Source organism: Labeo rohita, chromosome 8 (assembly GCF_022985175.1).
Source record: "Labeo rohita strain BAU-BD-2019 chromosome 8, IGBB_LRoh.1.0, whole genome shotgun sequence".
Lineage (NCBI taxonomy): Eukaryota > Metazoa > Chordata > Actinopteri > Cypriniformes > Cyprinidae > Labeo > Labeo rohita.
The window spans coordinates 15,644,127-15,705,955 of record NC_066876.1 but is presented as its reverse complement, the minus strand read 5'-3'; the positions used below and the strand labels follow the sequence as shown (position 1 = coordinate 15,705,955).

At 35.7% G+C, this 61,829-nt stretch overlaps 2 protein-coding genes across 2 annotated transcripts; one reads left to right on the top strand and one right to left on the bottom strand.

Annotated features, from left to right (window-relative positions):
* Positions 1–4,438: 4,438 nt before the first annotated feature.
* LOC127169698 (beta-1,4-galactosyltransferase galt-1-like) lies at positions 4,439–60,534 on the bottom strand. Its single transcript, XM_051117248.1, has 3 exons — positions 60,505–60,534; positions 60,042–60,196; positions 4,439–5,911 (listed from the first exon to the last, which is right to left on the bottom strand). The coding sequence occupies exon 3, from the start codon at positions 5,895–5,897 to the stop codon at positions 4,611–4,613; it is 1,287 nt and encodes a 428-aa protein (XP_050973205.1). The 5' UTR covers positions 5,898–5,911; positions 60,042–60,196; positions 60,505–60,534; the 3' UTR covers positions 4,439–4,610.
* Positions 23,490–37,326, top strand: unm_hu7912 (un-named hu7912). The gene is made up of 2 exons (XM_051117247.1): positions 23,490–23,710; positions 32,657–37,326. Exons 1-2 carry the CDS (start codon positions 23,702–23,704, stop codon positions 35,903–35,905), a joined length of 3,258 nt encoding a protein of 1,085 aa, XP_050973204.1. The 5' UTR covers positions 23,490–23,701; the 3' UTR covers positions 35,906–37,326.
* Positions 60,535–61,829: the final 1,295 nt, after the last annotated feature.

Below are 61,829 nucleotides of genomic sequence, written 5' to 3'. Positions count from 1 at the left end.
CTGGAAATCCTGGTTCAGTTTGGCCAACCACAAACATCTCTTGTTCCTCAGACAGTTTTTGCACTCTTCTCCTTGATTTGTTATACGTTTTGGCAGTCTATAGTACTCCAAATGTTTTTCCCAGTCCGACCGATTAGTACAGCTCAAAACATGACAATAATTGACCATTTTTCAGCAGCAATAATAAGCTAAATTTGCAAGTTCCATTCGGTTCAGTGGCATTTGTTTACGTTCATTCCCGCCAATATATCCAATTGATGACGCGTCGTGAAAACACTCGATTGACATGGAATCAATACAGTGAGTTGATTCAGTGAGTTGATTTATCTGATTCAAAACGGTTCTCACACTTAGCAACAACTACATTTTCACTTTGTTCCCTTGAGAACAGCTAGATTAGGCTGTTTATGATTGTCAAGCTACGTAACAACATATGGCACAACCAGTTCACCCACAAATTAAAATGATGTCATCATTTACTCACCCTCATAGTTTCTTTCAGGACTTTCTGATTTCTAAACACAATTTTTGGAGAATACCACAGCCGATACAGAAGCTGGATCGGTGTTAAGGTAACGTTTAATATAAAATATGATGTCTGTTAAATTTTTTTATCGGTATTATGGTATTTTGTGACATCTTCGAACGTGACTCAGTGCGCTATCTCGTCAGGAAAAAGCGTTAATGAAATTAGAATAACAAAATTACAAATACAAAGATTGTAGCTTTTAAAGCCATTAATTTAAAACCTTTTATCGATTTCAAAACTCCAATTTCAGTTTGATACATGCAGATTTAAGTATAATCACACCGCAATGTACACTGTCTGAAAAAAGGTACAGTTCTGTCACTTTAAAGGCACATATTAGTACTTTAAAAGTACATATTTGTACCTTTACACTTTTGTACCTCAGGTCACCGTCCCAGTGACAGAACTTTACCTTTTTTCAGACAGTGTACAACCGTACAAACCAGAAAAAGTAACGTTACAGCCGCTGGTTACAGGCTATACAGTAACATTTGAAGGGAAGCTGTTACTCATCATGACCACAGTGTGGCGCAATTCGGCAACATTTTTGAGCACCATTTATGATTTGTTGTAAAGCAATAAGATCTGCTGTGTAATACATTACTGCATGACTCGGCTCATGCTGTGTTAAAAAACAACAGCTGATTAATTTGCATTCTTAACTTCATATTTTAACATAAATGTACGCAATCAGAATTCATTCACAAGCTGATGAACATGATTTTTGTGCTTGAAGGAGGTTCAGTTCAGTTTGGTAGTTCTTGGCTATTTATATAATTTATTGTGTCATAAACGTCAGACTCAATAAAGAAGGGGGAACTCTGCTTTTGGTGGTGAATACAGTACAACAGTGGAGCTGTTAGTACATCACTGCTGTCAAAAGCAAAATATAGCTACATTTATTAAGAGATATTCTTGATTTCAAAGCCATTTTCTTCATTCAGCAAAGCTTCTACTCAGCAACTGCAGTTAATTTGTTTTCTTTTATGCAATCTACTTATAATCAAAGCATTGATTGAGCTGTGGCGAATAATTATTTTTAGTGGTCTGTGACATTTGTTCATTCATATTGAACTGAAGCTCTCTCTTTATTGCTGAAAGGCTCTTTATATGTCTAAGCACAAATCATGTAATGCAATCAAGTAGAGACATCTCTCCCATTCAGTGTCTGGTCTACTCTGAATCCGATTCTAGATGCCATTGTGCACACAACTGTCATACTGTTCATGCAATCAGAAAAAGCCTCTGGCAAGAGAGACACTATGAAGTTATGCATAACTTTGAATGGTAAAAAGAAGCTAATAGTGTGTGATACTGTGTTTTTACACCAGCGTGCAAGGCTTTATTAGACCCTGATGTAAAAACAATGCTAGTGGCACATAGGCCCCATCTGTGCTGTTGTCTCACAGGCGCCGTCTCCTTTGAAATTAGGAAACTGAGCACCGTAAGAGGACTGTCAGTCACTGCAGTGAGCCGTGAGTTCATAATTACATTCCTCGAAGGTCACGACCTTTGTTGACTGCTGTAAACATCATTCTTTCACATCAGTGGTGAGTATTCTCTTGTATTTCTCTTAAACAAATGACCATCTCTCAATTTCCAATTAAAAGAAACTGTTGTTTTAAACTTAAAACAGCAAGTCCGGAAGCAGCCCAGCAAATTATTGTAAATCCCAAAGAGCCAGTAGTCTTGCTCAATTCTGAGCCTCATAAATGACAAGAAAACTAACAGTGTGCTCCAGGAAGTGGGAGGTGGATGAGGTCGATTTTAATTAGAAGGCAGATCAATTTTTGTTTCTGTTTACCCTTTCTATTCATCTGGTCTATGAATTAAACCTTTTAAAAGTCGTATTGCAGACTTGGTATTTAAACCCAATCTCCTTTAAAGCAGAAAGCAGAAGAGTAAATGTTAATGTTATACCAGGACCTGCAGATCATTTGCTAAACACACACACTTATATATATATGAACACATAAGTCTGACACTTTGATATGTTGTATGGAAGCACATATTTTTATATATCAGTGGAAGAATTCTGCTACAGCCATAACTAAAGGTCATTTTAAACGCAAGACTTCTCTAATGTGGCATCAGTACAACCAGTCAAATTACATTTGCTTTGGTGCATTCTTTAGGTCATTGTTATTTAGCACCATCACAGTACAGTATTTACCATGATGGAGAGTGTGACCTATGGTGATATGATGAATATGACTCCATAGTTACTGAATAAAGTAGTCCATTTCTGCTTCAACACTACAATTTAGACTTGGGTGACATCATCACTGACGTACATGGAACCAAGGGTCCAATTTATTGGCAGGAGCAACAGAAAGAAATTGTATATATAGGATAAATGCAGAAAATGCATATACCCAGGTGTTCTGATAATGTACCATTATGCCTGTACTTCTCTCCCCACAGAAACCAAATTCATGCTCTGCAAGGATAGAGTAATGAAGGTAAGAAGAGAGAGAGAAGGAGAGAGAGAGAGCTACTGCAATCATTTCATTATGCCCTCTCAAGCTTGCAAAGGATATGTCAATTAGCATCTACAGCACGGTCACGGTATGAGGAAGTGAGTGTGCAAATGTGCATTTTGCCTGCAGGGCCACCACTTTTGCACTTCTTTTAAGGATAAGGCATAAATTTATCAGCAGATGTGCACATGAAACCTTTTTATCTGAAATGTGGGGGAACATGTCATAAAACATCAGTCTGGCCCCTCAATATTAACTGTGCACATACAGTTTAAGTCAAAAGTTTACACCCCCATTTTGGAATCTGCAAAATGTTAATTATTTTACCAGAATAAGACGGATCATACAAAATGCATGTCATTGTTTATTTAGTACTGACCTGAATAAGATATTTCACATAAAAGATGTTTACATATAGTCCACAAGAGAAAATAATAGTTAAGCTTATAAAAATGTATTTAAATGTTTACATCCCTTTGAATCTTAATACTGTGTTGTTATCTGAATGATCCACAGCTGTGTTTTTTTGTTTAGTGATAGTTGTTAATGAGTCCCTTGTTTGTCCTTAACAGTTAAACTGCCTCCTGTTCTTTAGAAAAATCCTTCAGGTCACACAGATTCTCTGGTTTTCCAGCATATTTGTGTATTTGAACCCTTTCCAACAATGACTGTATGATTCATCTTTTCACACTGATGACAACTAAAGGAACTCACTGACTCACGTTCACTGATGATTCAGAAGGAAAAAACATGCATTTAGAGCCAGGGGGTAAAAAGCCTGTGAAAGGCAGTACTAAATGAAAAATATGATATTTAGGCAAAATATTGTTCAAAAGTTTTCACCCCCCGGTTCTTAATGCTTGGTTTTTCCTTCTGGAACATCAGTGAGCGTTTGAACCTTTTGTAATAGTTGCATATGAGTCCCTAAGTTGTCCTCATTGTGAAAAGATGGATGTACAACTCATTAACAACTATCACTAAACAAAAAACACAGATAATTCAGGTAGGAACATGGTATTAAGAATGTAAGGATGTAAGGATTTATAACTTTATCTATTATTTTCTCTTACTCCTACTTTTTTTCTGATTGTGGAGCAATGTTTTCCAGCTATTATGACAAGTTATTATATCCAAACGTGCTATACTAAGACCATATCCTGTGAAGATGCTAAGCTTTTAAAATGCCTGAAAATAGACAGTCGTGGCTTTTATAAAACAGGGCATAATAAATCTTAATACCAAGGATTAATGCATGCAGTGTGGTTACACTTGAGATTTGGATTATTATAAGAGGCTGGTTTATAGTGCTTCTTTGGTAGATCAGAACCGGATTACATCTGCACTGTAGTGAATTTTCCCATATTGGAGACATTTGGTGTGTTCATAGATCATCTAAGCACAGTGTAATAGCTACTTGTGACTGCCTTTATGTAACATGCAATATGTGACTGTCATTTATTCAGACTAGACTACTGGTGCAGATTTAAACCTGCCAAGAATAGGATGATGACAAGGAGGAAAACAAAATGGGATCAGTTTATTTACCACATGCTTCCTCGAATCTTCTTTGTTAAAAATACTTCATGTCATCAGTGAGGCTTTTACAAACCTGAAAGCTTCAAAGCCCGGTCAACATTTGGTATCAGTTTTTGCTCAAAGTCCCAAATTCTTTTGTCCACAAACAGTTCCTCTTTAGTAAGATTCACCTCCATTGGTTCTCTCACATGTATCATCCTAGAAACATGAAATTCTACACGGTGAAAATATCCATAGTTTTTCAATGAGGAATGTACTGAGGTTTGCAGCACATTCCTTGGGTTGACAATCATCTTTGTGGGATTGTAAGTGTTCTTTGGATTAGGTTCTCTGTAGATGTGCTCCATGATATTGACACCGGGAATATTCTTCCATTCTGCTCGTTTGAACTTCCCACTCTCCTCAAACTGTGATTTGGGGAATACGTGGCTCTCAAAAATGAATACACTTTCCCTGGGATGAGCAGACTCAAGGTACTTCATAAGAGATGATAAATTGTCATGTTTGTAAGGCATGATGATTTCATCAATGTCATTCAGGAGAACGTACTTGGATTGGTACATGTGCCTGTAAATGCACTCGTTGAGTGTTGCCAACTGACCATAATAATGGACGTCACCCTTGTGCTGCTGGAAGTTCCAGCCTGACGACGGGTTCAGAAACTGTTCGATAGGCCATGAAACGATCTCCATCATCCCTTCTGTTTCATAATGTTTTAAGAGCTTTTCCAAGTCCGGTCCACAGCTAGTTTTATAGATGACCACATGCTGTACACCCAGAAGCTTGTACATCTCAATCGCTTGAGCAAACTGCAGTACATTGTTGTAGTTGCCAAAAAGGGTGGAGATGCAAACTGTGAAGTCATACTTAAAGGTGTTCAATTGGACCCGATTTTTTATTGGCAGGTACTCCGTAACATTGTTATCTGAATCTTTAGTTGATATAAGGACATGTGTTGCATTTTGCATGTGTTTACCTTTACAAATCACATCTGAGACGTGAAACGGGAAGCCAAAATGGTCTTCGTGTATCTGGACATCAGTGTGAACAGTTTTGCAGACTTCTTTGGCGTTGCAGTAAACACAGTAAAGTGGTTGAAGACTGTTTCTTTTGATTATGCTGATGACTCGAATGACCCCGTCCAGTCTGTGGTCAATAAACGCAGACACCATGAAATGCTGTGAGTCTTTGATTGGCGTTATTGAATTTAAAGCTTCTGTGATTCTTTGTGTATTATAGAAAGCAGTCAAATATTGGTAAAGTGGATAACCACTATTATATGCCAAAATCAGCGTTGAAGTAATAGAGATACATATTAGAGCAAGAAGAATTTTAAATCTGCTTTTAGCCATCTGCCCTTTAGTACCTGTAGAGCAAAGAAAAGATGAATGTCAGAAATGTGTAAGAATTTTAATTCTTTTGTAAGGACTATAAACTTTCAAACTTGATGCTTTTTAAATTTTCTTTTAGAACTTTTGAATATTCTAAGGTTGCTTGGATAGCTTTTCTTTTCTAGTGAAGATTACAGTTATTTGAATTTCAGTTCATTTTAATTAGACATCACGTTTAAATTTACATTTAAATTCTGCATATTTTCTGCTCCCTCAGTTCAAATTCTGCAGCTGATACAGAATTTACAAAGGCTTTAAAATTCACAATTCTGACTCAATAACTTGCATGTTGTAAAGTCACAATTGCAAGAAATAAACTTGAAATCTAATCTAATAAAAAAAAGTCTGAATTGTGAGTTTATTGAGTTTATCTGAATCTGTATTTCTCATAATTGTGAGTTTATTACTTAGAATTGTGAGTCTATATTGCACAATTCTGAGGAAAAAAAAGTCACATTTGCAAAATATAAACTCGAAAAATTAGAATTGTCTTTTCATTTTTACGTTGATGATACCCAAATTTGCCTACCAGTCAAGAGAAATGATCCTTCTGCATTTACTTCTTTACTAAGATGCCTAGATGAAGTTACATTTTGGCTAGTCCAAATTTTTTTATCCTCAAATGAAGATAATACTGAGGTGATCGTTTTTGGGCTCTCTAACAATTCTCAGGCAACCAGCTTAGATCTGGTTATCTTATCTGTGTTTATACAACCGTTCTTTCTGGTCCTCGAATCTGACTGGCTGATAAGAGTGTTGATATTACAGTCCAATAAAACTCCAACAGCCATTTTACTGCTTGTATCACTCCACTTGCTGAAGTTGCCGAGTGTCATGGCCCAAATCCACTATAAAAATAATACTGTTTTGTGTCATGGAATGTAGCTTTTTAGGCTAGAATGTACTTGTTTGGACTTCAAATATGCGGTTTGTTAATATAGGTAACGTCTACGTTTTCGGACGTGTGAGCTCCAGAGAATCATGGGCCGTTCAAGAACCCGCCCGAGAGCGTCTCAACTCGGCCAGATCTCCGTGAATTTACCACTGGCTCAGATGTCTCTGTAGTGGTTAAACATGAGATGTATTTCATGTTGGGTAAATCTGACTGGCAATCTTTGGTCTCATTTACCTATTATTTGTTCCAGAGCAAATAGATTTGGCAAAATCTCATCATGTTTATGTCAATTCAATGCTGAATATCAGAGCGCTGCCTGTGTACTTTTGACTGAATTGCCTCGCAACTTTTATGATGGCTGTTGTTGTTGTTTATTAAATATCATTATTCTATAAGTAATGCTTTATATAAATAATAGTAGTATTTAGTATTAGGAAATAGTGTGTGTGTTTTTCCATGATGGTGATTTTAGTTACATTGTTCCGCCATTAGAAGGTGACGAGACTGTTTTACGAGTCTGCAATAAGGACTTTTAAATTGAAAAAGTTTTGAGTAAGTTATTTTTTCTGTCAAACCCAGCTTGTATGTAGTCAATAAATGCACCGTGCAGCGATGTCATTAGGAATCACCCTTAACAGATGAAAGGATAGTACGAGCCCATCGGACATTCAAACTAATGATTTACTGTGATATGAGATTGTTTTTAAGAATGAATGCTGTATCAGATGCAGGTAATCACGAACGCTCAGTCAGTCTCTCTCTCAATACCAAACATAACACACAGATTTTAATAGAGTAATACAGTAAGCTTTCAATGAAGCAACTTAAAGGGATAGTTCACCCAAAAATGAAAATGTGGTGTTTCAATATGTAGGTGACTTTGTTTCTTCAGTAGAACACAAACGAAGATATTTAACTCAAACCATTGCACTCTTTTAGTCATACAATGGGATGGGCATACAATGAATGGGTAGTCAATGGGATCCACATCTTTGAAAGTCAAAAAAACATACACAGACAAAGCCAAATTAAACCCTGTGGCTTGTGACAATACATTGAGGTGTTTGTAGCAATATGTTAGCGATTTACGTATTTAGAAATAGTGACATATAGCATTCCATAACCAGATTAAAATTCTGAAATCAATATACAGAGCTCCTGACAATTTAGCAAATGCAAACAGAATCCTGTGCTTGTCACAAAACAAGCTAATTCAACAAAGAGTTAAAAAAAAATCATAGTTGCTTTGACCATTACACCCAGATAGAAAATAGCAAAATAAGATGAAAAATAGATAGACAGTACCTTTTGTCACAATGTAACATACTCAATTGCCTAGAACAGGTATTAATATAATTCTACCTTGAAAATTAAAAAGGAGAATACAGATTGAAAACAGTACCTGTGTAGTAACAACATAACAGGAACTTCATATATCACGTACTTCTGGAAGACAGCTGTCGTATTGCCCTGGAACAGCCCACTCCACATTTGATTAGCAGCACATGGTATATAAGTGGACAATATTCTACTCTACACGGTGTGGTAATGAGTAACCGAGTAATTTTATAAAGACTGATGCCAATGCAAAATCATATGTTAAACTCTTTTTATTTGATGTATGTATATATGTCTTTGTATATGTTTTCATAAGTTTTAGTGTAAAGGTGGTAACATCAGGTTTAGACTTTGACCTCAACAAATAATCTCACTGAGTATGGGCTGTACAAGGAAGCAATAAAATAAACAAAGCATTTTAAGAACAAAAAAGTTTTGCTTTGTTGTATTGAAAAACTTGTTTCATATCATGCCCTAAATGTTTTCTTGTTGAATATTGTTTAATTCAGAAATATTAACATTTATAGAGGAAAAATGAGTTTGCTCAATCTCACTGACTTTTTAAAATAGGTCAAATTACCTTTGCGTGTTGCCGTTATATTATGCATAATCATATCTGTAGCACTCATAGATATAGTAACCTAAAATGTACTGTAGTTAAATGTAAATTATTAACAGAAAAAGTAGGAAATGCAAAAGTTAAAATGATGTCAGTTTTTTAATGTTATAACAGCACTCTTAAGGATACCTTCATTTGTAGCAGATAAAAATGGCAACCTTCTGTCAAGGTTAGAAATAGCCTATATAGCACAAAGAGCTTTAGAAGCGAATTTAACTTAAGAAATGCATCACTGAGTTGCTAAATTTAATTCATTTCCATGAATCAGTTCAAAACTGTCAGTTACAAAAATCAAAATTCAACAGCTAATTTGTGTCACGGAAGCCTCTGCATGGCATTTTTCATGTATATGTTTTAGCTACAGCATATGTTGGTAAGCATTTCTGTTTATTCCCAGCTTTCAGGCAATATTCTTTTTGCAAGGATCTCTTAAATTTATCAATATATGTTCTTCCAGCAACATTAATATGATGTTTGTTCAGAGTTATCTGGGGCAAGTTGCATAAACTTAGCCTTAAGTTAAGAACTAGTGTGTCTTAAGAACTAGTCTGACCAACTAGCATTCAAAGGGTAATGAGTCTTGTTTTTCTGATTCAAATTAGCCGATATACTGACTTAATAAGAATCAAGACTAGTCCTAAATGAAAAAAAAAAAAACAATTAGTTGACTAACTAGTAAGACTAGTCTAAGCATTTTATGAAACCAGTCACTGGTCTTTAATAACATTATCAAAATGTTAGCAAAAAACAAAACAAAACAAACAAACAAACAAAAAATAAATAAATAAAAAATAAAGGGAATGCTAGCAAAACATTCTTAAAACTTATTTTTTGTTAGCTGGGTTATTATGTATTGTTGTTATGATGCATATATGCAAGTTAAATACACACAGTCAAAAGTTTTTGAACAGTAAGATTTGTAATGTTTTTAAAGAATCTCTTCTGCTCACCAAGCCTGCATTTATTTGATCCAAAGTACAGCAAAAACAGTAACATTTTGAAATATTTTTACTATTTAAAATCACTGTTTTGTATTTGAATATATTTTAAAATGTAATTTATTCCTGTGATTTCAAAGCTGAATTTTTAGCATAATTACTCCAGTCACATGATCCTTGAGAAATCAAAAAACATTATTATTTTGGTGAAAACAGCTGAGTAGAATTTTTTCAGGTGTCTTTAATGAATAGAAAGTTCAGAAGAACAGCATTTATTTGAAATAGAAATCTTTTGTAACATTATAAATGTCTTTATCATTACTTTTGATCAATTTAAAGCATCCTTGCTAAAATATTATTAATTTCTATAATTTCTTTCCCCCAAAAATCCTGAAAAAATGTACTCAGCTGTTTTAAATATTGATAATAATAATAATATTAATAATGATAGTAATAACAATAAAATGTTTCTTGAACAGCAAATCAGCATATTAGAATGATTTCTGAATGATCATGTGTCACTGAAGACTGGAGTAATGATGCTGAAAATGTAGCTTTGATCACAGGAATAAATTACATTTTATATTTTTCTTTAAATATTTTTTTATTTAAAATAGTACAAATATTTCACAATATTACTGCTTTTGCTGTATTTTGGATCAAATAAATGCAGGCTTGGTGAGCAGAAGAGACATGAAAAATCTTACTGTTCAAAAACTTTTGACTGGTAGATATGCATTGAAAATATCGCATTAAACATTTTAACATTACATGAAACAGTTTGAACACGTATCAAATATTGTCACAAGACTGAAAAATATTGCAGCATAATGTTTAACTAAACTGCCCAGTCCTTGCTGGGTCGGTGGATGGTTTACAGTGCAGGGGTTCACAGCGATTTATGCAACTCTCTATTACTTGCAGCACCATTACTTAGGTTCATAAATCCAGTTACTGCCAGCCAGCCTCATTGGCCCTTCATGATGTAAAGTGTGGGTGAGAGTGTGAGTGGAGGAAATAAATGGAGATTCTTCTCTCTCTGACAGGCAGAGGGGTCTGACAGCATTTCCCTGGATTTAAATGAACACAGAACGCTCTGTACTGTCAAGCTATCACCACCTTCCATTCATCTTAAGTCCATAACGTAGGTTTACTTGGTCTCCATGGAGAGCTGCCCTCAGCATGCCATTTCTCAGCCTCTGAAAAAAAAAACACTATCTACATTGCAATTTTTGGCTTTTGCGTAGTTGAGGGTAACCATGGATACTACAGCCATTCTTCATCGAGAGCTAGGAGATTTGTGTTTGATTGTGCATTGTCTAGATTACATTCATTTGAATGTTTAATGGCTGAGGAAAAGCTTAGCACCAGGCTTTCTCTTCACTATCTGCAGTTCAGTTGATATTACTTGAGATAAAGCAAGATTCCAAAAACACATAGCCAAACTCTGGATGAACAGGACAAGGACTTCACCATCACTGACTTTTGGGTAAAAGGATAAGGAATAGGAAACACAATCCCACCCTCTGTCCAAGTGCCAAGTCACCCTGGCAAGATATTTCACCAGACATCACCAAGAATCACCACAGACAGAGGTCGCTTTCATTAAGGCTGCAGATTCTAATTTTCAGGCTTCAGTAAGCCTTTATGCTTTCAGCAAAGGCTCACTGGTGAATCAAATTTCCGAAAAACCACAGATATGAGAGTGATGGATCTAGCTAGATACATAAACAGATATTTAAAGTTTACATGCCCCTTTCAGAATCATTAAAAATGTTAATTATTTTACCAAAATAAGAGGGATCATACAAAATGCATGTTATTGTTTATTTAGTACTGACCTGATTAAGATATTTCACATGTAGTCGTTTACATATAACCTACAAGAGAAAATAATAGTTGAATTTATAAAAATGACCCGGTTCAAAAGTTTACATACACATTGTGCTCACAAGTGTATTTTGTTGCAAAGGATAACGACCATAACCCCTTCGGTTGCCCAGTGGATAAGTATTGTTAAGGGACTTATTCCTAATGAAAAGTTTACATACACTTGATTCTTAATACTGTGTTGTTACCTGAATGATCCACAGCTGTGTTTTTTTGTTTAGTGATAGCTGTTCATGAGTCACTTGTTTGTCCTTTGCCTGCTGTTTTTCAGAAAAATCCTTCAGGTCCAACAAATTCTTTGGTTTTCAGCATTTTTGTGTATTTGAACCCTTTCCAACAATGACTATATGATTTTGAGATCCATCTTTTCACACTGAGGACAACTGAGTGACTCATATGCAACTATTACGGAAGGTTCAAACACTCACTAATGCTTCAGAAAGAAAAAAAAAACATGCATTAAGAGCTGGGGGGTGAAAACTCTTTGAACAGAATGGAGTGTGTACATTTTTCTTATTTTGCCTAAATATCATGTTTTTTCATTTAGAATTGCCCTTCAGAAGCTACAGAGGATGCTTACATGTTTCCCATAAGACAGAATAAGTTAAATTTACCCTGATCTTCAAATGAAAAAAGTTGTATGCATTTTGTATGATCCCTCTTATTTTAATGATTCTAAAAGGGGGATGTAAACTTTTGACCTCAACTGTAGATAGATGTCCACTTTGGACGAGCATTTGTGGTTAAAAAGCATGCAAAATTTGTACCTTTTTTTTTTTTTTTTTTTTGAAAATGACCACTTATTCCTCGGCTGGAATCGTGTAGAGCCCTTTGAAGCTGCATTGAAACTGCAATTTGGACCTTCAACCCATATATGGAGAAAAATCCTGTAATGTTTTTCTCAAAAACCTTTCTTTTCGACTGAAGAAAGAAATACATGAACATCTTGGATGACATGGGGGTGAGTAAATTATCAGGAAATTTTATTCAGGAGTGAGCTAATAACTAATAAAAAAAAAATAAATGAAAATATTTAATCTTTGTGTTCAAACTGTGAAAAATCCTTGATCATTTTTAATGACATTTTACTGTATTTTACTTGCTGCGCGAGGGTTGCCTAGAAGAAAGGAGTATAAAAATACATGCTAATGAAATGCTGCACAACAACATCCCCAGTGGGTCTCTTCATTTTAGCGCAGTACCAAACCTTTACTCAAACACATTCTGCTTTCTGTTGTCCCACTCTAATGCACTTTCCCTGTTCATTCTCTTCCATAATGGTGCTGCAGCTGTAGAAGGAAAAAGTATCAATTTTAAATAAAACATGTTGTATATACAGCATGCTGTTCTCATTTAGCACGAATAGTCAATTAAGTTATTATGTACAGTTTTATAACATGAAATAATCTCATATTAGACATCATGCAGAAAACAATCAGCTGCGAAAAGGAGGAAACTTGTCAGCTCTATTCTTTTTTTACTACCTTCATGCACCTTGCTTTTACACAAGGTAGTCATTAGCAAATGCCCTTGTGATGTCTGCACCCAGCAAGAGCTCCTCTTAAAGAAGCAGCTTGTCTCTTACCAAAGTTGCCGCTATATTGCAGTTATAGAGCATAAAAGGCTCTATAGAATCTGTGTGTGTAATGTGCCCATTAAAACAATGCATGTGAAATTTTGTTAATGACAAATATTACTGGAACAGGTTAGTGACCTCAACAGGTGGGAGTGTGGTTAAAAAAGCATTCTTCATAATCAGATAAACAGATCAACAGGCTTGAACATAATGACTCAGCATGAGGAGGATAAAAAAAATCAATATATGCAAAACCCCTCAAGGCATCACTGGCTGTTTTTCACTAGCAGTACATCATAATTCCAGATCATCTGGATCTTTCGAGCTGTGATTTTGCTTGTACAGCTGTTAGGTGATTAAGTAACTGCTTATGAAAGTAGTAAATGGCAGTAATTACAGTTCTTGTCAGAGAACGGAGTTACAGTCTGATTAGCAGATCAACCTGTATGTGAACCCTGGATTCTTTGTTAATAAATCATGTTAAGGTTGCTCAAACGTGGGCGTAAATATGATTGAGCACTACTTGACTCACATACATACAGTTTTCATTGCAGAATCTGCAAAATGTTTATTTTTTTTTACCAAAAGAAGAGGATGCATTTTTATTTAGTACTGACCTGAATAAGATATTTCACATAAAAGACATTTACATATAGTCCACAAGAGAAAACTATAGTTGGATTTATAAAAATGACTGTTCAAAAGTTTACATACACTTGATTCTCAATACTGTGTTGTTATATGAATGATCCACAGCTGTTTTTTTTTTTTGTTGTTGTTGTTTAGTAATAGTTGTTCATGAGTCCTTTGTTTGTCCTGAACAATTAAACTGCCTGCTGTTCTTCTGAAAAATCCTTCAGGTCCCACAAATTCTTTGATTTTTCAGCATTTTAGTTTATTTGAACCTTTTCCAACTATGACTGTATGATTTTGATCCATCTTTTTACACCGAGGACAACTGAGGGACTCATATGCAACTATTACAGAAGGTTAAGAGCTGGAGGGTGAAAACTTTTTGAATTTAATGATCAAGGTAAATTTAACTTATTTTGCCTTCTGGGGAACATGTACGTATCTTCTGTAGCTTCTGAAGGGCAGTACTAAATGAAAAAAATTTAGGCAAAATAAGAAAAATGTACACATCCTCATTCCATTCAAAAGTTTACACCCCATTATTTTTATGCATTATGCATTATTTATGCATTATTTTTCCCTCTGAAGCATCAGTGAGCATTTGAACCTTCTGTAATAGTTGCATATGAGTGCATATTGTGCTCAGGGTGAAAAGATGGATCTCAAAATCATACAGTCATTGTCAGAAAGGGTTCAAATACAAAAAATGTTGAAAAACCAAAGAATCTGTGGAACCTGAAGGATTTTTCTGATAAACAGCAGACAGTTTATCTGTTCAGGACAAAAACAAAGGACTCCTGAACAACTATCACTAAAAAAAACACACAGCTGTGGATCATTCAGGTAACAACACAGTATTAAGAATCAAGTATATGTAAACTTTTGAACAGGGTCATTTTTTATGAATTCAGCTTTTATTTTCTCTTGTGGACTATATGTAAACATCTTTAATGTGAAATATCTTATTCAGGTCAGTACTAAATAAACATGCATGCATGCATGCATAAATAACATGCATTTTGTATGATCCCTCTTATTTTGGTAAAATAATTAAACATTTGCAGATTTTGCAAGGTGTATGTTAACTTTTGACTTCAACTGTATTTATCGGTATATAAAACAGCAGCAATCAACTACAATTTTTTATTTTTTAAATCAGTGACACGTAAGAGTGTCCAAAATGAAAGAAAATCTTATTTTTTTAAATATTTACTGTACATGTTTTCAGTATTCTTTTCAAAAATGTTATGGCAAAATATATCAATTGATTATTTTTTTATTTGTATATTTAAACATATCATTAAATGTTAATTCATAAATATCATTAGGTTGCATTTTACAACCTGAACCCACCTTGCATTGTCATTAAAAAAAACAAATCAGATTTTTAAAGAAAGTTACATATTTCTGCATTTCGGTCACACTACATGACTCTAATTTGGCAGACAAAAGTGTTTCAAATATTATTAAGCTGTTAAATGTATTTATTTATTAAGGCATTTTCTCTTCAAGAATTTAATTTCTTTTTATAACGCTATAAAAATTAAAATAGCAAAATAAATTTGAAATCAGAACTGTTTAACAGGCTTCTCATAGAAAAGGTTGAAATCACTGAAGGTATGAATTGCATTTTTAATTTTTTTTTTTTTAATAAAATCAAATTATTGATCTAGCTATCATATCGTTTTGCATCATTTGCTGTGCTTAAATGAATAAGATATCTTGTTTACTCATAAGGATTATGTATCAGTCAGTTAGAAGCTGTTCAAACAGCCGTCGACTTTGTTTCAAACACCCTAATGGTGTAAACCTGATTGATCCTCTGTAGTACAGGCCTCTTATCAACAAGAGCAGGATTTGCAGGCAGGACATTGATCTTCCTCTTCCTCCTAAGAGTCTCTGGAGCAGCTGAGACACCTGCTAGCATGCGGCTGATGGACGGCCTCTAATGCCTGCGTGTTCCTTGGAAGGAGTTGCATCATTCATGCCTTGAAAGATCAAAGTCTGTAGCTGAGCTTCTCTTCATGGCTCTGTGGCAGGGCCCTGGGTCCTCACACCTTGTGCATTATGGGAACAGCTCCTGTCATGCTGCATCATTTCAAACCCATATGGGAGCAGACAGATGGTGGGCAGGCTAAACCAACGGGAAGCTGGGTTGCCATGCCAATAACAGCAATGAGTTCTCGCTATAACAGAGAAGGACAGAGGCATAGTAGCCTACAGTGTGTGAACAGTGTACTTTATTGCTGCATGTAAAATGTGAAAAAATACTGCATTAGAGTGCAACAGTCACCGCCCACTTACTCAGAAACCTTGCTTACGTAAATATTTCTCTTCTGTTCATTTTCTCCATAGGGACCAAACCAACCAGCTCCAAGATGAATCATACAAACTTTCATTTAAAGCAAAACAAGTATTTGAAAAAGGACTATGAAATACTCAAGCCATAAAGCAGTGAGATTTATTTAAAGGAGAACTCAACTTCCAGAACAACAATCTGTCTTCAGTCGTAAAGAAATTATGTTTTTTGAGGAAAGCATATCAGAAGTTTTCTACATATATTGGACTTCAGTTGTGCCCCCGATTTTGAACTTCCAAAATGTAGTTTAATTGCAGCTTCAAAAGGCTCTAAACGATCCCAGCCGAGGAAGAAGGGTCTTGTCTAGTGAAACGATCTGTCATTTTTTTTGGAAAATAAATATTTGTATACCTCAAAAGCTCATGTAGCACAGGTCCTGGGATGCGCGTTCACGATGTACTATTGAATCATGTCAAAAGGTCACACCGAACATAGGCGGATCTACAGACCCAGTGTTTACAAAGCGAACGTGCAAAGACTAAGAAAGTGCAAGTAAGTCAAACGCTGTTTACAAACAAAAAAGGTACAACGTGTCGGACGATTCTGAAGTTGTAGGAGAAAATACGATTTTTCGCCATACTCTACCTTTTTGAGCCGGAGTACACAGACGATGAACTTAGACGTGATTCATAGTAGTCATGGGAAGTTTGGATCATTTTACAGACTCGGACCTTTGAATCTCGTTCAGCAAAATGAATCTTTTTTCAAATCTTTTTTCGAGCCATTCCATTAATTTTAGCAAAATCAGCGTCATGTGACAGCCCCATAAGATGAAGGAACGACTCGAAAAACCTGAAGACTCGAAACAGGTGAACTAATTCCAGTACAGAACCTAGTAGGATGTTGCGTATGCACGACTAAACGAATCAGTCACATGAAAGATTCGTTCAAGAACGGCCCGTAGACGCGCATCTGAGAACCTTTGCTACACAAGCTTTTGTGCTTAAAAAGTATAAAATTGTTATTTTTCTAAAAAAATGGCTGATCGTTTCGCTAGATAAGACCCTTCTTCCTCGGCTGGGATCGTTTAGAGCCCTTTGAAGCTGCATTTAAACTACATTTTGGAAGTTCAATATCGGGGGCACAATTGAAGTCTATTACATGACGAAAAATGCTGAAATGTTTTCCTCAAAAAACATTATTTCTTTACGACTGAAGACAGAAAGACATTAACATCTTGGATGACAAGGGGGTGAGTAAATTATTTGTAAATTGTTGTTCTGGAAGTGGACTTCTCCTTTAATGGGATAGTTCACCCAAAATGTAAATTCTGTCATTAGTTACTCACCCTCATGTCGTTCCAGACCTGTAAAACCTTTATTCATCTTTGTTCATTTGTGTTCGTCACATTTGTTCAGAACACAAATTAAGATATTTTTTAAGAAATCTGAGAGCCTTCTGACCTTGCATAGACATAAACGCAACTGACACAGCTTCACATAGCTTCATAAAATTACAGTTGAACCACTGATGTCACATGGGGTATTTTAACGATGTCCATACTACCTTTCTGAGCCTTGAACTTGGAAGTTGCGTTGCTGTCTATGCAGGGTCAGAAAGCTCTCGCATTTCATCAAAAAGCCTGTCGTTACTTTGTGTTCCAGAGAAGAACGAAGGACTTATGGGTTTGGAATGACATTGGAATTAACCCTTTAAAAAATTATATGATATAAAACTACTGATGCATAATCATTTTTACGAGCATAAAACAATATACTTCTACCCAACTTTTCATTATATGCATTTCATTCCTAAATCAGTGTTTTGAATCGGTTGACCAAATCTGAGTGAATGATCCAATGACTCATAAAGGCCTGTGTTCCACTTTTTTAGAGATACACTTACAAACTTTCCTAAGCACTTCCCCTCAGGGGAATCCCTGGTTTCATTTTGAAATGTGTTCCAATTAGTGAATGAGGGAGGTTTATATGGACAGGTCTACTTTAGTCTACCTCATACACTGCCCACCAAAAGTTTTGGATGATATCAGCATAAATCCTTCATTTTTTTTGGTGCAAATACATTAAAGTAACTTGACATTATCATAAAAGACCAGCAATAATAATTTTCAATTTTATTACATAATAATGGCAATATATACATGTCAAAGTCAGACATGTCCCTTTGCCAGCTGTGATGCCTGGTTACTGGTTTAAACTTGGCCCAGGTTTTTAAAAGATTTTTGGGTCAGCACACCTTAATACCTTCAACAACTGATTGCCAATTAAGTTTAGAATACAATGAATAGGCCCAGATTATGCAGAGCTGTAATAGCTGGATATTTTGATGAATCGAAAATGTAAGTTTTTTCTATGTATAAACTGTTTATGTAATAAAATATGTTTTCGTAGTTTGTGTCGTCCCTTATCAGTTTTCTGATAATGTAAGTAATGAAAAGAAAACGCGACTGAGGCATGAATGTACATTTGATTTAAAAAAACAAAAACACCATACACCACTGTTACATACAATGCACATACTAAACGCACAAACACTGACAACACACAAGCTTGTGGTCAGTGTAGTTCTTCACCAAAAATTCAGCTATTAATCATGTACAGAAGCATGCGCATCATATTTTGCAAAGCAGAAGTAAGTAATTTTCTTTAAATGTGCAAGATTTCCAAATCTTGAATAACAAAGTGCAGTAAATAGTAAACCTATTAACTCTACGAACCAGTGTGTTTATGGTTATGATAAGAAATGAAAGCAATACGACAACAAATACCAGTTTGCAATGTAAAGCAGCATAACAGGCTGTTTTTGTACAGCTAAAATAACTGAAAGTGCATGACAACAGAAGCCTCGCACATTCAAGTCACAAATGGCAGCTTTGCTCTCTAACCTGGATTCTGCTTAGCATTGTGCTTAAGCACACCACTTACCAATAAGCCTGTAAAACACTGGCTTGTTGCTTAAATCAAATTTATATCCTGATAAACTCGTCATAGTCACCTTCAGACTACTAAGAGCCTTTATATCTCCGTGCCTTTTCCAACTATCTTTCCGGCTATAAGATATGATGAACATGGCAGCACTTTGCTCAGCAGTCTTGTCTGTGCCAATTCATTTCTCCTACGCTTTCCAAAAGGTACCTCTTCCACAGACACTGCCATGTGATCCTACTGGCGACACTGTAATGAGTTTGCTATCAGCAGGACAGAACCATAAATTCAGCTCGGACAGAAAAAGAAGGCACAGAGAGAGAGAGAGAGAGAGAGAGAGAGAGGCTCAGGTGTAGTCGTGGCCTCGATTAGCCTCAGAACAGCTGAGGGGTCATAAGAGCTAAGAGAGTTATCATTCAGATGACTGTAGCACTGATATTATGAGTTATACATCTCACTCAATAAGCCCTACAGTCTGGAGAAGAAATTAACATGCAAAACTGAAAAACACAAGGACAAGCTTTTCAGTAAACTGCAGGACATAGAAAACAACCAATTCTAGGTCACATCTGTAAATATCTTTCGAAGATTTGACGCAAACTGTGAAAATCTAGGGATTAGCTCATTGTATCACTTGTTAACATGGGTTTGTTTTCTGGCAGGACTGATAAGCAGAACCTGTGTGATCTTACTCCCAGACAAATCAATATTTACAGGCTGCAGGTTTGTCGTCGGCCCAAATATAGTTTTTAATTGCACCGTTCTTCAAAAACAGCCTCTTTGTAAACGTCTGAATTACACTGCGGCAGATGCAAACCAATTTGTAATGTGTTTCTGCATACAAACACAAAACACTGTTAGGCAAACACACGACACTAAAATATTGCAATTAACACTAACAAAATGACATATAAAACATTTAAATTCAGTTAAAGTTCACACAGGGAATTTGGGACTGACCTGTCTTAATAAATTATAGAAAAACTAAATTAAAAGCATTACGTTGTGAAATCTATATAAATTCCTTTATATATTTTTAAATTATCCATTATAATTTTTACCTCTGAAAACCATATTCTAGAGTATTTTACAATGAAAAGCCTCTGAAGGGCAGTACTAAATGAAAAAACAATATATTTAGGCAAAAAAAAAAAAAAAAAAAAATCAATTCTGTTCAAAAGTTTTCACCCCCTGTTTGCATTGTTTTTCCTTCTGGAGCATCAGTGAGTATTTAAACCTTCTGTAATTCAGTTGTCCTTTTTTTTTTTAACAGAACGAAGAGTACATTTTTCTTATTTTGCCTAAATATTGTCTTCAGAAACATTTTTTGTTATGCTGGCTGAAAGTCTCTTCACATCCTGATAGCAAACATTAAGTTAAGTGGTCTAAATGTATTTCTATGTATTCATATTTTCTGTGGAAGGCGTAGGACCAAGAAATGGTCAGAACATTACGATAGGCTGTCTGTTGTTTCTGTTTGTTTTACTAACTGTACTATAAAGTGTTCTCACGGTTAATGACATATCATGTTGTAATGGCCACTGGAGCATTTACGGTAGTTTTGTGGCAAACTGATACCTGCGCATGTGCAGTCTGTCTGTACGTTCTGGAAAGGTGAAGAGATGACTCACTCTACCGACGTCGGTTTCTCTTTATTTTATTTATTTCCTTTCTGTTTGTGACCTGAGTTGAATGCATGCTTGTGTACATTTACTTTTTTAAGAACAGCGGGCAGTTTAACTGTTTAGGACAAACAAGGAACTCACGAACAACTATCGCTAAACAAAAAAACACAGCTGTGGATCATTCATGTAACAACACAGTATTAAGAAGTGTATATAAACTTTTGAACTGGGTCATTTTATAAATTCAACTATTATTTTCTCTTATGGACTATATGTAAACGTCATTTTGTATGATCCTCTTATTTTGGTAAAATAATTAACATTTTGCAGATTATGCAAGGTGTATGTAAATTTTTGACTTCAACTGTACATAATTTTAAACAGCATTATATTGTATAAAGGTAACTAAATTAAGCATTTGTCAGGCTTTTATGTAACATTTTTATATATAATTTTTTAATGTACAAAATGACAGTGTATTTAATATAATTTCATGTTACTACGCAGTGCTTACTCTGTGGAAAAAAAATCAAAAAATAGAATAATGATGAAGCTGAGTCTTTTCATAGTACGACAAAGGCAGAGAAATAGAAGAAAGAAGTGTTGAGACAAAGAACAGAAGCTGAGTCACACCTCAGCACTCACACGCAATAGAGTCCAGGAGGAAAATAGATAATAAGACACAAAACAATAACATGTCAGCTGTCAGCAGTGTTTTGCACTGTAATGCCAATGACAGTCTGGGAAAATAGTGCTTATCAAATACATTTTCCACTGCATTAGGAGGGAATGCAATTGCTCAGGTAGTTCACAGAATTACAAGTCTGTCATTCATTTTAAAGGAGTCATCGGATGCAAAGATCACTTTTACAATTTGTTTAAACATTAATGAGTGTTGGCAGCGTATGTACACATCTACCCTATTATGATAATGTATGGCATCACACCGACAAGGTAAAAAGGGTGTTGTTTTACACTACCATCGAGAATTTTTAACCAAAGTATATTATAGACTTTTCATTAAGACCTTAAGGAATAATATCAACTTGTGGAAAATGGGCATCCGATGACCCCTTTAAAGTTGAATGTACGCAAGAAAGATATAAAGCAATTAAAGTTTAAGTCTGTGGGAGTCGAACAGCTGGATTTACGGCTACAATAATGCTATTTAATTGACCAACAAGCCTGGTCTTGTATGGCTTGCTCCCATGGCTCACACAACAAATGTGCATTTCTAGTAAGCTTGCTTTTCTTTTTTAGTGTGCCAGGGTGCAGTATATGTTCATAGAACATGCTCTTTTTTTTCTTTTTAATAATTGATTAAACAGCCCGCAAAATCAGCCGTCGAGTAGACAAATGCAGAAATCAATGCCATATATGTCTCACTTGATCCCTTAAGCTGTACTTTGCTATTGTGCACTTCTGTTTTAAGCTAATTGAAAAAAAAGGGAGGTTGACAGTGCAAGTAAAAGTCTATTCTTAGAAAGGAAGGAAATGCTGAGGTTAGTTTGTCCAATAAAATCATTATTACGAGATGACTCAAAAAAAAAAAAAAAAAAAAAACTAACACTACCAGTCAAAAGATTTTGAACTGTAAGATTTATAAGTATTTTCTGCTCACCAAGCCTGAATTTATTTGATCCAATGTACAGCAAAAACAGTATATTTCTGAAATATTTTTACTATTTAAAATTACTGCTTTCTATTTGAATACATTTTAACATGTAATTTATTCCTGTTATCGAAGCTATTTTTTCAGCATTATTACTTCAGTCTTCAGTGTAACATGATCCTTCAGAAATCATTCTAATATGCTGATTTGCTGTTCAAGAAACATATGTTATTATTAGAAATTAATACTTTTATTTAGCAAGGATGCTCTAAAGTGATCAAAAGTGATGATAAAGACATTTATAATGTTACAAAAGATTTCTATTTCAGATAAATGCTGTTTTTCTGAACCTTCTATTCATCAAAGAAACCTGAAAAAATTCTGCTCAGCTGTTTTCAACATAATAATAATAATAATAATAATAATAATAATAATAATAAATGTTTTTTAAGAAAATCAGAATATTAGAATGATTTCTGAAGGATCATGTGACTGGAGTAATGATAAAAAAATCAGCTTTGAAATCACAGTAATAAATTACATTTTAAAATATATTTAAATAGAAAACAGTTATTTTAAACAGTAAAAACATTTCAGTATTGCTGTACTTTGGATCAAATAAATGCAGGCTTTTTGAGCAGAAAAGACTTCTTAAAACGTAATTAAAAATCATACTGTTCAAAAACTTTTGACTGGTAGTGTACAAATTGTTTACATTTTCTGTTCATTTTTGTTTCATGAAAAATTGTATTTAATAGCATTTTTAACACAGTTTTTTAATTTTATATCACAAATGAAGCAAGATGTATAACATCAGTGACAAATTCTCATTAAACACACATTTTTATGTATGTATGTATTTATTTATGTATTTAAATAGGGACAGACATTCTTTTAAAAAATATTTGTATTATTGTTTTAATTTTTTTTTTTAACTTCACAACCTGAGGGAAATAAATAAATAAATAGCTTAAAAACCTTTTTAAAATGAATAGCTACTGGAGCCTACCAGCAAGACATGACACCTTCATAATTAAAATCACATCTCAAAGCTGTGCCATCGCATATGTCTATCCTGCACGAGATTCGTGCTCATCCCAAGCACACACGCGAGCGCGCAGGCAGGCAGGGTTCAAGCGCGCACCCAACGTCGCACGCATGCGCAGTCGCTGCGCATCTCACACAAGAAACGCAACGCGTGAGGGATGCGGTCACACCCCCTCGTCTTCTCTCAGTACGCCCCCGAGACCCGTGGGCGAACAACAATACTTAAGGAGTTTGATGCAGCCCACCTTACAGCATCAAATATGATACGGAGACCACATAATTTCCAAATGAACAGTCAGTGATACATGAGTCCACAGATAATCAGCATCTTGAGGATCCTAACTATGGATGAAGACGGTAAGATAAATGCGCACACTCCTAAAAGCTTGAAATACACTGGAAAAAACTAAACTTTTGTCTTAGTAAGAATGAGGAAGTATGTAATTGTCTAAGTAAGACCGATACGGACGCAGTAGCTTTGAGGCTTACTGATGTATTTTGCGGCGAAAGACATTAGGTCATTTTACGAGAGATGCTCGATAGTGCGGGGCTCATGCCGCAGCAATAAATGAGAACAAAGTGTGCTTTTGTGTTACATTTTGGTACGATGGCCAGAGGTTTCATTTTCGCGCTGCACTTTCGCAGTAAAACCACGACGTGTTAATCAATGTTTGTCAGATTCATTAACGACCTCATCAGAGATCGAGGAGGATGTTGATACTACACGCTACGCATCGTGGCGACCTTGTAAATCAGGTTGCTTTGCAAGTCAGTAGGTTGTCCATAGTTGACTTTGTGGTTTTGCTAGGTATCCAGGCGACAGAGCATGTGGTATGTGTGATTGTCCGGAGAAGGTTTAGGGAGGAGTAAGTTTACTACGTATGTATGGATAAATGTTTATACTTTAGGAAAGTGGACAAGTCCTTAGATTTGGCATGTTATATGTCATCTAAAACTGTTGCTAATGTCAAAGTTATTAGACAAAATATGGTTTTATGGTGCTTTATTAATTAGGAGACTATATAGAATCATTTCTGTACTACAGAAATGAATTTGTAAGCTATAACACCATTCAAAGTGAACTAGTGAAGGTCAAAACAAAGGAAAAAATACACTTATACATTCATGTGCAACTAACCTACAGTAAAATTGGGATTATAAGCATGTTATGCGTCAGCTACCCACTAGCACAGATGTTTCAATGGATTATCAGGACATTAAAATTATACTCGGATGGATAGAGAGTTAAATACTTAACTTGTTTCTAGTGCATTTGTATTAATTTCAAAAGACCATAAATGTTGAAACCCACATAAGAGTCAGTTTATACACTGTCTGCAGCAATGGGGTTGCACCTGTTGTTCTGAATAAATGCAATGGTTTGGAGAAGAGAAGAAAAACAAGTGTTACAATATTACTTTGACCGCTTTTCTGCAATCCAAACATCTAGAGACTAGAGTTAAAAAATATGTTTTCCATTATGGTTTAGATAGTATAATTGCTGACAGCAGACGTGCGTGAGTGCCTTAATATTGAAATGTTAAGGACAATCACCCCCTCAAGGGCTGAGTGGATTGTGCCGTTGTTCTTATTGATTTAACTTAATAAGAAGTGTAATTGTTAACAATGTGTTTCCAGAGTGTGTGTTTTTTAAATCCATTATCTTTAGTATATTAAGAATGTAAAACGGTCTCCTATGGCCTAGAACAGATATAAAATGATGGAGTGCCCCCAGGTGGTACACATCATGACTATGGAAATTTACAGTGCTAAAAATATTAAAAACACACACCTAAATGGTCTGTTTTAGCTATAATTTCATAACCTGCGTCTAAATCAGCCAGTGACAAAAACGATTATAATGGCAGCAAGCTAGTTTGCTGTGCAATTTAAAAGGAACAAATAAATGTGCGGAATAAAGACATTATGTTTGCATTTTAAAACAGAGGTGAAGAAAATACTGGAGTTTGCACTGTCGCATGACTTTATAAACTGAAGACTTTAAGACAGAGATATGATTTATAGGTGGGTGTAATTGCTTGGACTTTCAGTTCCTCTAAAAATCCTTTGAGCTTTCTTGTTGGAAAAGAAAATAAATTTCACCTCCAAATCTCCAAACTCTACAGAATCATCCAGCTGGGCTGCTTTCACCGAGATACTCAGATGCATCTTTCTCGTTATCCATTGTGTCCAAATATAGCCTCTTTGCCTCATATCCGGCCAGAAAAAAAACCCACTCTGCAAGCTTGTTTGAGGAATGGGTTGTGTATTTAAGGAGATAGGTTTCATGTGAGATTAACTACTGCTGCTAACACGTTCTGCAGGCTTGGAGTCTAGGAAATTTTGTCTGTAACTGACCCATCGTATCTGGTGAACCCACGAGATGATTCACTTAAGATCTCATTCTGCATTATTTTACAGTTGCAAGAAAAAGTCTATGGTTAAACACATCCATTGGTGCTTCTCATTGTGACGTAAGCCGGGGCCCACTGTACGATTTATAATAGTCCTTTACACAAATGTTGCTTGTCAATTGTATGAACATGATCCTAGCTATAAACCGTGGGATCTCAGTTGTCATTAGTGTTAGACTCATTAAAAATACACAAAAAGAGTTGGAGTTTTACATCATCAATTTGTGACATGTTTGTTGACGGTCATCTATAGGGCTGTCTCAATTCCTCGTTCAATTCAAGTACTTGATTTAAAAAAACCTCGATTACATTCAACCTGTGTTGAGTAACCGGCAAAATACGGGAAGTGGTGCGATCCATAAAACACATTATTAGACCACTTTCCAAGGCTGCAAGGAATTACAGTGGCTGTAGTGTTTCTGTTGTAAAGAAATGGCCAAATGTTAAATATTAAGTGAACATTTGAAGTAAATGTTGTTTAATCAATATTCACCAACGTATTAGATCGTGCATTAAAGTGTAAAAACAACCGTCAGGCCATTGACTCCCTCTGCAGTCATTTGTTATAATGCATAATGTATGTTGGTTCTATTGTTTATAAAACCATATGATTACTTGTATTTGATAGTTTATTTGAACTAATTATTATTGCCTCATTGCTATTATATATGCATTTTAAGTAATTTTAAAGTCTATTGTACGCTTAGGTCTATTTTTATTACTATTAGAAAAAAATAACTATAATTATCTGATTACTCGATTAATCATCAGAATAATCAACAATTTACTCAATTACCAAAATCGTTAGCGACAGCCCTAGTGAGCTGCATTCACACTAAATTAAAATTGACGCTAGCAAACAAAAATCTCTAGCGTTTATTATGATGGCTTGTCCTGAGAAGAAAGTTGGAAAAAAATTGATGATGTATTTGGAGCAAGGAGGGGTATGTTGCTCTCGCACTATTTGCGCCATTATGTTCTGTTCTCCTTATGATTCTTTATTTGATGGTCCACACCGCAGGACTGTGACACTGTCAGAATTTCATCGAAGGCAAAATTCAATTGCAAAGGTTGTTTATCGATTGTTGGCTAACATTTCAAACTAGCCATGAAAGACTACAGATTTTGGCCTAGGATCAAAGGAAACTTTTAGCATTTGCAAAATTTGTCTCAGGTGGCAAAACGTGACCATAAATGATGTTTTATTAACAAGGTTCAAAGGAATCTCAATTTATGCATTCAAATACAGCTGACGGTTTTGCAAAATTTGTCTCAGGTGGCCAAAACGTGCCAAACACCTAATTATATGTAAGCGTGATAATTGTACAGTGTGCATGGTTTTAGTTGAAGATCAGATCATATTTTAAGGGCTGGGTCAAAAATATAGATTTCTTGATTTTATTAGATTCAATTTTTTAAGAAACAGTATTGATTCTTAAATCCCATGAATTTATAATTATAGCCTGTTTTCAGTTAATGAACGAAATATTATAACGCACTTACCATCAAATAAATCGGAATAAGCTTTGTGCTTTGTTACTTTTAATATGAAACAAAATCTCAGATGTCTATTTCAGAACAAAATAAACATGAATGAACATCTGAAGGTGTTAAAAGAGAGTACAACTTACCAAAATCCATATCCTGCCTCATGTAATCACTCAATCAGTGTTTCAACTGCAGAAAGACACCAGTATAACAGCTTATAAACAATATCATGTAAAGTCACATTTAACTTACGTCAGAAAAAAATATATTCAGTGACCATAAACCTGTTAATCAGCTAGAAAAATGAATTCCAGAGAAGAGCATTTTCTAAATATATGCACCATTTAACATTCATTATAATTTTTTACTGTTCTTCAGTATTTAATTTAAGTTTGAATAAATTTGTCAAGTTTAAATGAAAGCCACCATTTAAATGTTTATATTTCAAAAAACAAATTGGAGCGGAATAATAATAATGTCATTTAAAGTTATAAAAACTTTATTGAGTGTAATTTACATGTTTGTATACATGTAAAAAAAAATCACATGTATAACATGCTGAACCTGATATATATTCAAAAGAAAATTTGTGGCAAAACCCAACCCTAATATTTTATGACCAGTTTATTCAGAAACCCCGGTGAACTTGCATGCCTTCTTTTGCAAATGTACTTCGTACTTCCGAAGTGGTTGTTTACGAGATTGAATGGTGGTTAAGAAGTGAGAGGAAGCTAGTCTTGGCAGACGGTGATGGAAGTGTCAGACAGGTGGTGATTGACTGTGCGAGAGCAGTCAGGTCTCAGTCACAGGTACTAGCTCTGCTGCTAGCTGTGAAAACGCCCGCTGATCTGCCACCTTGCATAAAGGAAGAAGGGAATTATTAACATCCACCTTGCCCAAGATGGATGTGATTTGCTTGTGATGTTTTAATCTAAAAGAAAATGACAATGCCCTCAAAACTCTCTCATGCTCTATTTTCTGTCCTCATTATATTTCTATTTGTGGAACGTTCCTTTTAAATAATTGCGCCCTTCTGAATTATTGCTAAATGCTGGTTAGATGTGCAAAAAGCATTTGCTGACCGAAGGAAAATATCTTTTTATTCACAGTGATTCAGTGTAATCTAATACTGTACACAGAGGTGGGTCAAATAGGGGTGATACAGTAATATTTAATTATATGTAATATGTGGATCCAATTTGCATGAACCACAAGCTTATCAGCAACAGCTTTTATGTGACTTCTCATTTTGCGACCTACTGTGTTAAAAGCGAAGGAGATGGGCGGTTAGAGATGGTGGGCAGATATTAGCTCACCAAGAGGACACTTATACCCTTAGTCAGCTAGAAACAGAACCAGTGAAAATGGCAGCCCAAAGGAACCTGATTCGTAAGCATTTGCCATGAGTGACAGTGTTTTATAAATAGCTTTTAAAATGTGCGATTCAGCTCTCTTTAACAATTGGTAAATGGAGCGGCTCAAACGGCATTCAAGATTTTGAGACACATAGTAGTTAGGGGTTTTCAGCCAAACACAGGGGGCTGTTCACCTCTGGCTGCAGAGACACTGGAGAAAATGCTTCTGAAAGTAGATGAAGTGCTTAGTGCACTTTAAAGTGCAATTTTTGTTTGTGCCCGAAAATTGTTCCCAGCAGACATGTAATACAATAGTCGTGGAAGTCATCTAGTCCCAGCTGCATCAATCACAGAGCCGCAGCAGATCCGATCTGAGCGCAGCTGGAGTTTTATTACCCTTTATGTCCAAGTGGTAATGTCTACCGGAGATATTCTGAGATGAGGAGTTAGTCAGTTCATCCGTTAGGATGCACAAAATCCTGGTCAGTTTAATTTTTTACATTTAATTTTTGGATACAATATAGAGATTATTTGATATTGGATAAAAACATTTTTATAGGTTCAACATCAGAAATTAGGCCTACTATATATACTGCCAGTCAAAAGTTTTTGAACAGGAAGATTTTTAATGTTTTTTAAAGAAGTCTCTTCTGCTCAGCAAGCCTGCATTTATTTGATCCAAAGTACAGCAAAAACAGTAAAATTCTGAAATATTTTTATTATTTATTTAAAATAACTGTTTTCTATTTCAGTATATTTCAAAATGTAATTTATTACTGTGATCAAAGCAAAATTTTCAGCATCATTACTCCAGTCTTCAGTAATCATTCTAATATGGCGATTTGCTGTTCAGGAAACATTTTTTTTATTACTGTCAATATTTAAAACAGTTGAGTACATTTTTTTCTACATCCTTTGATGAAAAGAAACATCCAAAGATCAACATTTATCTGAAATAAACAGCTTTTGTAACATTATACATTATAATGTATTCAAAAGCTTGGAGTCAGTATAATTCATTTTATTTCATTTATTTTTTTAATTTTTGGGAAAGAAATTATAGAAATTAATTAAAATGATTAAGAAATTAACTTTTATTTAGCAAGGATGCTTTAGATTAATCAAAAGTGATGATAAAGACATTTATAATGTCACAAAAGATTGTAAACCTGAAAGAATTCAACTCAGCTGTTTTCAACATATAATAAAAATAAATGTTTTTTGAGCACCAAATCTGAAGGATCATGTGACTGGAGTAATGATGCTAAAAATTCAGCTTTGAAATCACAGGAATAAATTACAGTTTAAAATATATTAAAATAGAAAACAGTTATTTTATATTTTAAATAGTAAAAATATTTACAAATTTTACAAATTTTGCTGTTCTTTGGATCAAATAAATGCAGGCTTGGTGAGCAGAAGATACTTAAAAAACAATAAAAATCTTACTGTTTAAAAACTTGTTATATCGTGTTTCTTACAAGGCTGCGAAATAATGGTTAAATTGATAATCACAATTATTTTGCACAAAAATTATTACAATAAGTTTTTGACGTTTCAGCAATTTCTTCTGCTATTTCATCAGAATTATTTCACTTTTGCACAACCACAAATCGAGAGAACATAAACTTGAATGGTTTATTGTTTTACTTCATCTAGTTTCCTGATGTATTATATTTAGCATATAAATGAACACACTCTTTGCGTTATAAACGCAGGTACAACAAAAGCTTCTCTCTACAGCTAAACCACAGAAATTCCTAATATTAAATCCAGCAATCACATTTTTCCGTAAAACAACAACTACAATCTACAGCAATCACAGTCGCAATCAATATAGTTGAGATTTATGTTCAAATGTATTACAGTTCATCCCTGAGGTTTGCTTGCAGATTTAGGTTGCCAGGTTTAGAGTAATTAAAACACAGGGTGTAAAAAAAAATATCTAGTTAAGAGAAAAGCTCTGATTGGGGATTTAGACTGTTAAAATTTGGCAACCACAAGCACAAAAGCTTGAGGAGTCTTGTTACCAATGCGAGATAACGTAAATGTCAAATGAAAATGAAACCTTTTCAGGATAAATAACCACTGGGCAAATATCGCAGACAATTATGTTTAATTAACCGAGAGAAGCAGAAATCATGAACGCGGTTGAAATGAGACTTAGTATGCAACCCTATGCATACACTTGTTTTTACTGTGCTTTTAATTTGCTTTGCAATGTATAAAGAACTTGGCAGTGTTAGTGCAAAAATACATGTACAATGCAATAATATGTTGAAAAGCTAAGAGGCTAGTTGTATTCTAAATGAAACCAGTGAAAAAGGAAGGTGTGAGTGTGTGTATGTGTGTTGAGACTTCTCGACGGTCCTCTCTCAGCAGGATGAACAGATGGTTTTAAGGATCGGCTGAAAGGAGGTAGCCAGTAAGTGGGGCTCTGTAGCTCCTACTGTCATTTAAAAAATCCCTGAAAAGCCAAACATTTAAAATAACCTCAAAATTAGCTTCTAACCCTTTCAAATGGCGCACAGCTGTTCTACTGCATCTCAGGATAAAAAAAGCAACCAAATACAACAACATTTATATTACGTAAACAAAATCTCATTTGTATAGCCAAGATACAAAGCTTTGAGCCTAATACAATGCACAAACAGACATGTGCCAACATTTTGCTGTCAGCAGGATAAATAACAAGTTATATAATTTGACCACTGGTAAACATTCAGTGAAAAAAAATGTGTAATTGAATAGTGTCACACACAGAAGCAGGTTTAGACAAACACAATCAAAACAATTCTTTGTTCTGAAATGCAAATATTTAATAGGACAAAGGATCCAGACTCGAGAGCAAAGTACTGAGGAGCAGTGGAAATCAGAGCAAGCATAAATATAGAATGTGCACAGATGCATTACTTGCAAGGTTCTTATGTGTTTCTAAGCAATCTTAGGCACAGCTGAATGTGAGTTCTGGGATCAGAATCTGGGATCAAATCTTCTGCATTCAAAATGAACCATGTTCAATGTCTAGAATCTATGGTAGAACTACCATCTGACATTTACTAGTGTATATGCTCCCCTTTTATAACCTTATTTCCAGTCTATTCATTTTATTTCCCTATAGACCAAAGTGGCACTATTATTAATGGCCAAGAGTAGAGCTTTGCAGTACGATGCAGTAAAACTGTATATGTATTTTTCTGTCGCATGAAAGACTCTCTGTTGCTAGATCTAAATGATTACATCTGAAAGACATTTTTATTCCTTAATCACGTTTAAAAAATAGATTATTATGTGCAAATGCAGGGAGACATCACAGATATAAAATATAAAATTGCATTATATTGTGTGTTTGAGAACTTTAGTAACATTAGTAAAAATCTAACTGGTATTTGAATCTGAAATCTTATTTTCACAGAGCACAAACGGAGAGAAATTCTTATTCTTCGAAGATGCTGCGAGGCCTCCATCTTTATAATTAATTCAGATTTTCCCATTCAGTGTTGTTTTAGCATTCTGCGATTTCTCTGCACAGACTGATGTTTATGCATGACATGGCATTTAACAGAAGGATAACATTTACATTGATTCTCATTGTGATGATATTTATAATGTCTTCTTCTTCATTTTTCACTGAAATGATAAAATTGATAGAATATTTTAATAATACGGATATCCTTTAAACTTTTCCATGTTCTTCATCTGCTGTCTCCAACATGTCTTAGTGCCTTGGCATTAGTCTTTTTCCCTTGGCAAATATGTAAATAATGCCTATAATTTACTCTGTGCACATTTGTACGTAGCAGTAATAATAGCTGTCCAATTAATGTCTTGTAAGGCATTATAATTTGTGAAGCATGTTGAAAATCCAATGATAAGTCGTTAAATTCAGTTTCATCTTCTCTTCAATATTTTACGGTCTTTTATAAACATAATTAGGTCTTTTTTAGACTTTAAATGGGACCCTTTACCCATTATATTCACCTATTTAAATACGTTTATTAAAGAAAATGTATAACTAATAATGCTTTGTTTTTCATTCTTTCTAGGAGACACCCACTGAGGGGGAAAATAACGGGGGTCCATTTAAGATGACACGGACGGATCCCCCTGACATATTAACATCAACTTTGTATCAAGACATAAAAATTGGCCCTAACTGCGGTCTCCCACAGTATTCTGGATCTTCTAAGCGATGTGATTCCCAAATGGTTGGCCCACTGGATCAAAACTTTGAAACCATTAACAAAAGACACTGCCGTAGCTTTGACTTCATTGAGTCGCTGGATGACCCAAAGGACTTTCCCTCGTCCATGGAGTATCCTTACAGGTCTGATCAGCAAACAGTAAGTAAGGATGCAGTCTGGAATGGCATTGGACAGCAGGGACACTTACGCTTTTCCTCACCGGATCTGTTCAACTCAAGACTATCCCATCAACAGATCAGCACAGACAAAAACGAGGCAGCAAGGACTAGCATTCATGGCAAGCCTCGCTCCAAAAGTGCTCCGAGGGTTCGAGCCACCCTGACCCCTGTACCCATCACAGTTTCTCCACCTGCAACTACGAGGCGTCGATCTCCAGTGGACCCCCAGAAGAGATCTGAAAGTTTGCCCAATCGAGAACCCTCCCATTCAACCAGGGCTTTAGTTAATGAGGTTCATCCAATCAAGTTACAACCTCACACACCCCTCTATGTTTCTGATTGTTTTGAGGAGAGTAGACAGGAGAAACAAGCTAACACTCCCCACGTCAGATGCCGTGTTGATATTAAACCAGACGCCTCAGTTCTCCAGCACACTGCACGGAAGATGCCTACTCACAGGAGTAATGTTCCCTGGCAGCTTTCCTCGACATCAGGGATCAGGAACGTCTCATTTCCAAACCAGATGTCCACCTCTAGAACACCTACTCCTAGTGAGTGTTACAACATGGACTACAGGCAAGCATATCAATACCCCAACAGCTTGTCCGGTAGTTACGTTCAATCTGGAGAGATCCCATTTGGAAGGACTTCTCCTAGAGACCCAAGGGAGTACAGAACCTTGTCCAATCCCAACATCCCAACCAAGTTCTTCTACACAGACGATCCCTGCAGGTATCCAGCTCACCAACCGAGTAGGGCATATTATCAGGATGACCAGTACAGTATTAACAGCAGCAACAGCCAAAATCCATCCATTAGTAGTCAGTATGTACTCGACCCAAGGACTCGCTGGGTTCATACGTTGCCTGTGCGTTCATACTATGCAGATTCCCATCGTGAACCCTTGGATCCGTTCTACGGTAGACCGTATTCAGTAAGTGAGCCAGGACCATACTACATATCCACCCCTCAGAGTGAAACATACTTTCAGGAGGATCCAAGAGCTTATGCCTTTCCCTCTGAGCCCTCAAAGATGTTTTATACACGGCCTTGCCATTACCCAGCAGATTTACACATTCCTATGAGAGCATATCATACGGAGGGACGGCGACGGCCACGTATGTCCCAGGTCTTTTCAGATGACTGGAACCGCTCAAGCATTGCCACATATTCCAGTCAGTACGCATCCTCACAGGCCACTCCTCAACGAGTGCCATCGATAAGCCCGTGGTATCCCAATGACTTTACCGAGCCAAGTCGTTTAGGAGCAGATGTCCGGAACTACTCAAAATCCTGGGATAACATTATTATCCCTCATATGGACAGAGAACATGGTGTTTCACGAGGCAGGAGCTATGAGAACCTTCTCCATCACGGAAGGCCAGGAGCTCCTTCGAATAACACTCAACAACCGGTTATTGTGAACCTTTCTAGTTCACCCAGAAGGTACGCTGCCTTGTCCCTCTCTGAAAACTGTCTAGAAAAATGTGCCGGTGACAGACAAAACACTGCGAGGGGGCAATGGTTTGTAACCCCGGAGATAACAATTACTGACAATGACATTCGAGCAGCAAATAACAACAAGAGGGATGGGGGAACTAGCAGCTGGAATACCCAAAATACAGGGCGATGTCAAACTACAAACTTGCACAACTTACCGAGACAAGCAAACCCAGCAGAATCCGCAGAGAGGAAGAACAATAATTACTCCCTGCAGCAAAGCCTCGAACAGCTTGATGAGCTCCTAGCCGACCTAGTCATTGATTATAAACCTCAAAATAGCAGAAGACCAAGCAAGGATCTGATAGACCAACTCAAACAATTGATTCAAGATGACGAGACCAAAGAAGGAAAGCGGGACGTAGATCAAGAGGATTCCGGACTCTTGAACACACAAACAGACTCTTCAAAGACCAGCCCAGACACATTTAAAGACCCAGACAGCGGTTGCGAGGGTTTTCCGAGGAGTGTTGAGGATGTCTCTTTGAACCATATTGCAGAGGAGGATGACACTATGGTATGCTCCAACAGGAAGTGCTTACGCAAAGACACTACATTCAATGCCTGCTTGTACTTCAAGTCCTGCCACAGCTGTTACACCTACTACTGCTCCAGAAACTGTAGGCGAGAAGACTGGGACACGCATAAGGAAAACTGTCTTTATGGACGCATTAGTAGTGTTTGCAGACACATACTGAAACACTGTAGAGAAAACTCGGACGTTCATAAAGCTTTCTCGCGCATTGCTAGGGTAGGGTATCTATCCCGTGGGAGAGGAGTTCTGTTCTTGGGTTTTCCGAACCCTGGGTGTGCAGATAACTTTGTTCAAGTTGGACTTGACAGTCTTACCATCTCTCCAACATATCTGTCCCTTCGAGAATTGGACAGCTTCAAAGACAACCTTGGGCAATACTGCAAAGAGTTGCAGAATGCAGGCAAGGAATATGACCCCACTGAATGTTTCCTCCTGAATGTATCCATTGCTGTTGGAGACCTAGTGCCTAAAATTCCCTCACCCAAATTACAAATGCCAACAGTTCGCAAGTACGCCAAGGTCTCATTGGCCTCCTCAAGCCCAGATAAGAAAATCTTTAAGAAAGAATGTGAAATGGAGACTTTGATTCTCACCCCACCCCCTGGGACATCTGACATCGACAAAGAGGGCCAGGAGGGCAGGAAAGCGAGAGAGATTTGTTTCATTAACATTCAACGGGAGCTTCGTACCCGGGGTGTATTCCTCCGCCACGAGTTTCCACAAATATACAACCAGCTTTGTGAGTTTGTCGAGAGCAACAAAAGGTTCACCCCCACCACCATCTATCCCATTGACAAGAGGACCGGAAAGCAGTTCATGTGTATGATCATGGCAGCGTCTGAACCGAGGATGCTCGATTGGGTTGGTGCACCACACCTACTAGATGACATTATATAATCCTATGCATCCAGTATTATCAAGCTTTTGCTATATGAAATAAAACTTAAATGACTAAAGATTTTAGATATGTATTTTAATAGTGAGACTATATTTATTGGTTTTCTGTCTGGCACTAAAAACTAGAATTAATACAAGTTGCTTATGTAATAAAAAGCTATGTACAGTACTTACTAGAAGATATGAGCACATATGCTTTACCTTAAAATCTGTTTCCTCAGAATCAGAAGCTTTTCTTTAGCATTTTCTGTGCTGATATTTGGGACAAAATCTTTCTGCAGTATGGATTTAAATAGAGTAAAAGCGCAATTAAAGTATTTAATGAACACAATGAGTGTGAATGACAGATGTTCCAATTCTGTGGAAGTTGCTGAACTTTCTGTGAATTATGTGTGGGCCTGCTTATAACTATATTTCTTGTGCTAGTGTTTTACAGCAAGGATATAACAACTAGGAACCTTTGGAGAACCTCTGCAGAAAGTCTCATTTTCTCTTGCAATACAATATTGTCTAAAAGTCTTTGTCTTAGCCCCTTGAGAGGATGAAAATGCACTTGCATGGAGAATGCATGCTGGCAAGGAAAATGCAAATTCACTTTAAAATTTTGCAATGGTTTGTCAGTTCTTTACAATAAATTATAGTCACAGATGATGATCAGTATGGCAGACAAAAGCATATGTCAGGTACATTTTTATAGACAAAGTCAAATAAACTGCTTGGAAGATTTCACTGTATTGTACATGGCAACTGCTTTCTGTATTGTATTCATGAGGTACTATATCTATTCACATGGTTAAATCAGCTGAAAAGTGTAACCTTTAACTTTACTTGACAGGAAAACCACATTTTCATTATATCCAAATAAGATTACCTACTAATTTATTCATCTGACATGAAAGATTATTCTCTGTATTATTTGAGTGTTTTTATTTTTTCATGGTATTGTAAAGTTCTGATGATCTCATGGTGTTTCAATAAAACATTTGTTGAAATATTGTGTTAAAAATGATAAACGTGTATATAAATGATGCTATTCTTATTTTAATCATTTATAAAGACTGACAAAACTTAGAAGCCTATATTAGAAATGTAATATTTCAATAGAAAAATACAAAAATTTGAAAAAGATTTAAGCAACGGTGTATAACACCATTGTATGCAAGATTGTGTTAGATATAGCACTTTATTAAATTGCTGAGGGAAAATATATTTATAAGCAGACCATTTAGATAATGTAATCAACAGCATGCACACAACAAACCTTACTGCGACTAAAAGATAGTCAGTGTTACTGTGTTTATTTCTGTTGCCATTTTTATGCCATTATTTATTTATTTACACTGTTCATTATCTGTTGTGTTCTGTTGACAAGTGTTGCTTTATTTCTGTACTATGGTCAATAAATGAAACACCAAAAAGTCCCTAAAGGCTCACTGCATTTGACTTATATTACATAACAATAATAATAGCAAAAAAACTGTGTTTTGTGTCACTGCGTTTTGCATTTTAAATGTTGAATTAATATGTTTTTTTTAAATACAGAGTGAATAAGCACTGGTTATTATTTCACTGATGAACCATCTATCTATCTATCTATCTATCTGGCTGACTGTAGCCTTTAACAAATGTAAAGAGTATGCCAAGGAAGCATGCTAACAATAGTTACAGTTTTAAGGAAATAGGCTAAATTATGAAGTGAATGAACATATATACAAGACCATAACTATAAATTCTGGCTTATCGGTTTTTTTTTTTTGGTTTGGTTTTTTTTTTTTTTTAAATAAAATTGTGTGCTCTCTGGGCCTACAGAATGATCCAACCTCACATCAATGTCCCTAATAAAATTCTTTACCAGCGTGAAAATAATAAATATTACTGCAGCGACATCTGCTGGTTAATATAACTAAGCACATGCTATTAAGGTGTTAACGATCATCAGCCGTCAGTTATTGACGCATACGTACAAGTCACGTGATGGTTGAAAAACAGATTATGCCCATGTGAGTGTAAAAAAAAAAGGTTATATAGCAAGAAACGTCATATTAAATCATGACTGAAAATGAATGCGTTTCTATACGTAGTTCGACGTTTGTAAAACCAACAGACGTTTTTATAACATTATTACTAAACACTATTTAGGATATTTATTAATTACCAGAATTGTATATTTAAACGGGCAAATGCAGTTGAATTCATCAAATGCTCGGTAAGAGACTACGGGATGTATTTTTCCTCAAGACTCAATTGACCTCCTCCTTTAGGCTACACTTCCGACGTAATCTGGGTGCTTTGTCGTGCTAAAATAACCTCACCACACATTCACAACGCTGGAGGATTATGTGAATTACGACATAGGTTACTGCACCTATAGCCTATTTCCATGTATACGTTTTATTGTATTTATATGAAAGCAAGCAGAAACGTTTCTCTTAACCCATTTTAAAGCATAACCCTTTCTAGATTTTGACTCTGGACCACAAAAAGTCATAAGTAGCATGGGTATATTTGTAGCAGTAGCCTACAATACATGGCATGGGTCGATTTTTCGATGCCAAAAATCATTAGGATATTACCCAGCTAAAAGAAAACGTTATCCTAACTTTGGCTAACGTTCTCTAAAGGTTCTCTCAAAGTTATTGAAAAACGTCATTGCAGTAACGTTAGCAGAACGTTTTTTTAATGTTAAATGTAATTGATAAACGTTTTAAACACGTTAGCATAAAAACTCTTTTGCATTGTTAGTAGAACGTTTTAAAAACGTTTAAATAACGCTCTTATAATCAAACAATAACGTTAATACAACGTCTAAAAAACTGAACGTTTTAAACATTCTAAGAACATTCAACAATGTTTTAATAACTTACTGGGAACGTTAGGGAAACATTCTTAGAACATTAATATAATGGGAATGGAACGTTCTTATACATTAATATAACCAGAAAATGAAACGTTCTAAATACGTTTTGAATAACACTCTTAACATAACCAAACGAGAACGTTAATACAATGTCTAGAAAATGGGACGTTTTGAATGTTCTAAGAACATTTAAAAAATAACGTTTATAAAACTTAATGGGAACGTAACGGTTTTTATAACATAAAATTGTTAGCTAGGTAAGTAAAGATCATGTTCCATGAAGATACTTTGTAAATTTCCAATCATAAATATATCAAAACTTAATTTTTGATGAGTAATATACATTGCTAAGAACTTTATTTGGACAGCTTTAAAGGCAATTATCTCACTATCTTGATTTTTTTGCACTCTCACATTCCAGATTTTCAAATAGTTGTATCTCGTCCAAATATTGTCATATTCGAACAAACCATACATCAATGAAAAGCTTAACTATTTAGCTAGATAGATAAATCTAAAACTCCTAAATCATAAAACTGACTCTTATGACTGGTGTTGTGATCCAGGGTTACAAATATGCATTTAACGTTTTTCATAGCCTCATAAATATATATTATGCAGGGCATCAATTATTCGACCCTTTGCATTTTGGATCATTTTGCATTAGTAGGACAGGTTTTTTCAGGTTATTTCTTTTACATACTTGACGTCTGGATAAATGTATTAAACTACTGACATGATCCAGTGAAAATCCTGATAGTATGGTACGTAGCAGTGCAAACACATTTTGGTAATAAAATGTTTTATAAAACTAAAAGGAATCAATATTTTTAATTAGTAAAACATGCATATCAGCATATTTTATTGTGTAACACATCTTGTGTTAGAGGAGAAAAAAAAATTCCCGGAGGCAGAAAGGTGGAGGCTCAGATCTGAGATGCTTGTTGCCGGGAAACAGGAAGCTGAGCGAACATCCAGGCACTTCAGACTGTGGGCAGGGTGATAAATGGGGGCTGCTGGGAAAGCATGTGGATGGCGAACTGATACACCAGCCTTCAGGAAGAACCCCACATACTGTAAACGGGAAGGCTTTTCATCCTAATCTGTACAGTAACTGCCTTCCAGTGAAATTATTCAGCACAGCTGAAAGTCCTAATGTCCTTGAAAACCTGCTCATATGAAAACCACTTTCTTGCATAATTCAGATGCATACATATAAATCATGTCCTAATGTTGCAGAGCTGCACATGACAGGCTTTTCACTAGATGGCACCACATTCCCACGTTTCATGCAGGGGTGCATAGTTAATGCATTCACCTTACAAGATCATCCACAGCATACTGTATTTTTAGTTTATGATAGAGAGGCTGAGAAAGAGAACAGCATCACATGTTGATTATAAAAGATAAAAACACCTTCAAATATTTGGTGCTTTTGTTATCAACCCATATGCTGTTTCTCACTACCCCCAGTAGAGGGTGGTAGACAGACACTCTCAGTATGAGTCAGAATGAGTCATAAATGATTCATCTGCTGTAAGGGGGAGATGAGCTGCTGTTGTCTTTGTAAGCACCACATGCCCAAACACATCCCAGCCCACATGATCGCCAGGTGCTGTAAGCATGGCTAAAGCACAAGTCATCCCACAACTTTGGTGACAAAAGAGTCATACCAGTGCCACAGTGCTCATTTATGATGTTCTGGGTTTTACACTGCTGCATAAAATCATTTACTCCCAATGCAAGATTTTATCTGTTAGAATTGCTTTGTTAGTCTTCAAGTGAGGGAAACATATTATGCAAAATATGCAGACACAGTGCAAAATCTTCGATGGAAAAAATGCAAGCAGAAATTGTTTTCTTACCAAGTTTGATATTCTGACTTTTATATCGGCCTATAATGTTAAATAACATTTTACATAATGTAAAATAATTAAAATTATTTTACTAGAATTTAGTGTAAAGTAAAGCAGTTGTACTATTTACAAAGCTATTTTTAATTTAAAACACCACTATCTGGTAAAAACTTAACTGACAAATGACTTTTTTTTTGGGAAAGTGCAATAAATAGGCATGCTTTGTGCATCTCAAATTGTCATTTCACAAGACCGTTATCATTTCCAGCAATTCACATGCTTCCTCTTAACGCCTAAGTCGATAACTTCCCTTCTCTCTGTACCAGAGACAGCTTACATAAATTGTTGAAAATGCTGGGCAGTGCTGCTATAAAGCAGCTCCTCTGGGACAGCTTGTGGGAAGGCTGGGCTGATGTTGGCCAGTAATGCACAAATATACCAGTAGAATAGTTTAAATATGCTTCTAAATATATATATGTACAAATGCATTACCTTTAGCATGTGAGAGTCCCATACGATGACATTTAATACTTTAAGTACCAAAGGCCTTCAGATGGGAGTCTGTGGGAGTTTTGAAACTCCTGTTTGTGACAAAACGAGAATATGCAGTAACTAAAAATAAATATTAAATTCGACTAAATGTTTTATGGCATCAAGGTCAAAATACAGTTGAAATCAAAAGTATAGAAAGTGCAGAAACTGTAAAATGTTGATTATTTTACCAAAATAAGAGGGATCATACAAAATGCATGTTATTTTCTATTTAGTACTGATCTGAATAAGATATTTCACATTAAAGATGTTTAGATATAGTCCCCAAGAGAAAATAATTTATAAAAATGACCCCATTCAAAAGTCTGCATACACTTGTGTTTAGTGATAACAGTTTAACTGCTGTTCTTCATAAAAATCCTTTGGTCCCACAAATTCTTTGGTTTTACAGCATTGTTTGTGTATTTACACCCTTTCCAGCAATGACTGTATGATTTTGAGATCCAGCTTTTCACACTGAGGACAACTGAGGGACTCATATGCAACTATTACAGAAGGTTCAAACGCTCACTGATGCTCCAAAAGGAAAAACCATGCATTAAAGAGCCGGGGGGTGAAAACTTTTGAACAGAATGACATTTTTTTTTTTTTTGTCTAAGTATCATTTTATTTCATTTAGTACTGCCCTTCAGAGGCTACAGAAGATACTTACATATTTCCCAGAAGACAAAATAAGTTCAATTTATCCTGATATTCAAATTCAAAAAGTTTTCACCCCCCGGCTCTTAATGCATTGTGTTTCCTTCTGGAGCATCAGTGAGCATTTGAACCTTCTGTAATAGTTGCATATGAGTCCCTCAGTTGTTCTCAGTGTGAAAAGATGGATCTCAAAATCATACAGTCATTGTTGGAAAGGGTTCAAATACACAAAAATGCTGAAAAACCAAAGAAATTTTGTATTCAGGTCAGTATTAAATAAAAATAGCATGCGTTTTGTGTGATCCCTCTTATTTTGGTAAAAATCATACTCATGAAAGTTTGAGTAGTGTGTGGGATTGATATATTTTTGTTTGTGCAAGGCAGTATATAGATTTTATCTGGTCTTAAAACATGAAGTGAAATTACTTAATAATGCACATCAATAATGATTATTTTAATGGCTTAAGCATCATAAATTCTGCAAACATGACATTAATTTGGTACTTTACACAGAGGCTTTAAATGCAACACTAAATTTCACACAATGTTTAACGGGGGGCCCTGTTCCATCTCTATATCCACTAAGGGCCTAAAAAAGCCCCCTGCTTTATATAGATTTAGCTCTGCATGAGTAAATCAAAAGTTGTCAACTTGATCCCTGCTTGGTCAACAGGCTACAGACATTTGAATCCCCTAAGATGGGTACTTTCCCCACCCTCTATCCTGTGTAGGAGCTAGGATGACTCACAGTCAACAATCACACCGTTCTTTGTTTACTGAATTCTGTGAACAACAGTGTCTCTTACAGATATCTTATGCATAGACTTTATCACTACAACCATAGCAATGCATGTAAACAAACTGTGATGCATATGAGAACTGCATGTTGAAACATTTTTGCTTCTTTAAAACATCCGAATAGTCTGCTGATTGTCTGTTGAGTCACCATGAAAGGGACACAAAGAGTGCAGCGTGACTTTCCTCTCCAAAAACATGGTTACTTAATACACGTGGTCATTTGAGGATGAGCTAATCTGAGAAAACCTTTGTGCCAGTGTTGAGGTTTGTCACTATGGAGCTCGAAAAGTACATTGTATAAGGAAACCCCATGATCTGAGTCAGTGGTAAACATCATCATATTAGCATCAGTAATTCCTTACATTTACCACAGATAATAGTGCAACGCATGACCCGAAATAAGTATAATGTCATTTTGAACATACATGTAAACATCCATATGTAGAATGAAAGCAGAAAGTAAAAGCACATCGTGTCCTTCCCGTTGTGCAGGTACACCTAATTTCAATAAGTGTAAAAATAAAAATAGCATGCTTTGTTTTTTTAAGGACAAACACTGAAGGACAATCCTTCTGGAAGCAGATAGAGAACATCATCTTTTTAATGATCATAATTATTGTCTACTTCCCACCATTTTCATTGATTTTGTGAAAAGAAAGTGCCTGCCTCTGTCGCTTGTTCCCATTTAGCTGGTAAAAATAGATTTTGCTAATAACCAAAAGACATTTTAAGCCTGTTTTATGATATTTTTATGACTGTTCCTGTATTCATGTCTGCTAAGATCATCAGACTGGATCACGTGAATGAATTTATTTGCATGCTGCAAATTACAAAAATATCAAGTGATAATGACTGCATTAATCTTGTTCTTGTATTAGAGATACAAAGCATGGCCTACAGTCGTTTACTGTTACAGGCAAATGGGATGATAATGTCTGTACTTCTCCATTCCCTAATAGATATTGATCGCTGCATGGTTTCCCAGGCCGTAGTGGATTCATTTCTCAGCTCAGGGCCATTTCTGATCACAGTGAGAAACGAGAATTTAACAGGTTTGCATTTTCCTGGAAAATATACTGCGTGGTAGAGAAATCTGCTCGTTTACACAGGAAACCGTGATGCTGAGGGGAACCCTGTTATAGAAAAGACCCCTTCCTTCCTCAACATACACACGCTCACACCTCACATTAACATACAGGTTTAGCGTCTCTGAGTCATTCTGTCATGTTCTTCAGAAGCAAAGTAAGTTTTGTTTTCAAGGAAACTGTGTTTTTCTGAAAAAAAAAAAAAAAAAAACTGTATTATGCTATCTTACTCTTTGATCATTACAAAAATGACTTTGACCAAATCCTTAGATCAACCCTAAACTTAACCTCAACCTACTCATTAACCCTCCACTGACTTTGACCACTGATCTGTCAGATTTCAGGGCAGGTCAAGCTGGCCAACAAGTGCCATGTCTTGAAGGGCTTATTAGCTACTCTGTGAAAAAGTCCATTGTGTTACTCAAACGTATAGGTCACTAAGTGGATGAAAGCACATCAGTTATGTGCAACAAACAACTGATTATTTCACAGGTTGTCTGAGAAATAATTACTGCGTCTAGTGCCCCTAGTGGACAGCACTAGTGTTTTGTGGTTGGGTCACTCAAACCATATTTGTAGCCCTGGACCACAAATCCAGTCTTAAGTAGCACGGGTATATTTGTAGCAGTAGCCAAAAATACATGGTATGAGTCAAAATGATGGATTTTTCTTTTATGCCAAAAATCATTAGGATATTAAGTAAAGATCATGTTGTAATATACATAAACTGCTAATATACATTGCTAAGAACTTCATTAGGACAAATTGGTTGATTTTCTTAATATTTAGATTTTTTGCACCCTCAGATTCCAGATTTTTAAATAGTTGTATCTGGGCCAAATATTGTCCTATAATAAACCATACATCAATGGAAAGCTTATTTATTCAGTTTTTCTGACTGGTTTTGTGGTCCAGGGTCACATTTGTGGTTTTCAAAAATGCATCAAAATGAGTAGTGTAAACACTAATCTATCCTGTGATGAATGCCTACTATCTGTCATTCAACCTTTGCACTAAAGCAAGCGATTTGTGCCCAGATTTAACAGAAAGCAACCAATAGATTAGAATAGAAGGAAATATGGATAGATTAAAACATTAAAATTCACTTAAAATTAATTTCATTTGTCACATTAAAAATAAAAAATGAAAATAACATTTAATAAAAATATATATAAATATATATATAAATTAAAATGTACATTCAGGCGGAACAAGTTCTTTTTTCTTTTATTTTTTTTGCACTTTTTCCAAGTAACTCCATACTAACATTGTATATACAGTATGTCAAGTAAAATAACATTTATTTATTTAGTGCTTTATATGCAAAAAAAGTAATACAGCACTCTCACAGTGATAAACAAGAAAATAACATTAATAATATTAATTTAACGGGCGTTGAAGACTGACACGGAGGATAAGAAATTGTTGAATAAAGTTGTTATTTTTGTTTTCTTTGTTTTTCTACGGTTGAACCATTGGTGTCACATAGACTATTTCAACAATGTCCTTACTACCTTTCTTGGCCTTAAAAGTGTCAGTTGTGTTGCTGTCTATGCAGGGTCAGAAAGCTCTCGAATTTCAACAAAAATCTTTGCATTTTTGGGTGAACTATCCCTTTAAGACAGCAAAACGTTATTTAGCTCAAGTCACTTCAGTGTTAATTCAGTTAAATAACAGTAGCTGCATTTCCATTACCCTTCAAATTGCGCAAATTGAAATTGTTAATTGAAAATACACCTAAATGGAAACACGTAAATTTCACGCAAGAGAAAAAAACTATGTTTTACGTTAAGTGTTTATTGTTGTCCTTTTGCTTTATTGACACACTATTTTCCTATTTAATACTATAAAGCTGCTTTGACAAAATTTGTATTGTTAAAAGCGATATATAAATAAAGGTGACTTGACGTGGCGTTTTAGCCGCATAACATTGGTTAATGGAAACACTATTTCGCAACAGTTTTTTATCAATATTTATAAAACATCACGTTTTGCGCAAATCTGTAATGGAAGCGCTCCTAGTGGCTACGTTTCCATAACCCCATTTTAATGCGCATTTTGAAGTATCAAGTCTGAGACGATTGAGGGAATTGCCAAATTTTGAACCCCCCCCCCCCTAAATTCGCAAAAAAGTTTGTGCGAAATAACGTAAATAATGGCGTAACCTGACTAACCAGTGGACCAATCTTGTTGCATAGCATCTGAAATGTTGTTATGGTCATTCTGAAATGCCCAAGCAAAGTCTGTCATCAAATTATTTCTATATTTTTGCCTCCCAGAACTAACACGAACAGCAGGCATCAAAGAAAGCAATGACCAGATTTATTGTGTTTCATCTCTTCGCTCTGAGGTGCAAGTAATTTATTATATATGCAAATTATTATATTCAGAGGATTCTCCCACTTTTTTTAGTGATATTTATTGCCAGTTTATCAGGATGTGATGATTTTGTTCTCCTTGACTCAGATGGAAATGGTGCTTATTCGCAAATGTTTTATGCAACATTCCAATTTGCAACTTTGGATGGAAACCCGAGTAATGTCAGTGTCGCAGAGTTAATCAATTATGAACAAATTTGATTCAGCTATAAAGCAGCTCTACAGAAAACGACTGTAATTATACAGCTTAATTTAGTTCAAGATGTGTTCTAATCCAATACACTCAGTGCAGTCAAACTGATAATTTTACTAAATTTTAACCCCCATACGTAGTCATACATACTAAATTCACCAAAGAACAAAAGGGTTGAAGTGAATACACAAAGTGTTTCTGATAATTGAATCAGAAATCTTCTGATCTGACAAACTAAATCTCTTTGCTCGTCACTTGATCAGTCCAGCTATGATACAGCACTCTGTCTTTACAATTGCTGCACTGAAATTACTCTTCGAGCAAGGTAATACGATCAGGCCTTGTGCTGCTCCTATACCGCTAACACATTTCACTTTGATGAGTCATTATAAGTCCCAAAAACACATCTCTCCCAGGTGCCGCCAACTGATCTTCTTTTGCTTTTGATTTAGCAAATGTCAGAGGGTATTATGCACTATTAGTGATGCACAATAGTATCTAAAGAATATCCAGCATTCTCAAAGCAGCTTGTGCATTTGATAAAAATAGATGCACTGTCATGCACTTTGCAACAGTACACCTAAAACAGCTTATTAGATCCCATAGCGCAAAGAAAAAGTGTTTGCATGCTGGAAGACTTAACTGTCATACTGTACATGATCATGGCTGGCGGTGCAGGCAGCAAACATCACCCATTAAAATTGTGCATACTGTCATGGCTGACTCATTGATGTGTAAAGGTTTTGGTTAGACCGCACCGACTTGTGGTCTAAGTTTAGAAAATAAACTTGTAGCTGGCATTTACTGACTCATGACCTTATACGCATCAGTGTAAACATCCATGTTGCATTCAATTTAAATGCAGCGTCAGTTAAACAGACAATATTAATTTAGATAACCTACTAAAATGATGCATATATAACAAAATCAAATCAAATCAAAGATAAAATCGTTCTTACAGTGATAAGTATATGAGCAATTAGTTTTAGGGAATTTTCTTACCTGGAGCAAGATCAAAACATAAAGATGAGAAGATTGATGAGTCAGTTGTGCAACCATAATGCACAATTAACATTACAACATTGACTTTTTTTGACTCACTTCAAAAAGCAAAAGTACACCATGCTTATTTTCTTTCAACTGCCATTAAAAATAATAATATGTGCTATTAGCCTTTGAATCACACAAGTTTAAGTTAACAGAACTGCCCTCTCAAAGACATGTGATGACCTAACTCTTAATGTAAGAGATATATGCTCACTGTGAGACGAGTAATCCCTATGAATAATACATGTCTGCAAGTGAATACTGCAGCAATGTTATGTCCTAGATCTCACTGCAGTGTGCACCCAATGACCCAATATCTTAATGTATACTCATGACGCCAATGTTCACTGAGGACAAAAAAATGGCTTTGGGTGAAGAAAGGAAACTGAACTATTAAAAGGGAACTTTAAAACATCAGTTCCTAAATGAGTTACACTACCATTCAAAAAGTTTAGGGCTGGTAAGAGTTTTTTTTTAATGTTCATGATCTTGATCTTTTTGAATGTTCAGTCTTTTATGCTTTTCAGGCTGCATTTGTTGTGAGTAATGAGATGTAGTGGTGAAATGTCATCTGTCAGGCTGTTGTACCAAAGTTCAATCTCTCTTGAAATGTTTGTTCTGTATGTTGATGTTTGAATGATCACCACGCTCTATTACATTTGATGATTTGCATGCAAGGCAGCGAAATGTCACCTTATAGTTTGTGTTGACTAACATTTTCTCTCGTGAGGTTATCCGTAATCATATGCAGACCTTTACTAAAATCTGGAAAGATGCAACAGCTAAGATTAGCGCTTTATTTTTGTAGGTGCATTCCAGCAGGTTTTTTTTTATTTCAAGAAGTGTTAAAAACACAGGTAACATTTTAGAGTAGGTAACAAGTTTACTATTAACGGGATTGTTCACCCAAGAATGAAAACCCTCATGTTGTTCCAAACCTGTACGATCTTAGTTCATCTTCAGAACACAAATTAAGATATTTTTGGAAGAAATCCAAGAGCTTGTTGAATAAAGTCATTCTTTTTGTTTTCTTGGCACGCAAAAAGTATTCTCGTAGCTTCATAACATTACAGTTAAACCACTGATGTCACGTGGACTATTTTAACAATGTCTTCACTACCTTTCTGGGCCTTAAATGTGTCAGTTGCATTGCTGTCTATGCAGTGTCAGAAAGTTCTTGGATTTCATCAAAAATATCTTAATTTGTGTTCTGAAGATGAACGAAGGTCTTACAGGTTTGGAACGATATGAGGGTGAGTAATTAATGACAGAATCTTCATTTTTGGGTGAACTATCCCTTTAACTAAGAATGTTTCAGTTAATAAACTCGTGATTTGCTGCTTGTTGATAGTGAGTAAGGTAGTTGTTGTAGTAGTTTTGCTACTAAAATGTTACCAAAACATTTAATATTTCCTATACCTAAATTGCTTGTGAATAGAACATAGTAAACAAATTAAACTGAGAAGTATGTGGATGCAAAAACATCAAGTGCCCTTTGTTGACCCAGTGGAATGGGGACATATGACCTATTTGCAATGCTGCGGGCACAGACATCTGTTGGTCACAGCAGAACTTTTCAAAGGAGCTTGTTGATCACACTGCCATACAGGCATCTGCTGCACTTAATGAAATTAAATCTTTGTTAATAAGAGCAAAGGCCTTCCTTTTTACTAAGTAGGAGCCAGTCTGAGCCATAAGGTCCTTGGAGTTTGACAACAAGGCCAGTCAATCCTCTCCCAATTTCACCCCACTCAACCCCCTTTCTTTAGGGCATGCACTGTGTCACTGCTAATAGTGAAAATTATTAATCTGGTCCCTGTGACCTTAAATCTGCTAATTAAAACTTATTTTGGGACTATCATAAATTATGGTAACCAGTGCTGGAGGTAACACATTACAAGTAACTTGAGCTACATAATCAGATTACTATTTCAAGTAACTAGTAATGCATTACTTTTAAATTTACAGTAAATTATCTAAATTACTTTTTCAAAAAAGTAACGCTAGTTACTTTGGTACATGTATTGACTGAGAGCTCTCTGGTTGCCATGTTGAGAGAAATTGGGAATAGGTGCAGAGGCGTTGTGTGCACTGTGTGAATATGATGCTTACTGTAGTTATAGATTAAATATCAACCTGCATTTTCTCTCACATGCACAAAAACAGATTCAGGATTCTTCAAAATGAGAAAAATAGTGAAATGCAAACTCAGAATATGAAGCAAACCTGCAATAATTAAATATGTTAATAATTGAATTTATATTTCATTCAGCCTGAGGCTGATTCATTTCACTTTTGGTGTAAAACGGCTTTTACATTTGCCAAAAATATTACTTTTTTTTTTAAACGAAAACATACAAGCAAGTCCAGCTTAGATGAGAAAAAGTAACGTAAAAGTAACATAAAGCATTAATTTCCATAAAATGTAAATAAGTAATGCAATTAATAGCTTTTTAGTTTGTAATTGTAATGCATTACTTTTAAAAGTAACTCTCCTCTCTGATAGTAACATTGTAGAGGTAAAAACTGATCATTCTGTTTTTAACAATTTTCAAAAATCATGTTTTTTCATTGTGCATTCCAATTCATCTCAATAAAACTGCAGTTGGGTTATTTTGATATAAAGTAAAAATAACTAAAACAAAAACAGCTAACTAACACGATAAAACAATAAAACATGATAACATAATAAAAACATGATTTTTGAAAATGAGTTATCTTCATATATGTGACCCTGGACCACAAAACCAGTCATAAGTAGCACGGTTATGTTTGCAGCAATATCAACAGTACATTGCATGGGTCAAAATTATTATTTATGCCAAAAATCATTAGGATATTAAGTAAAGATCATGTTCCATGAAGATATTTGTCAATTTCCTACTGTAAATATATAAAAAAAGTAATATGCATTACTAAGAATGTCATTTGGACAACTTTAAAGACATTTTTTTTTTTTTAATATTTAGATTTTTTTGCACCCTCGGATTCCAAATTTTCAAATAAGTACTAATATGTGCAATTTAGGGGTAAATAAGGTACAAAGATACCTTAGATATTTAGCTGTTGAAACTTTTTTTCTGAGAGTGAGATGAAAAAAATGTTAAATTAGCAACTGTTTACCATTAATTGAAACTGTCAACATTTATAAGGTAGCATTTAGTATGTGCTTTTCCCAAGTGACACTAATAGCACGGACAGCCTCCCTGGAGTAATTTTGAGGATAAGTGCTGTGTGGGATTTAACCTGCAACTTTTGTATTAGCAACCTAGATCCTTCGCTGTTACGCTTCCCTGTCCTCAGCCTGACCTCAAATCATGCATGGCCTGCAGATCTTTTAGCAGGTATCTTTAGCTATCTTTTTATCTGTCAGTTGCACCGTTTAGTACTTTGCTGCTGAGTGTGGTGTAGTTATTCATATACGGAGCTCCTTCTTGATACATATCAAGGTTTGTGGATATGGCTCATATATTGAAAAAGTAGTTCAGCTGACATTTGAGTATGTCAGCATCAAAAAGGTTTGATATGACAGCTTCAGCTGTGGCTGCAATTAGTATGACGGGCTTCCCCTTCAAACTCATCTAAACCACAGCACCACCTCCAGCAGAGCTTGACTGTTTTCTATTGATCATGCAGAGCTTCCTCTCAGATCAGCAAAATGCAGCTATGGCTGCAAAACCAACAGAGAATGGGAATGTTTGTGAAATACCAACTCTGTTGTTGCTGTGATATGTATTATCACAGTTTTCTTTTAGAAAAGTTTGGATGGGAATGCACCAGACAAACAAATAAAACAAGACGATGATACAAAAATACTTTGTTCTTCACAGGAAAGGTGCAGAAAAAAATGCAAGCTGCTTCTAAAAGACTGTTTCCCTCAAGGCAGCTTATGAACACTGACCATATGGTTGTTTCTCGCTTTGATGCTAAAATAAACACCCTAGTGTGTACACTTGGGACATGAACAAATATTTTAGTCTGGAATGTTCCTACATTTGGAAACTGAATGACCTAAAGATAGAAATCACAAGCCAATGATTTACTTAAAATAGTCCGGTCTGTTGCTTAAACAGAAATACGGGTACTAAAAATAGCCCTTTATCTCATTACACTAAACCCGTCTATAACCTGCATGTGAAAAAGTAGTGATCAGGACACTAGGGACCTCCCATAATCCTCATCAGCCTTCACCGGTTCACTCCAGAACATTAATGACTGCATGGAAAGACCAAAATACAGTGTATTTTTAGAAATAGGGCATCCCAGTAACACTGACTTAGTGATTATAGGTGAAGTGGACAGCAAATGCATTTACTAATATTATGCTTTTCTGCTTGAAATATGTTTACATGCATTTTTAAACCTGATATAATGCTGATTTCTTTGCTGTTTATTTATGTGCAAACATACTCTGCAACGACCAATACTTTTGTTTAAAAAGTCATTTTGATATTTTTGGGGGGACATAAAGTTAAAAATGACAGCATTATAAAACGGTCCTTATATCACAATAAGGAAAAAATCAATAAAATAAACTTCTTTAAAAGAAAACACTAAGAGGTAGTTTGAGATTACCTTTTATTATTATTTCTTATAGTAAACTTAAACTACTTCATGCTTATTAACGTTTGACATTTGTCTGTCAAATGTGAGTAACTGTGTCCATCTATCTGCGAAGACATAAAACAAGAACAGATACCATAGAAAGGAACCCCTGCAGACGTTCAGGATGCTGTGTAAAAGTCAATAAGTCTCTTATTATATCAGAAAATTTCCCCTTTTTATAGTAAGATTAGATCAGGTTGTAAAATGTCATGTGGTGCAACTCTCCAAAAACTTTTTCTTAAGAACCAGCGTTGGACCAAAGTCAAAGCTGGAATAACAGATCAAGACAATGCGATTGTCTTGGCTTTATCAAACATTAAACAAAATTACTGTATAATGGCTTTTAAAATGAAACATAAACATAAAAATATTTATTATCTTCAAATGGTTCATCACATGTCAGCTAAATAGCTGCAGTACAAGCTTGCATGACGTCATGTTCTTGCAGCTCATCCAGTGATGAATGATAACAAATGTTTTGTTTCTAAATCTTCGGGCCAATGAAAAAGTCATTGAGATTGACTCAAGGCCCTGGAATAAAACCACTGAATATTCCAACTATTCCTGGAATGTCTATCGTGCTGCACGCTGCAGCTGCACAGCTGTGACGAGGACAGAATGCCTCTCACAAATGTCTTCCACTGGTTTATCAGGAGTAGACAGAGACAGCTGTGCTCATTAAAGAGTCATCTTTAAAATAATGCGACTGAATTCCCCGTAGTCCCCTTTGTGTGAGTAAGTGTGCCTTCTGAGCACTTTAATCCTTTGAAATAGTAGATGTTTGATTTTATCTCCTTGACAGGCAGTAGGAGTGTGTTTCTGTGGTCCAGGCAGTTGCTTCAATGAGGCAGAGATGAGGCCTACACCTGTTCCCTCAGATCCTACAGAGGACATTAGCCAGCACTACGGAAACAATTCTACAGCTCCATTCAATAGATGCCTAGCAACTGCAAGAACATGCTTTGCCATATTCTTTGAGTACTCATCAAGGTCATGGAATACTTTTATCATGCACTAACCAGAAAAACACTTCAATGGAAAGTATTTCTATACAAACCTACATGATAAAATAGGGTTTTCAGCTCCAATATTTCAGCTCTTTTCTTTTGTTCTGTTAAGTTTGCGAAAAGGGGCAGATTCATTTCATGCACATGCATAAAAACATCTTGTTTCAAGCAGCCGTTTTAACTTAATAATTTTATCATTCAATTACTTGTATGGTACTAAAAATTAAATCACTGTCATTGTTTTATGCAACTTTGTAAAAAAATCTATCTAGGTCATCTCATTTATTGCCTTCAAGAGCTAACTTTGGTGTTGTTTATCTAAATTATCTAAATTAAGATAGCAACACTCCGGACACAGTGATAGTGTTAGTTTACTCAGAATTTCCTTAAAGGAAAGGAAAGGACGTGACATGTGGCCAAGTATACTCGGAATTTGTGCTCTGCATTTAACCCATCCAAGTGCACACACACAGTAGTGAGTAGTGAACAAACACACGCACACACACCGTGAGGTGATAGTTTACTCAGAATTTCCTTAATAGAAACGTGACGTGTGGCCAAGTATGGTGACCCATACTCGGAATTTGTGCTCTGCATTTAACCCATCCAAGTGCACACACACAGTAGTGAGTAGTGAACAAACACACACACACACACACACTGTGAACACACACCCGGAGCAGCGGGCAGCCATATTGCTATCGCTGCGGCGCCCGGGGAGCAGTTGGGGGTTCAGTGCACAAGAAGACAGGATAATGCAGAGACTCTCAATGGGGAATGGGTTCAACACTGCAGCTGGAATTGCTTGACATTTCAGTGCTGAACAGGGTAAGGATCTGTTTTGCCATGTTTAAGAGAAGTCGGACTGAAAGCACACTCTGCAGTGACCAAACCTCTCATCAGCACAAAGAATCAAAAGGCTAAGCTCACTTTTGTTCAGAAGCATGCAGTGTGGAGAGAGGAGAACTGATCCAAAGTTCACTTTAGCGATAAGAGCAAGTTTAATTTATTTGGGTCTGATGGGAAACATTTTGTTCGGTGTCAAACTGAAGAAAAGACTGAAGCCCAAGTGTCTAAAGAAGTCAGTGAAAGGTAAAGGAGGAAGTGTCATGGTTTAGGGGATGTTTTCTGAAGCAGGAGCTGGGCCTTTTATGCAGATACATGGCAGGGTGAAAACAAATGTTTATCTGCACCTCCTTCAGCAACATGCAGTTCCTTCCCTGCAAGCATCTTCTAATCAGCCTGTAATTTTCATGCAAGACAATGCCCCAGTCGCACTGCAAAACAGGTAAAGCAATTCTTTGAAGCGAAGAACATTGAAAAATGAAATGGATGGGCAAGATGCACGAGATTGAAAATCTCTGGAAAATCCTTGGTGACAAAGTTATGGCTACGAAACCTACAACAGTTAGCAAACTATGGAAGAGAGTGGAAGAAGAGTGGACCAAGATGACCAACGCAGTGTGAGAAACTAGTGATATCCTACGGCTGCAGATGTGCTCTTCCTACTAATTTCTGACAACTGTAACCCTCCAAGATTTTAATTTTGATCTAATTTTGATCACTGTATGATTTTGAGATCCATCTTTTCACACTGAGGACAACTGAAGGACTCATATGCAACTATTACAGAAGATTCAAATGCTCACTGATGCTCCAGAAGGAAAAATGATGCATTAAGAACCGGGGGGTGAACACTTTTTGAAGATCAGGGTAAATGTTTGTCTTCTGGGAAGCATGTAAGAATCGTCTGTAGCTTCTGAAGGGCAGTACTAAATGGAAAAAATATGATATTTAAGAAAAATAAGAAAAATGTACAGATTTTCAAAAGTTTACACCCCTGGATCCAAATTCTGCAAGGTGTATGCAAACTTTTGACTTTATCTGTATGTGCTTTTTATTAAAAAAAAAAAAAAGCAAAAAAATGTAAACCCTGAAAATCAGTCAGCACATTTAACTGTGTCGCCTCTAATATCTTTGTGAATGTGAATTTACATCTGATGTGGATGTGAATGTGAATGAAACACGTTTCCTATTTCATTGTCTCGCTTTGTACACCTTCCATTCTTCATTCTTTCTTTATAACCTAGTCTTCTTCTCAACATGTGACAAGCACACGCTAGTGTCCCTAAAAGTGGGCCACTTCATACACAGCATAATGTTGAAAGAGGTCATTGGTACCAGGTTATGCATCGCAACGGCTACGTATTGACCCACTTCCACATAACCTATTCTATTTTTTCTATCTGCTCTTTTGTCATCTCAACAGACACAACAAAAACGGGCGCATCCTGTGATCAATGTGGGCCGGTCAGTTTTTCTTTCAGCCCTAGTTTGCCATGTACAGCCCCAGTATCAACAACACAATCTCTAACCTAAATTGCGAAATCCAGGTGCGTAAGGTTACTTCAAGATCTTTTTTGTGCTGTTTTGAGCCCTTATGAGTATAGCAGGCACAGTTAACATGGATTTATGTTTGTTAACAGCAATAAATCATAGAATTTCTGTATGTGTTATGGATGCACCATGATTACAATTCCGCATGGACGTTAAGATGATAATTATTTATGGTATCTAATAGTGTTTTATTTTAATGCTAGAGAGTTACACTACTTCACTGTCAATTTTGATTCATTTAATACATTTAGCTGAATAAAAATATGAATTTCTTTAAAAAAAAAAATTACCCAAAACTTTTCAATGGTGCTGTAGATTACAGAGAAGGTAACCTAACTGTAAAAATAGTGAAAATAAGTTGCACGATTAAATACAAATGAATCAATGTTGCAGAGTGCAAGTAACCTCAACTCTGACTTCTTTGCAAGATCTTTGTAAATGTGGTCTGGTGACATTGATTGGCTTTTCATGCTTGTTGTCTGCACGTGTTTGCAAAGGGAAGTCTTCATCATGTGGGAGCACTTTCGAAAGAACCATCTGACCTGATATTAACTCCACTCTACACTCATATATTGTGATTGCTGCTGCAAGGACGGTTGAACTGTCTATGATATGGCCTTTGTGGTTTCTGACTCTGAAATCCGACTGAAAAAAGAGCAGAAAAAAGTCCATATGTGAATGACTATCCAGAGCAGTAGGTTGCAACACAAGCTATTCTGAACATGTTTTAAAAAGGGAACATGATGTGCAAATCCATGTTCAGCTGCTTCCAGTAACTCTAAAGCAGAGTTTAATCTCATCTGTGTGTTGCAGAGAGAGTGTGTATGTTGAAACACAGCCATGAACTTTCCTAATCCACTTACAATAAACTTTCACCCATTTCCGTCATGCATATACAAAACTGCACAATGTGCAACAGTTGCACACTGACAGTGTAAAACGTATTACTCAAGTTCTGATTATCTGGTTATATCCAAAATTAACTCTCACTAAGTGCCAAACAAAAACTATTACATGTAGAGACAGTGTAAGGACAGATGGGCCATAATTTACATTTATGCGTACAGTTGAAGTCAAAAGTTTACATACACCTTGCAAAATCTTTACCATATTTGACCAAAATAAGAGAGATGATACAAAATGCATGACCCTGTTCAAAAGTTCAGGTCCCACAAATTCTTTGATTTTTCAGCATTTTTGTGTATTTGAACTCTTTCCAACAATGACTGTAAGGGCAACTGAGGGACTCATATGCAATTGTTACAGAAGGTTCAAACACTCACTGATGCTTCAAAAGGAAACACAATGCATTAAGACCCGGGGGTGAAAACTTTTTGAATTTGAAGTTTAGGGTAAATTTAACTTATTTTGTTTTCTTGGGAACATGTAAGTATCTTCTGTAGTTTCTGAAGGGCAGTACTAAATGAACAAAAATTATATTAAGGCAAAATAAGGAAAATGTACACATCTTCATTCTGTTCAAAAGTTTACATCTCTGGCTCTTAATGCATTGTTTTCCCTTCTGGAGCATCAGTGAGCGTTTGAACCTTCTGTAATAGTTGCATATGAGTCCCTCAGTTGTCCTCAGTGTGAAAAGATAGATCTCAAAATCATACAGTCATTGTTGGAAAGTGTTCAAATACACAAAAATGCTGAAAAACCAAAGAACCTGTGGAACCTGACGGACTTTCTGAAGAACAGTGCAGTTTAACTGTTCAATGGGAACAAACAGTTTAACAAACAAGGGACTCATGAACAACAATCACTAAAAAAAAAAAAAAAACAGCTGTGGATCATTCAGGTAACAACAAAGTATTAAAAATCAAGCGTATGTAAACTTTTGAACAGGGTCATTTTTATAAATTCAACTGTAAATGCCTTTAATGTGAAATGTGAAATATCTTATTCAGTTCAGTACCAAATAAAAAAACATGCATTTTGTATGATCCCTCTTATTTTGGTAAAATAATGAACATTTTGCAGAGTCTGCAAGGTATATGTAAACTTTTGACTTCAACTGTATACTCAGTCAGAACACTAAATATAGTAACTGTAGTCCCATGTGGCAAATACTGTTAAAAATACTGCGCTTTTGGGTTGATCTAAGATAAACAGTATTATTTTGTGTTTCTCTACATCAATTTTTATTCCTGATTTGAAATATACTATGTTTCAACATTATCTTATTACACAGTTCTGGAGATTTTAGTTAGTCTTGCCTACATAAAGAGAGGAGCTGTAAATAACTCCTCAAGTGCGTTACCAAGATGAACGCCAAGTGGACTGACTAGCCTTAATAAGGACTTTGGTTATCTGCCAGTTAGCTGGTGACTTTGAACGCCAACATAATACTAAGAATGATAATCTGACCCTAGTAGATTAAAGTAAGAATGATAGCTTGACCCTCACACATGTAAGAGATTTAAATCCAACCGTCTACTAAAGAAAACTGTTGTGCCTTTTAACAACTTTCACCTCTGAAATAGCATAAGATCTAGGATCAAGGATGTCAATTTATTTTTCTCTACAGAATTTTATAAAGTGACTCATCTGAGAAAAACTGCCCATAAATAAGCCACCAAGAAGAAAGTATATAGAATAAAACTGCTTTTGTTGGTCAAAGGTGCCACTTGATTTATTATTTCTGCACTGCTAAAAATTAGAAAACAGTCTACAGTTTGAAAGCTGGTATGAAATGTTTCTGGCTGGTACATTTTCTCAATTTGCAAAAAGGAAAAAACTAAGACCCTACAGATTACATTAAACAAAAACCAGTGCTTCAGAAAATACTGGTTTGTTTTAAAGTAATTCAGCGCAGGAACAATGTGTTCCATAGCAGAGCGTTTATAAAGCATTAAAATTCAATTCACACCTAACGTTGTTGAGCAGATTGAAGTCTAAATCTGGAAACTTCCCTTTTAAGGCAACATCGACGTCATGTGGATTTGCTACAAAACGCTTGTGTTTCTGCACAATATGTGTGACTGTGTCAACGGCATGTGATTGTTGCTCAGATGGCTTTGTCTAAAAATAAAGCAGAGCTGGCTAAATATCCCCTCGGTATAAATACTCAGTCACCTACATTTGGCTTGCTTCGGATAATTCAGCTTACGTGACAAATTCCCCTTCGTCACTGTGAGTGTGCAGAGAGCAACGTAGACGCTCTGTGCTAAAACCCTTGCAAATGCAAAAGTAGATCATAGATTTCTTTCGCTTTTCATTCTGACTGCTTCACAAATCACAAATTGAATCTAATGCATGTGCCTCATTTGTGTGTATATGCCTGGGGCTCTTTTACATTGCATTATTATTTATATTTCCATGGAAATGGCCTGCAAAACAACTTGTCTGAACCGAGATGAAAGAAGGCAATTTGCAGGAAATTAGATTCTTGATCTGCTTGCAGTTCTGGCATGCATTGATTGTTCCACTTTAATTGCTTAATTTAGAGCAAATATATTAGATTAGAGTTTAATGAATCTGCATATGACCCACCCATTATTTATTTAAATCCAATATAGTCCACTTACAACTTACAGTCTAACTTGAGTGTAAAACACATTACATGACTTGTTACTGAAGAACCAACATTTGCAAAAGGTGGAGTTCTTGTTAGAAGCCAATTAAGAGCCATTAACACATTTGCACGATCCTTTCCAGCTTTCTAGGTGGGACTTGTTTACCAAGCCTTCTTGGATTTACTCTAAATAACAAAAAGAGAATATTAGGGCTTGTTAGTTAACCTAGAAACTAAAGATGTTGCAGAAGGAGTGTTGTGCATCTCCAGGCAGGAACATCTAGTGTCCATTATTTTCTGCTATCAAACAGTCCTGTAGGCTGGAGAAATCCTTAGGAGGGATTGTCTATCACATAAAGGAGGAAGTCATATCTGTCACTCCCTACCCTCATCTGTGGATCGAGTTTTTTTGGCGGTGTCCTACCTGTCTTCTGTGGCTAGTCGAAACTTTAAAGAAATATTGCTCTTTGGTCTATGAGTCAACCACATCAAACAGACCAGGTGATACACGCTGTCTGTGTTTCAGTCCTTAGAGCTAAATGCATTAAACTCTCTCCCCCTCACATCTGCCCTTTCACATCTCCTCCCACTCTGTCTCCCATATGCTTCTGAATGGCCTCAGGGCTATGCGCACTGCTTACACAGCAAACACATCGTAGACAAACGAAGATACAACATACAGAAGAGATCTTGCCAGGAAGTAGCAGGGTGTGAGACGGTGAGGGTAGTCAGACAGCTGTGGCACCAGAATGAGAGAAAGAGTGAGAGTACAGCGTACAGAATGAACAAAGGTCACAGCAAATGGTTTAACAATCATCCATACGTTGAAACTGAAAACATGAAAAGAATTGCTTAGAATTTTTTATATGAATATTTTTTATTTGAACTGTCTGGCTTCATCAAATGAGGATGCATATCTCATTGTGTGTGTGTTTAATGCTTAAACTACCACTTAATATGCAGAGAGATCTATGTAAGCCTTTTTTATGGCATGATGTAATCATGGTCCTAAAATCATGTTGTGGCATATTATGTGCTCAAATTAAACAGTACGTTGATATTGCATATTAAAATATTATTTAATAATTTTAGTCATTATAATATTTATAATATATTTTTTAAATATGCATTGTGCATGAAAACTGCTATACATTTGTCATAAGTAGTAAGCATATTTCCAGTATGTTTTGCATTTAGAAACTTACTTTTTGCCTCTTCAGTAAAGTCATTTGTTTTGCTCCAAATCGAGTTACTATCAGCTCATGCTGCGGTGCTAGGTTTATTAGAGTAGGACTCCTTTTTGGTTGAATATTCGGTGAGTTGGTGATCGGATCGATTCAGTTTTGTGAATCGGTTCAACCTGCACAAAAACAAAAACAAAAAACAATTCAGTCTTAACTAGCCTACACCATTATGTGGCGGACAAATGCACGTTTCTTAATATTCCTCAAATATCAACGGCGTAAACATACATACATGCAGAAAGTATATTTTAAAATAGTGCTTGGTCTTTTACGGCATAGCTGGTTGCAAAATAATTTGAATCAGTTTCATCAAGCGAAGATGCTAACGTTAGCGGAATGCTAACATTGCTCTCTTCAGGTAACAGTTTCTGTTTTTGTTTACTTCTGTGTTTCGGATTTTCAACTTTTTTTTTTATCAACCTACCGCTCATTATTTATGTCAGTGGTCATGTCGAGTGTTCAGTATTTTCTGTCGGCTGTTTAGAATGTAAACTAGCGATGTTCGACTGAATGATTCATTCGAGTCGGTTCTGTTAAATGAATCAGTCATACTCGCTACTAGCAAAGCTGACTACGTCATATAGGTTCCCGATTCAGTTTGAATCATTTACAGTGTGCACAAACTGAATCATCTTGCTTGGTAAAATTATCACGCGACACAAACACAAAGTATTAAAAACGCTGAATAAAGTGGAATATTTACCTACAGTCTTTTAAAAACTAACATGGACTGCATCCTATTGTTTGCCAGCGATGAAAAGGATCTTTATTAACATCAACATCTGCATGTACAGCTTGTAAACAACTCAGGTAAAGGGATTTTTAAAACAAAATAATTTTGATTTTAAACCATATTCTTTGAACCACACTGAAATAGCATATGGTAACTTTAATGATCTATTATGTCACATTTATTTTGAAAAAAAGTGGTCATTTTCTTGTGTAATAAATGCAATGTGTAATTAATGTAATTAATGACCTTGATGTTTTTGCTCTCAGTAAAGTCTGTTTTGTCAGAATGTAACATTTTGATTCAGTCTGAATGTAGGTCAGTGTGTCACACTGGAGACCACCAGAGTAGCCTTCTGTTTAATGCATTAGAGATCACCTTATCTATAGAACAGGTGAAAGCACAGCTGCTTCCTCTATTTATCCCAGTGTATGTGTGTTCTGTAATCACTCTTCCTATTGACCATGTAAAAAGAGCACTGCTTTAGCTCATTACAAAGAGACTGTACATTTGTCCAAATAAGAGTGTATTAAAACCGTATTCAGCTCAGGACGCCTAAATACAGTAAATTATTGAGTGTGCCATATGGAGTAATAGCCTATATACAGTAGGATATACATATACTGCCAGCTCAAAGTTTGGAAAGAGATTTTTCATGTTTTTGAAAGAAGGTCTCTTAAGAGGCCATTTACACGACACCACCTTTTTGGAGGCCTGAAATGCAAACGTTTGAAAATAGGTTTCAAAGTGCAAGCTTTTGAAAACGATACCGTAATTGTCTCTGTGTAAACTACAAAAAGCATGAATCTGTGAAAACGGTGATGTCATGCACATGCATATTACGTGTTTAATCTATGTGCACAGGCACATAGTGGCGTGCATGCAGCTTTTTGGGCATTTTTGCGAATCTGTGTTAAAGGCGATTATTTTGGCAACGTTGTCGTCTATACACAAAACCTTTCAAATAGCAAAAATTTTCATTTTTAGTACATTGTTTTTGTGTAAACGTACCCTTTTTG

Bases quoted from the DNA above. Each gene is read 5' to 3' on its own strand.
- LOC127169698 (XM_051117248.1), bottom strand. From the start codon at position 5,897: ATGGCTAAAAGCAGATTTAAAATTCTTCTTGCTCTAATATGTATCTCT.